Below are 72,089 nucleotides of genomic sequence, written 5' to 3' on the forward strand. Positions count from 1 at the left end.
GATACTGGAAATTGGCAGATGAACCGATGCATGTCGGCTGGAAATGAACGAGAGAAAGACAAGCGTGAGGTAAATTGTCAGGAGAGAAGGGAGAGAGAGAGAGGGAGGCAAGAGAGGGAGAGAGAGGGGGAAGAGAAAGGGAAGAGAGAAGAGGGAGAGGGAGGGGAAGAGAAAGGGAGAGAGAGAGTAAGAGGGGAGAGGAAGAGAGGGAGGGAACAGGGAGGAGGAAGGGGAGAGAGAGAGGGAGGGGGAAAGAGGGAGGGGGAGGGAGAGAGGGAGGGGGTGTCGAGGGAGGGGGAGGGAGAGAGGGAGGGGAGAGAGGGAGAGGAGAGAGAGAGAGAGATAGAGAGAGAGAGTGGGGGCGGGGGGGAGAAGCCGATTGGCAAACTGATGGATTAATTTTGAATTAGCAGTTGGCATCCTACTCACCTCTACCCTTAATGATTCTGAACACTTCCATCATATCTCCTCTGATTATCTGTCAACTTAGGCCAAATTGATTTAATTCTTTCAATCTTTCTGCATAGCTCACACCCTGCAGTCCTGCAATGAGGGTAGTCACCCTTCTCTGATCTCTTTCCAGTGCCTTCACATCCCTTACTAAATATAGAGATCAGAATTGTACACAGTTCTCAAGTCGTGGCCTCACAAATGCATGAAACAGCTTAAGGAGACGTTCCTAGCTCTGAGCTCCTCTGAGCGCATTATATAGCCCGACATTATATCAGCCTTCCGAATTGCTTCAGTGCATTGCCTAGATGTTGGTAGTGATGTCTTCCAGAAGACTCAAATCCATCTCATACAATGCACTCTCTTACTCAAGACTCTTATTGTATACTTATATCTAATACTTCTACTTCCTATATGTAACATTTTACATTTTCTTACATTAAATTCAACCTGTCATTTATCTGCCCACATCAGGACTTTGTTTAGGATTTTTGTTTTGTTTTCTACCTGTACTGATTCTGCTGCATGAATATTATTAGCCCATTTCTTGTAAAGTTACATGGACGGAATAGGTGTATCTGGATATGACTGCCAAGCGGGCATGATATTAGCGTAGCTAGGGGTTTTGACTATAAAGACCAGTCGTGCGGATGTACTTATTTCAATCTCTCTAATCCCATGATTCCAAGATTCAATGAATAAATGGCAGATCTACCGAACGTACTCATGTTTCGCAAAATGATGAAATCGTGGAGAAGACTCGATGGGCCAAATGACATAATTCTGCTCCTATATCTTGTGGCCTGATTGAATTGAAACTGGAGAAAGGACACCAGAGGCAACGCTACTGTTGATACTGCAGGGACATTTGGACCGATATAAGACACGAGTTAGTTCCCATTTGCTGAAAGGAGGTTGAAAGAGCCGTTTGTCCAAAATCAACTGGAAAGTTCACCGAAAGAACTGCCGGTTTGTTTATGTCATAGAGACTCATTTTTTCCAAAAGATACAAGTTGAAACATAGACACTATAAACAGTAATCCTTCTTTCATTGGACAACGTGACTGGTCGTACGGTGTTTCATGTAGATATAATCAAGTCGTGGAAGTACCCAAACAAAATATATGTCAGAAACAGATTCTATAATAAAATAACCTGGGACTGGAGACAACAAAAACTGTTCCGAAATGATTTATCAGAGGTGTAATGAAGGCATGGGACTTCCCAAACACAGGGACAGCGCGAGTATAAGTTATTGTTATTTTACGTGGCGGATATAAATTCATTCGTCATTAATGCAATCTGTCTTTTATCCAGTAAGGAAATTTGTCTTCCCATATTGGACACTCTGAGTCTTTTAAAATTTGCAAAATAATAACGGAAAAAATGTGCTGAACAATATATGAAAATAACACACCTGCAAGAAATGGCAACAAAATGTCAATGGAGAGAGGGGAAATGGATCAGTATGTTAGTGGGAGAAATACAAGTACTTTGTGTTAAACACTGCAGTTCCATGGGAAAAATGGTATTGAATCTATTTATTTTTGCAGATAGTTTTATGAAACCGATTTCTTACATTAATCACAGATGACACCTCTACCCCCATATCAGTTTAGAGCTGCAGGTGACCTTCGAGATACATAACTAATCTAATCAATATCGAAGTTGCTTCTCATCCAGATTGACCACTATTGAGGCTCCAAACCAATCTGAAAGCAGAAAAGAGGTGTGAACATTCTCCTGCCGTGAAAAGAAAATATTGTATTGAAAAATAAAACTGAACGCCCTTCCTTAACCTCAGAATCTTAAGGAGCTTCGGCTATTGCTACTATTGATAATTATTCGAGAGTGATAGTCCACGTTGTGAAAGTACTGAGACTCAGGATTATTTTACGTGAAACGCACCAATGATGTGTTATCGAGAAAAAAAAAGTACAACGTTCTCGTTTGAAGATCTGAATAAACAAAATTAAATATAATTGTTATTCTTTGATTATTCCGCCGGTAAGATTTTAATTTCACGATGACACAATGTATATAAATAGTTTACCTGAAGTGTTTGTTCAGTGGACTGTCATTGATGTGACTAACCACGTGGTATGATTAATTGTCAGAATCCACTTTCTTCTCCTGTATAAGAGCTTGCAAATCAATCAACAGTTGATACCGGCAGTTGGACTATTTTCAACTGATAATCAACTCACGCAGAAAATGGGATATCCAGCAATTTACTACATCGCGAGTATTTACTATCCTGTACTAGCAGCGATTGGTATCCCTGGTAAGTAACTGAAATTGGCTACTATTGTATGTGTGTGTTTTGTTCTTGAAACATTTGTTACAGATGCTGCCTCATCTGATGAGTGTTTGAAGCCTGGTCAGGTTTAAGCATATATTTCATTTTCTTATTTCGTTTCTCTCTGAAATTGTTACTCACTTATGATGTCCAATCGACTGAGACTTAATATTTATACTTTTCTTGCATTTGCTTCACTCGACCTTCCAGCTTTACCAGCACGTATTGTTCTAAATTTGATTCTACATCAATACAGAAACTCAGACGTTCACCAAAAATGAAAGCAAAGTCTTTAGCGTCGCTGCAGCTCTCCCTGCGAGCTCCGCCGTTCGCCGGCAACATACATGATACCCGTCTCCGTCTTAATGCAACTATTTATTTATCAGTATGTGTTTGAAATTGCCACAACAACGTGCAAAACTCTTTCATTTCACTGTGTCGTCCTCTTTTGTCGGTTGTAATTAAGATACGATTAGATGAGATTTATTTTACTTCTTACATCTATCTCACAACATGGGGGTGTAAACATCTGTATGTTGCATCTCCGTTGCTAGAAACAAGATTCAAGTTTATTTGCTACCTGTAAATCGAAGCATAGGTTTAGCTCTGCCGTCTCGCCACTTTAAAACATTATCTGCTAAGAAACAGTCTCCCTCATCCATTTTATTCCCGCAATATATAAAACCTTCAGCATCCTCAGCTCTCTACATGACTGGCTCGATAAGCCGCCCACTGGAAAATCTAATGTCAACTGGAACGCTGTTGATCACCTGTTACTGGGGCCCGTCGTTATCATCCAATCGAAGGACAGTGACGGAGCCCGTACGCAGGACAGTGACGCAGCCCGTACGCAGGACAGTGACGGAGCCCGTACACAGGACAGTGACACAGCCCGTACGCAGGACAGTGACGGAGCCCGTACGCAGGACAGTGACGCAGCCCGTACGCAGGACAGTGACGGAGCCCGTAAAAGGACAGTGACGCAGCCCGTACGCAGGACAGTGACGGAGCCCGTACGCAGGACAGTGACGCAGCCCGTACGCAGGACAGTGACGCAGCCCGTACGCAGGACAGTGACGCAGCCTGTACGCAGGACAGTGACGAAGAGGCCGTACGCAGGACAGTGATTTCCACTCTCCACATCGAAGCCTGCCTGATCCGGCATAGGATCAGATGTCTGAGGTTCACTCAGTCCAATTCAACATGTTTATATGAACATACCAAGTAAAAATGGTCGGGGCTTATGCGCATGAAGCTAATTCTTCTTTGCTTCCTTGCAGTTAATCTAGTGGCGATTGTGATCTTGTCTCTGGGAAACTGCGGACTCTCTAAATGCATCTCCCGTTACCTGGTGGGAATGGCAGCAGCTGATTTAATGGGTGTTATTATTGCTGTTGTACTCTCTGAGATCAATAATATTTATAATTATGCGTTTCCATTGCTCATTACCCCGATTTGCGCCGTGACGCTTGTCCTGAGGGTCACAGCCATGGACTGTTCTGTTTGGCTCACGGTGGCTTTCACGTTCGATCGCTGTATTGCAATCTGCAGTCAAAAGCTGCGGGAGCGATACTGCACCGAGAGGACAGCGACTATTGCGATAGTAATTGTGTGTTTATGGAGTTGTGCGAAGGATGTCCCATTATACTTTGCGGTAGAACCTATCATTATCATTGACAACATTCCCTGGCGCTGCATTTTGACAATGGATTTCCTTACGTTACCAGCGTGGAAAGCGCACCAGTTATTCAACACTATCACGACACCTTTATTGCCGATCTGTTTGATTCTGCTTTTTAATGCTTTAACAGTCAGCCATATCATCGCGGCAAACAGAGTTCGCCGGGGGCTCAGGAACAGCAGAGAGAAAAGGAATGATCCAGAGGTGGAGAACCGGAGAAAATCAATAATTTTGTTGTTCGCTCTATCAGCCAATTTCATATTGTTGTGGATCCCCTTTATTGTGTATACTATGAACTGGCAAGTTCAGAATTACTCTTACAAAGATAAATATTTGAATACCCCGTCGTACATCCTACAACAGTTTGGGTTCATGTTGCAGTTTCTGAGTACCTGCACCAACACGTGTATCTACACTCTGTCACAGAGGAAATTCAGGGAGGAGGTAAAGGGTGGATTGAAACGTCTGGTTACGTTAAACGGTCGCTTCTGCAGGTAAAACGTAAATCAAATTGTAAGCGTTGACGGAAGTTGAAATAGACTTCAATTTTTTTTTACGTTTGGTAAATATGCCTATATTTCTGCAGCCAGGTGAACGAATGTTAGTAGTTTTACCGTTTCAGTAAAATCAGCAAAATAAATGTAATTATGTGATGCAAGAAACAACAAAAAGGCGCTGATGTGATGGCTGCATTGGCAGAAATTGTATTCCAAATTTTGGATTAATACCGTAATCTGGGTCAACGAACTAAATGAAGCCAACATGGTTTTTATCGTAGGTGGGTCGAATTCTCTGCTACTTCACTTGACCATTCCAGGGATTTATTTGATAAATGGAGAAATGTGCCCGAAGAATGGAAAACTTGCGTCATTTAAAGTGACACACACAAAATGCTGGTGAACGCAGCAGGCCAGGCAGCATCTATAGGAAGAAGTACAGTCGACGTTTCGGGTCGAGACCCTTCGTCTGCACTGCCTGTAGATCCTGCCTGGCCAGCTGCTTTTCACCAGCATATTGTGTGTGTGTTGCTTGAATTTCCAGCATCTGCAGTCCAGTTCCCAGTCTGTCGCTCAGCTCCAGCCTCCGAGTTATCAGCCTGTGTCCAGTTCTGGTCACCTCACTATAGGAAAGATGTGGAAGCATTGGAAAGGGTACAGAGGAGATTTACCAGGATGCTGCCTGGTTTAGAGAGTATGCATTATGATCAGAGATTAAGGGAGCTCGGGCTTTACTCTTTGGAGAGAAGGAGGACGAGAGGAGACATCATAGTGGTATAAAGATAATAAGAGGAATAGGTAGAGTGGATAGCCAGCGCCGCTTCCCCAGGGCACCACTGCTCAACACAAGGGGATATGGCTTTAAGGTAAGGGGTGGGAAGTTCAAGGGGGATATGAGAGGAAGGTTTGTGACTCAGAGAGTGGTTGATGCGTGGTATACATTGCCTGAGTCAGTGGTGGAGGCAGATAAACTAGTGAAATTTAAGAGACTACTAGACAGGTAGATGGAGAAATTTAAGGTGGGGGTGTTATAAGGGAGGCAGGGTTTGAGGGTCGGCACAACAATGTGGGCCGTAGGGCCTGTACTGTGCTGTACTGTTCTGTGCTCTATGTATCCGCTTCGACCACCATCGCTGGCAGTGCATTCCACGCACCCACTACTCTCTGTGTCAAAATCTTACCTGTGATATCCCCTTGTACCTACTTCCAAGAACCTTAAAACTATAACGCTCGTGTTAGCTATTTCAGCCCTGGGGGTAAAAGCCGCTGGCCATCCTTTGTCCTATCCGATCCACGATCAATGCCTTTCATTATCTTGTACACCTCTATCAGGTCAGCTCTCAATCTCTGACGCTCCAAGGAGAAAAGGCCAAGTTCACCCAACCTAGTCTCAGAAGGCACACTCTCCAATCCAGGCACCATCCTTGTAAATTTTCCTTGAATACTCTCTATAGTATCCACGTCCTTCCTGTGGTGAGGTGACCAGAACTGTACACAGCCTCCAAGTTGGTCTACCTAAGGTCTTATATAGCTGTAACATTAGCTCACTGCTCTTGAACTCAAACCCACAGCTGAAGAAGGTCATCACACCATACGCCTTCTTAACAACAGTGTCAACTTGCACAGCAGCTCCAAGAGTCCTATGGACAGGAACCCCAAGATCTCCCTGATCATCCACACTGCCAAGAGTCTTACCATTAATATTATATTCTTCACGATTGACTACCGAAAGGAACCACTTCACAGTTATATGGACTGAAATCCATCTGCTATTTCTCAGCCCAGTTCTGCATCCTATCTATTTCTCTCTGTAATGTCTGACAGCCCACCAGACCGTCCACAATACCCTCAACTACTGTGTTATCAGAACACTTACTAAACCACCCTTCTACTTCCCATCCGGCTCATTTAGAACTATCGCAAAAGGGAGGGGCCCAGTACAGATCACTGCGGAACACTACTGGTCATCATCCTCCGTGCAGAATACGAACTATCTACAGACACCCTTTACCTTGTGGGCAAGGCAATTGTGGTGTCAGAAAGCAAGTTCTTCTTGGTTCCATGCCTCCTTAACTTCTGAATGATTCTTCCTCGGGGATACCTTTCAAATACTGAAATCAATATACATTGAAATCAATTCCAATGCTCTACCTTCGTCAATGTGTTTTGATACACCCTCAAAGAATTCAATCGGGATCGTGAGGCATAACCTACCCTCGAGAAAGCCGATCTGACTAATTAGATTATTTCTTGCAAATGCTTATGAATCCCGCATCTCAGGAGCTTTTCAAACAACTTGACCGCCACTGAATTAGGATTCACTGGTCTATAATTTCCCGGGTCATCTCTACTCCCTTTCCTGAAAAAGGGAACAGCACTTAGAACATTAGAAGATTAGAAACAGGATCAGGCCCATCAAGCCATTCAGTAAGATCACGGCTGATCTGACCATGGACTCATCTCAACCTACCTGCCTTTCCCCCATAACTTTAATTCCCCAACTATGCAAAACTCTATCCAGCCTTGTCTTAAATATATTCGGTGTTTTCGTCTCCACTGCTCCATCGGACAGAGGATTCCAGAGATTTACCACACTTCGGGGTAAAGCAGTTTATCCTCAGCTCCGTCCTAAGTTTACTCCTCCGAATCTTAAGGCTATGTCCTCGAGTTCTAGAACCACCTACCAGTGGAAACAACTTCCCTACCTCTATCTTATCTATCCCTTTCATAATTGTGTACGTTTCTCTAAGATCTCCTATCAATCTTCTGAATTCCAGCAAGTACCGCCGCAGGTAACTCAATCTCACCTCATAGTCTAACCCCCTCATCTCTGGAGTCAACTTCATGAACCTCCTGTGCTTCGCCTCCAACATTGCAACCTCCTTTGCAAACTTTCCATCCTCTGGTACTATTCCCGTCCCTATTTATGATGTAAAGATCTTTGCCAGAGACTCAGGAATCTCCTGCTTTGCTTCCCACATTAACATGGGCTATGCTCTATCCGATCCCGGCGACTTATCTAACTTTGTACCTTTCAAAGTTAGCACATCCTCTTACTTAAGTTCTATATGCTGAAGTGTTTCAGCTCGCTGCACCCGGCAACTGCCAAGATCCTTTTCCTTGGTGAATACTGAAGCAAAGTATTCATTAAGTACCTCCGCTACCGGCTCTGGACTCCAGGCACATGTTTCCACAATCGCTCCCGATTGGTCAAGTTCACAGACGGCTCGTCCTCTTGCTCTTCACATACTTGTCGAATGCCTTGGAGCTTTCCTTAATCCTGCTCGCCAATGCCTACTCATGGCCACTTCTAGCCCTCCCAATTTCATTCTTCATCTCCTTCCTGCCATCCCTGTAATTTTCTAGAATTCTAACAGTACCAAATTTCTCGAAACGTTGGTAAACTTTTTTCTTCTACTTGCCACATTTCTGCCTAGCATTTCCCGAAATAAATCTGCTCCAAATTTATCCTCCCAAGTTCCTGCCTAATAGTATACAAATGACACGAATTGTTCAAACAGAAACTATTGAACTTAATTCACAAACACCCGCTTTTGATTTGAACTACAACTCCGGTCGGGCCCCGCGCTCAATCAGCTGCAACTGTCGAACAGGGCAGTCCGCAGGGCCTTCTGGGAGCTGTAGTTATGATTTTCTTGTTCGGTTCTTGCAAAATCACTTTTCCTCAGCCACCGCAAACATCTGGGAACGGACTGACCGAGGCGTCGAAAGGGAACCACGCCTGTCCTTGTGGACGCCGAGACCAGCGACCACCCACAGAAGTAATTCGCTGGACTCCACCATGGCAATGGAGCAGAATAGAGGGGCCGGAACATGGCGCAGATTTCCACCCGGCCTATTGTATCTCAGACCCATCTCTGTCCGCTGTTATCACTAGCTGAGTTGCTGTTCAGTGAAATGAAAATGTAGAGATGAGGTTCTCTGTGAATGCCCTGACGCATTGTGTCATGGTTCCGTTTGGCTGTTCCCCTTTAACAATCCTCTCTCCCTGATTATGCCCTAATTTCGGTCATTAGATTTCCAATTGCTGCTAGTTTACTTAATTACAGTACCTCTGGTTTGCATCAGAGACTGTGAAATGAGTACGATGGAGTCGCAATCACAGGTCGCCAGTTTGTTCGTCTATCCTTGTATGATACTTCGTTCTCTCGTTCGCTCAGAACCGTTAGTTCTAAATTTAGTTTCGAGTTCAGATTTAGTTTCAAGACAGTCCCTGTAGATCCCGTTACCTTGTCAAGATTCCTCCGGTTTGCTGTTCTACGTTCACGTCTACGCCAGCATCCCCAACTCAGTCGACGTGCCGGTGTCCTGCACTTGAGTTCTCCTCAGTCGCCCCGTGCAACATATTGAAAGTCAGTCGTAGTAGTGATAGTATCACTGATGTAGAATTCTCTTTCTGTGAACTTAAGAAGGCGATTATCAATTCGGGAAACACACAGACAATGCTGGAGGAACTCAGCAAGGCAGGGAGTAGCTTTGGAAAAGAGTACAGTCGAAGTTTGGGCAGAGGCACATCTGCAGGACGGTAGGTATAAAAAAAAGAAAAAAAAACTTACCTGGTGAGTTCCTCCAACATTTTGTGTATTTTGCTTGAATTTCCAGCATCTGCAGATTTTCTCCTGTTCGTGTTTGGTTATTATTAATGCAGGTCAAATGTCTCCAGGAAACGATAATGTGTTAATTTATGATTAGCCATCTGACTGACAAGTCTGTTGAGATAATAAGATTTTAAAATCGCATTTATAGATGAGGCTATCTTCTTTAGTCATGAAAAAAGGCATTCTAGAGGCTCTACGCCTGATACTTCCAGTTGCAGGCCTTATCGTTAACCTCTCAGTTTTATAAATCGAGCGTTTGAAATATATTTTGGATAAAAAAAGTGATATATAGCTTTATCAATGTGGATTTCAGAAGGCTAATATGACATTAGATTCAGTTTTTGGTTTAGAAGATAACATTAAGAAAGTACAATTAAATAATGTAATAGCATTTTCTGACATTGAAAAGGCATACGATATTTATGGAAGGATGAATTTTGATTAAATTATGAAAAAGATTGAGGGAAAGATTGCATATTTTTTGAGTTTTATATTTGGACAGTCTGTGCTGGCACGGGTGGGCCAGTTGCATTCGGGTTTCTATGAGATAGAGACTGAGAAGCCATAAGGCAGCATTTGTAACCTTTACAAACAGCAGGAATTCTGCAGATGCTGTAAATTCAAGCAACACACATCAAAGTTGCTGGTGAACGCAGAAGGCCAGGCAGCATCTCTCGGAAGAGGTGCAGTCGACGTTTCAGGCCGAGACCCTTCGTCAGGACTAACCTTTTATTGTTTAATATTATGATTAATGATATTTTCTGTGAGATAGCCACTGGGGTGGGTTAATCACTATATTCAGATGGTGCAGCTTTATGGATTAGAGGTAGGAATTTCAATGATACTGTATATTGGATGCAATTGGCAATTAACAAATTTGAAGCACAGGCAAACAGATGAGGATTTAAGCTTTCAGTAGCTAATGCACAAGTTATTTGTTTTACAAATGGTATAAATAGACCTGCAGTGGATTTGAAATGATATGGTCAAACTCTTGAAGTTATATCAGTGGTAAGATTTCCAGGCAAGTGGGTCGATAACAAGCTGACACAGAAGCGCCATATCAGTAAAACAACAATATAAAGGAGTATTAAATATTCTCAGGTGTCTGTGGGTGTTCTGGCGTGCTACATGGTTATCACTCTTGACCATTTTCATCTGTTTAATTGGATCTGTTCTTGATTATGGTTGTGTGGCTTATGGATTAGATTAATATTCAACTATACGGGTGTGATACAACCACAGGCTTTAAGATTGTGTTGTGATGCAGTAAGGTCGTCCCTTGTTTTGTCTTTACTGGTTGAAATGGGACAATTACAATTACATTTATGGAGATGGCAGTCGATGTTAACATACTGGATAAATTTGAGCGGCAAAGAAATGATCATTAAAGGGGTTGGAAGACTATTGGAAACACCACAGGAAGAGTGTTTTTACTTTTAGGTGCTGGGATCTTATCACGCTGGGAAGGCGGGATTGCTGGATTACGCAAGGTTGCCCACGGTCACATTCTCTGAAACCCCACCTTGTTCTCCCTCTGACTATTCAATATTTGGTCACACCGTTCAATAAAGTCCAAGGATTCTGTTATGCCCGGGAGTCTGTTGATTCAACAGAGTATGAAGGAAATTATTACGATATGTCAACCATTAATGCAGACTAATCAAAAATAATTTAAGTGGGAATGTTGGTGTGGCTGTTTTTGTGCCTGAGTAACAGGTGACGATAAAGAAAGGACTCGCCAACCATTTACAGTATATACAGCAGAACGTATTGCCATCTTTTCAGGCTTAAAGTAGGTGGAGGAATTTTGTCCATGTAAAATTGTAATTTGTTCAGACGCTTTTTCGGTATTGATGATCTTCTTAAGACACGTTCTAGGAGTTGGTCAGATTTACTATTGGGAACTCATGAAACATTATTTCATATTCAAAGTATTGTTCTTTATGTCCCCTTCTTGTGGGTCTCTGCACACAGAACTGCTCAGAGGAATGGGCGGGTTGACTGTTTAGTTACAAGTGTTGTTAAAAAATCAACAATGGATGAAGACCTCCCAATGAACAAATCAGAAGCTGAGGTTTGTAGGGTTGGTTCTTCTGGCAAGACTGACGGGTTAATGGGCACAAGGGGAGACACATTTACATAAATCTGTTAAGTTTGTGGGTGAAAGGAGTAAGAAAAAGGACGGAAATAATTATATCGATACGGCTCCGAATTGGCTATACTGTGCTCAATTGTACATTATGTTGTGCTGCAAAATATCGTTCTGGGTCGTGTAGGTTTTGTCATTATGAAACAGTTGAACACCTACTACTTCAGGGTGAAGCATATCATGTAGAAATAACTCAAATGCAGGCTTCATTACGATCTTTGGGGGGCTGATATCTATAATTTTAAAACATTCTTAACTTGCGGAGGGACGAACGTAACTCAGGGTATTGCATTTCATAACTTACAATATGTAGGGTTTGTTGGAGTAATTTAGCTTTCATTAGAAAAAAAAAAGAGTGAGGGTCTTATTCCCAATTCTGCGCACCACACTCCAGTCAAGTTAGTAGCGGGAATGCGCCTTTAAGTTGGAGAGACAACCGCCGTTTATCCAAAGCCCGCCCTATTTTTCAAATCGGCCAATCATTCAGTGGGGGGAGGAGGAGGAGACTGGTGTGATTGATGCTGGATTAGTTCATCAGCATCAGAGGAGACCCCATGTCGTCTTCTGGGAACGTCAGACTGTGAAATTGGTGGGCTGGAATGGGAATAGATGGACATATCAGCAGACCAGTGACTGGGTGGCATTCTGGAGTACATCTTGGACTGATATCTGGCTGGGCCAATCAGGTACTGAGGCTCCTGGGTGGTGCTTTATCCCTCCCAAGCACACACTGTCCTGATGTGGCGGAGCTGTCGGTCAATGGGATAATCCGCTCGTGAACAACACCTGGGAGATCAGGCGGTAAATGTGAGGAGCTGGAGCCCGTATTGGAGACACAGCGGCCGCCTCTGGCTTGTGCTCAGGACGCGGCTTTATTCATGAACTGAAGCACCGACGTGACCGGATATTTCACCGCGCTGATCAACTGCTCCCTGAATTTCGACTGAGTCACCACGTAGATAAATGTGTTCGTGCAGCAGCTGAAATTCCTCAGCAAAAACCCCACGTAGTGAAAGATCCATTCGGAATCATTGAAATCAAATCCCTTTCCTGAGACCTGATAATATATGATATTTACAACCGGTGTCATCCACAGGAGGATGAAGCTGCCGGAGAGGGTGAAGAGTAAAACCACAGACCTCCTCCTGCTCTCCATCTCCGGGTCACTGCGGTTCTCCCCCTTGCTCTGACCCTTCAGCCCCTTACGGACCCGACTGGCCACTAAAATGTGTCTGGCTGTCAGAGCGTTGAGCAGCAGGATCCCAGCGAAAGGGAGGAGCGGAGTTAAAACCGTATCGAGCCAGTCATATACTACCCACCCGGGGTCAGTGAAATAATTGTCTATGAGATTACAGAACCACGGTACATTGTCGATGATCACCAAGGGTTCCCGTGTGAAGTATCGGGGTATGTTTTTCAGACAGAACAGCACGCCGGTTGTTGTCAGAACCACAGCCGCAGTTTTCCCGGTGCAATATTTTGTTTTCAGCTTCTGGCAGCAAATGACGACAAACCGATCAAAGGTGAAAGTGACGGTGAACCAGACAGAACAGTCTGCGGCTGTGAACGTCAGTACATCGATAACACTGCACACAGGGGTGATGTCCAGTACATTCCACGTGAAGTAATACAAATTGATTTGAAACAAGACCTCTATGACAATAGTCAGTAGATCGGCTGCTGCCATGGCCACCAGGTAGCGAGTGGTGCAGGTAGAGAGGCCGCACTTTCCCCGGGACAGGATCACAATCGCCACTAAATTCACTGGAGAGGGGGAGGGGGAAAGAGGGAGAGAGAGGGAGACTGGGCATCACTGAACACATTCTTCGGGAATTAACAAAGGTTTATTCAGCTGAAGATCAGGAGTGCTGGAGTCTGTGAACGGCTGCTAACCTAACAGCAGACACGGGTCACCCTGTCTCTGACCTGCCATCTCCAGTGTGGAAAGAAGACGATGCGAGGGCAATCGTCGGCGATAAAAACGAGTTGTTTGAGCAACAATCGGTGCTGATCCCGATTCCAGTCGCCGATGGGGCCGGTTTCACTGATTTAACCGTGAATGACCAAGCCTCTGGAAACTCAGCATCTGATGGGGCCGAGAAGGGAGGCAGAGGGGAGCAAGACGCCCAAAATATTGGATGAGCTCAGCAAGTCAGACAGAACTAATGGAATTGCACAATCTCTCCTATCGGGCCGAGACCCTTCTTCACGACGAAGCGTTGCCCCGATTTACGATGGGTCACAGGGAGCAAACAGGAACAACTTAGTAACCTGAGGCTGGATGGCTGCGTTAATGGATTAATTCTACAGCGCAGTTCAATTCGATAAAACACGTCTGCAGATTGGTGGATTCTGGTTCAGGGGATCAGACGCAATTATCAACCAACAGGCAGTGGGATCCGACCGTGACAGACTTTACAGGGAGACGTGAACTATAGGACTATAGTGTAGCTCTGACTAATAGCTCAGAAGCAGCGAACTTCACAATGTGAACTACTCCCAGTCACACCCGCCCGGCGAGCTGCCTGTCCCCAGCACTAGGACTTCTCCGGACAGGTGTCATTAAACTGACCCGGTATTACCTTGCCGAAGAACCTCGCTCCCCAGCACTGGCACAACTCCAGATAATGTCCCATTAAAACTCGCCTATTCACCCCTTCACACAGAATTGCCTGTCCCCTGCACTGCGACAACCCTGGACAAGGTCCCGCTAAAACACTACCACCCATCCCTTCTCGGAGAGCTGCCTGTCTGTCCCCAGTACTACTACAACTCTGGACAATGTTCCATTAAAACCTCCCTCATCACACATTCCCGGAGAGCTGCCTGCCCACTGCACTGGGACAAGGTCCCGCTAAAACCCTACCACCCATCCCTTCCCAGAGAGCTGCCTGTCTGTCCCCAGCACTATTACAACTCTGGACAATGTCCCACTAAAACCTTCCCCATCGCACCTTCCCGGAGAGCTGCCTGTCCCCAGCACTGGCACAACTCTGGACAATGACCCATTGACACCTTCCCCATCACACATTCCCGGAGAGCTGCCTGCTCACTGCACTGGGACAAGGTCCCGCTAAAACCCCGCCACTCATCCCTTCCCGGAGAGCTGCCTGTCCCCAGCACTGGCACAACTCTGAACAATGACCCATTGACATCTTCCCCATCACACATTCCCGGAGAGCTGCCTGCCCACTGCACTGGGACAAGGTCCCGCTAAAACCCTACCACCCATCCCTTCCCAGAGAGCTGCCTGTCTGTCCCCAGCACTATTACAACTCTGGACAATGTCCCACTAAAACCTTCCCCATCGCACCTTCCCGGAGAGCTGCCTGTCCCCAGCACTGGCACAACTCTGGACAATGACCCATTGACACCTTCCCCATCACACATTCCCGGAGAGCTGCCTGCCCACTGCACTGGGACAAGGTCCCGCTAAAACCCTGCCACCCATCCCTTCCCGGAGAGCTGCCTGTCCCCAGCACTGGCACAACTCTGGACAATGACCCATTGACATCTTCCCCATCACACATTCCCGGAGAGCTGCCTGCCCACTGCACTGGGACAAGGTCCCGCTAAAACCCTACCACCCATCCCTTCCCGGATAGCTGCCTGTCCCCAGCACTGGCACAACTCTGGACAATGTTCCATTAAAACCTCCCTCATCACACATTCCCGGAGAGCTGCCTGCCCACTGCACTGGGACAAGGTCCCGCTGAAACCCTGCCACCCATCCCTTCCCGGAGAGCTGCCTGTCCCCAGCACTGGGATAAATCTGGAGAAGGTGTCATTAAAGGCACAGCAACGTTGGAGTCAATCCCGTTAGTTAGAGGAGAGTCGGAGGCTTTGCTCCTCGTGTCATTAAATATGAAAAATCAGACTGTTGCATTAACAGGATCGATATCTCTGACCGATATTTGTGCAACGTTCATCAGGTTGGATGATCGTCAAATTAACACAACCAGATTCACAGCGGTTAACAGAAACACCAAACATGAATTACTCTGCTCACTCACCAGGAGCTCCAATGACGGCAATCAACATGTACAATATTTTCTCCACACTCTGGTACCGATCCAACATTGCAGACATTTTCTCTGTCCAGTGATTTGTCCCCCTGTGCTACAGGCGATCTCTCCGAATGAAATGTTAAGGCAGCACATACCTGGGGTTTTTAATACCATTTAGCAACTCCACAGGGACAGATTTCAAGAGATTTAACAATAAAGGTTTTTAAATGATTTATAAACACATTACATCAGACAGGTTCAATTCCCGGGATGACACATTGAGATTAATTTAGTGAATTAATTGTGTGAGTTTTTATTTCTTCTAACAAAGATACCTGAACCTTCCGAGCTGCCTTATGAAATAAAAAAAAGCAAGATAAAATCTGCAGATATTGGAAATCCAAGTAACACACACCAAATGCTGGAGGAACTCAGCAGGTCACCATCTAACTCCGACTGATCTCTTCTTCCAGTGCAGCCGAAGGTTCTCGGCCCGGAACGGCGACTGTACTCGTTTTCATTCATACAGCCTGGCCTGCTGAGTTCTGACAGCTTTTTGCGTCTGTCGCTGCCATCAACTAAATGTTCTCCAATGTGAATGTGTACTTCAACAGAATCATTTGCTGAATATTGAAGTATAGTCTGTCATTGTAGCTTGTGAAATTGCATTGAATTACTACTGTTACCATTCTCCTCAAGTGTTTAAACTCTTGATAAAGTTTCTGTCTGGGGGACTCTACCGAGAGAGTCCCTAAGAAAATGTCTGTTTGTGGTGATGAATAAATACTTTCAGATTCACGAAACTCTCCGACTTCTGCAGTAACTTAGTCACAGTCAGAACCTTTGAGGGCTCCTTCAGGATTCACCCGAAACCTCATGCACGGCCATCAAACTCAGGGACTGTTTGTCTGGTGTTTGAACTCATAATCCCTACCGAAGGCCTTGGATTCTGGGCTGCTGAATTGCGGGTCTTTGTGTGACACAAGTGTCTCTGGCATTCCATGGTGAGTGAATACAGCTTTCAGCTGCTGAAAAAACTGCTGAGGACAGCTTGGACACCTCAGCTTTCCAGGACTGATCAAGAGTGAGAAGATATTTGTCTCTTTTCAGCTCGAAGATATCTGTGCCCGCAATTTTTCATCGACAGTGTTGGAATTTTGCGCGACGGAAAGGGTTCCGCATGATTTTTGTACAGGTTTCCGCATGCTTCACATGTCTTTACGTAATCTCCTAGCTGTGTGCTCAGACCGGGCCACCACACGGATTGCCTTGCTCTACGGCGACGTTTCTCGATGTCTTGATATCCTTGACTTTTGAGAAGCAGGAATGACGAGTATGGAGCCTTTTTACAGCAAACAATCAAGCATGTGAGTATGTTTACTTGACGCCAGTAAGGTCTGCGTTCCTGAGCTTCTTTTGGAACAGATGGCCAGCGATGCTCACAGTATTGCCTGACCTTGCTGCAGATTTGGAGCAATACACACAGTGTTCTGGAGGAGCTCAGCAGGTCAGGCAGCATCTCTGGATGGGAATAAATAGTCGATGTATCGACCCGAGACTCTTCATCAGGTCCCTCCATCAGCAGATTTCATCCTTTTACATCATCGCGAATTTCGTTCAGTTCACTCTGTGATGCCGGATTGATTTCACTTACCTGAGCGAAATAGATGTTGGCATCTTCCATGAGGGCAGTCAGCTTCAGTGTACTCACTGTTTGCATGGCATCCTCGACAGAGTGTCTAGTGTTTGAAAAGTTTGTCCCAGACATCTTCACTTTCCTAACAGAATGGAATAAACTTCATTCTGAATATTTGCAGATGTGGAGGTAAGTCAATCTGAAGCAGGGACTCAGCCCGAAAAATCGACTGTTTACTCTTTACCTTTGAAGCCTCCTGGCCTGCTGAGTTCTTCCAGCATTCCGTGAGTGTTGATTTGGATTTCCAGCATCTGCAGATTTTCTAGTGTTTCGAGCTGAGGTAGTTGGCAAGTAGCCTGTCGTCCGTTTCAAGTGGGAATTATGACAAGAGAACAAGGCGAGGATGGTAAGGACCCAAGAGCTGGAGAATCCGAGACTAGAATCGAAACACAATATCGGTCTGAAAGGAATAACATGTTCTAAGCTAGACGCTAGACCAGAACCCAAAGTCAAGCTGACGTTTCAACACCGAAGCTCGGTTCAGCTGCTCTTTAAATATTAAAATCCTGGCGCCAAAACATGGACGCCAATTAGCGGAGCAGACATGAATATTTAAAAGGACAGCGACAGTTAGCCATAATTTGGAGAATCGGAGCGGCTGAACCTCGGAAGCTGGCGTGGTAGGCTGCGCATCGTAACAGGGCCCCATCCCCTTTGACCGAATCCTGACGGCCCTGGCCACTGGGAGAGATGATGATATTTGACAAGGACGAGCGCCCGATCCACGTTGTCCCCTCCAGGAACCCAGCGGCGTCACTCGGCTCCGAATCTCAGTCAGTCCACGAGGAACTGTCCAACATGCCGAACAGTTCCTGAGTCCCGAGTTCATTTTACCATGAAGACCTGTTCCCCAGCAACAAACATGGGCGGCAGCGGGACTGATGGCTGTGGGGCTAACGGGTTGGTATTTACAGGATTGAGTTTGGAAATGTGGAAGGTGGGATCGATCCTGGGAGTTACAAGGTGTAAGCGGAAGAGTTTACTTTCATGAGAACCTTGAAACATCCAATGAACTTGGGTGCCTATTACTTAGACTCCACCCAGAGGGGCAAATCCTGAGAAGACGCCGAGACCAGGCTGCGAATCTGGTCCCCGTCTTCTCTTGCGGTCTTCCCTTATTACGGCCTTCCGGGTGGAGACAAAAAAAAATATCTCGCCCGTCCATTTTCCTGACGAGAGCTTCAGCCACAGTAACCCCAACCTTCAAGTAACCCCCACAGTAACCCCTTCAAGGTCGGCGGAGGCGCGGCAGTGAAGGAGAGAGTGCGGGGATTGGCTGAGCAGGAGCGGTTGGTTTAAAAGCCGGTCGTGAGCAGCCAGCAACACAGACCTTCAAGGTCGGCGGAGGCGCGGCAGGTGAAACTAATTACTCAAATTATCAGCTAATATAATCAAGGTTTGCTCCGAGGGAGCGGCCTGTCGAGGGAAGGGCCTTATGAGAGAAGGGTGAGTCTTTGGTTCGAGAGTCTTCGGCGAGGAGGCTGAGGGAGAAGACTACGCCACAGTTGGAGAGAGGGTGAGAAGTGGTGAAGAAATGACCGCTAGGCTGATTCAGTGTGCTGCGTGCATGATGTGGGAGGTCAGAGACACTGATGGTATCTCTGGCTCCTGCACCTGTGGAAAATGTGTCCAGATTCAGCTTCTGAAGGACCGTGTTGCAGCGCTGGAGAGGCAACTGGATGACCTCAGCTTCATCCGGGAAAACGAGAGATTTCTGGACAGGACCTACAGCGAGGTCATTACACAGAGGATAGCGGAAGAGAGAAGAGGAGCGACGATGAGGAAGGAAAGGATGCTTGAAGTACAGGAGACGCCGGGGGATGTACCTCTCGTAAACAGGTTCACCCTCTTGGAAGCTGTCGGGACAGAAGACACTGCCAGCCTGAGAGGCGGTCAGGTCAGCCAGTCAACAATTGGCGCTGAAGCAAAGCCGAGGAGAGACGTCAGGCAGAGTCGTGGTAGTAGGGGACTCCATAGTGATAGGTGGAGAAAGGGGTTTCTGAGGCAACAGGCGAGATTTAAGGATGGTGTGTTGCCTCCCTGGTGCCGGGATCCAGGATGTCATGGACCGATTGCAGGGAATCCTCAAGAGTGAAGGTGAACATCCGGAAGTGGTGGTGCATGTCGGCACAACTGACGTGGGGAAGAAGAGGAAAGACATTCTACAGCGCGACTTCAGAGAACTCGGGAGAAGGCTGAAAAGCAGGACTTCCAGGGTGGTTATCTCCGGTTTGCTTCCAGTTCCTCGTGCTGGAGAGGGCAGGAACAGGGAGATAATCGATCTGAATGTGTGGCTGAGGAACTGGTGCAGGAAGCAAGGATTTACATTCTTGGACCATTGGGGTGTGTTTCGGGGTAAGGGTGAATTGTACAAAAGGGACGGGTTGCACCTTAATAAGCGGGGCACCAGCATTCTGGCAGGCAGGTTTGCCTCTGAAACACGGGTGTGTTTAAACTAAGTTGTGGGGCGGGGGGCGGGGCGGGAGGGGACGAACTGGATATATAAGGATGGAGATAAAGGGAAAGTCAGAATAAGAAAAGTTAAGAAAGATAGCAGAATCAACAGAGCAGAAAGCTCAAGAAAGGATCGTACAGTATGGCCAAGTGAAACAGGAATTGATATGGGAGGTGAGGGGAGTAATGAATTAAAAGTATTATATATGAATGCACGGAGTATAAGAAATAAAGTGGATGAGCTTGAGGCACAGTTGGAAATTGGTAAGTATGATGTTGTGGGAATAACAGAGACATGGCTTCAAGTGGACAGGGCTGGGAAATGAATATTCAAGGGTATACGTCCTATCAAAAGGACAGACTGATGGGCAGAGGGGGTTGGGTAGCTCTGTTGGTGAGGAATGATATTCAGTCCCTTGCGAGGGGGGACATAGAATCAGGAGACGTAGAGTCAGTATGGATAGAACTGAGAAATTCTAAGGGTAGAAAGACCCTAATGGGAGTTATCTACAGGCCCCCAAACAGTAGTCTGGATGTAGCGTGTAAGTTGAATCAAGAGTTAGAACTGGCATGTCGCAAAGGTAATGCTACAGGTGTTATGGGGGACTTCAACATGCAGGTAGACTGGAGGAATCAGGTTGGTACTGGAACCCAAGAAAGGGAGTTTGTGGAGTTCCTCCGAGATGGATTCTTAGATCAGCTTGTACTGGAGCCTACCAGAGAGAACGCAATTCTACATTTAGTGTTGTGCAATGAACCGGATTTGATCAGGGACCTCGAGGTAAAGGAGCCATTAGGAGGTAGTGACCATAATATGATGTTTTAATCTAGAAATTGAGAGGGACAAGGGAAAATCGGAAGTTTTCAGAATTACAGTTGAACAAAGGGAACTATGGAGCTATGAGGGAGGAGCTGGCCAAAGTTCAATGGAACAATACCCGAGCAGGGATGACAGAGGAACAACAATGGCGGGTATTTCTGGGAATAATGCAGAAAGTGCAGGATCAGTTCATTCCAAAGAGGAAGAAAGATCCCGAGGGGAGTAAGGAGAGGCCGTGGCTGACAAGGGAAGTAAAGGACAGTATAAAGATAAAAGAGAAGTATAACATAGTAAAGATGCGCGGGAAGCCAGAGGACTGGGAAAATTTAAAGAGCAACAGAAGATAGCTAAAAAGGTAATATGCAAAGAAAAAAATGAGTTACGAAGGTAAAGTAGCCAAGAATATAAAGGAGGATAGTAAAAGCTTCTTTCAGTATGTGAAAGGAAAAAAAAAGTTAAGACCAAAATTGGGCCCTTGAAGACAGGAACGGGTGAATTTATGATGGGGAACAAAGAAATGGCAGACGAGTTGAACAGGTACTTTGGATCTGTCTTCACAAGGGAAGGCACAAGCAATCTCCCAGATATAATAGTGGCCAAAGGACCTAGGGTAATGGATGAACTGAAGGAAATTTTTATTAGATAGGAAATGGTGTTGGATAGTCTGTTGGGTCTGAAGGCTGATAAGTCCCCGGGACCTGATGGTCTGCATCCCAGGGTACTTAAGGAGGTGGCTTTAGAAATCGTGGACGCATTGGTAATCATTTTCCAATGTCCTTTAGATTCAGGATCAGTTCCTGTGGATTGAAGGGTGGCTAATGTTGTCCCTCTCTTCAAGAAGGGATGAAGAAAGAAAACAGGGAATTATAGACCGGTTAGCCTGACGTCGGTGGTGGGAAAGATCCCGCGGCTTTACTAATGAACTGAAACACTGAGGTGACCGGATATTTCACCGCGCTGATCACCTGATAACGTCTGACAGGCGCAATGCCCACGGTGACAGATTGTGAGTACATTAATGAATTAATATTTAGACCATATGTGGAAGTTAGTTTGTCCTGACAAATTGTATACAGTATGCTGCCACTGTAAATTGCCTTGAGGTTCGTCACAGCTCCAAATCAGCACACAGCCCCACATGCACGTTAGGTTATCCCAGAGCAAGAATCATTTCACGGAATAACTGTCTCCGTATTTTTGTAAAAAGAAAGCAAAAACAGAGATTAATGTTCATATTGCATGTATTATGGAAGTCTGTATAAAGGGAAAAACCTTGAGATTTGATACACCGCCAAACCCACCGGCTTTCCCAAGTAAGTGTTCACCCCCGAGTCCGTCAACACACCCACTCTGCACATATCTACAAATTTGTGTGCACCCACAAATCCGTGCTCACCGACAAACCCACATTCAACCTTCAAGTCAGTGTGCACCCCAAAGCAACCGATGCCCCTGTTACGAGCTCTCGTTTCATTAACTCCGAGCGTCACTTTAAGAGGCGGGACAGACTGACGTCATGAAAGGCGGGGCTGATTTCTGAGTGACAGCCAAAGAGAGAGAGAGAATATTTATGAACCGTGTTTGTGCTCGAAAAGCCGGTGAATCAGCGAGTGAGTCTGTGACTCGGTGACTTTCCGGGGAAAGCAGACATGGGTCTCCCCCATGGACTACTATCATCGGAAAGCATCGGGCCACGAGCTTGGGCAGGCACGTTGCAAAGTACGGACAACTTTGATAGTTCTCCCTGCCCGGAGAATTATTGAAAGATCGACACAGTGCCTGTGGCTAAAGTAACTGTCACTTTAATTGATCCTTTCGTGGATTTTGGAAGAATTAGTGGCATCACATTTTTTTCGTCTTCCCTTGTACAGTAGTCAATGGGTGTTGTGACGACCACTCGAGTCAAAGGATACATCTGTGTGGATTCGTGGGATTTTGACTTCGGACGGCGGTGCTGTCACTCAGTTTACTCAGTCTCACAATCCTCTCGTAACTACGTCTCAATATTATTAACACTGGATTCTTAGGACTGATTTTTGGGGAAAAAACTTTCCAGACATATTCCTAAGCTTAACTGTTGGGAGCTACATACACATTTATACACACTTTTTTCCCCCTTTTTTGACTAATGTTTTGTATATTAAGTAGTTACGAATAAAAATAGTCGTTTTACTAATGAAACCTGCTTCCGGTCGGGATCTATTATTGCGGGTCCTTTGTTAGATCGGAACAAACGTGCGGTGTTCTGTTTTGATCGTAACACCCCAAGATCCCAGTGCACTCACACATTCGCTGGCATACCCCCAAATCCGAACACATCCGTAAAGCCGCGTGCACCCCAAATCTGTAACCACCCCCAGATTCACCGACAAATCGGGAAACATGCGCACACCCCCAAATCGGTGCGTACTCAAAATCCGTGCTTACACCTACACATGAGACTATCGCAGAGCAGGAATCATTTCAGACACTTCACAAAACTGCTGCCTCCTCTTGAAAAGTGGCAAGAACAAAGTTTAAGTTCGAAACACATATTAACATGCATATTCTCCCATTCTAGTTGACATCTCCTTGAGTCTTCGCACCTCCCCAAACTGATCCTCACTCCCGTGTCAGTTGGTGCCTCCAAATCCATCGACACCTCCATATTCGCTGACAAACCCCTAAGTCTGCACAAATCCCTGTGTACCCCACATTCGCTGACAAATCGCTATGTCTGCACAAATCCCTGTGTACCCCATATTCGCCAAAACATTTCTAAATCAGCACAATCCTCAAATCTGTGTGCACCCCCAAATCTGTGCTCACACCGAACCTGCCAACAGGCATAAATATACCAACATACCCCGATCTGTGCGCACACCAAACCCGTTGACTCCTTCACACGCAGATTAGATTATCTCAGAGCAAGAATCATTTCAACCAGTTCTCAAATTATCTGCCTCCAACTTAAAAAATAGCAAGAACAGAGGTCGAAGTTCAGGTTGTATTTATTATTAAACTATGCATCAAGGCGAGATTCAAAACGCCTTAAAATCCACCGGGATTCCCATATCTGCAAATCTGTGTGCACTCCCCAATCTGTGCACATCCGCAAACCCTAACTCAGTGTTCACCCCCAAATCAGTGTGCATCGCCAAATCCATGCGCACCCCAAACCTGCCGACACCCCGAAATCCACCGAAATCCCGCTAACATCTCCACATGCACATTAGATTATCACAGAGCAAGAATCATTTCAAACACTCCACCTCAAATCAAATAGCAGGAACAAAGTTCACATTTTGAAGTGCATTTGTTCGTAAAGTGTCTATAAATGAAACAGCCTTGAGATTCATTACAGCCCGAACTCCACGGACTCCCCAAATCCGCCGAGATACCCAAATCTCTGCGCAGACCTAAATACGCCCAAATCTCTGTGCACCCTCAAACGCCCAAAGCAGTGTGCACCCCCAAATTCACCGACACTCCAAAATCCATATTCACCAACATACCCTGAAACCTTCGCACATCCGCAAATCAATGTGCAGCTCCATTTCCACGTGCACCCCCAAACCCGCTGACATCCCCACAAGCACATTCGATTATCCCAGAGCAAGAGTCATTTCAAACTGTTCACAAAATAGGTGCCTCCATCTTAAAACGTTCAAAATGCAAACTGTAGTCATGTTTAAAGTATTTGTGTATGTCTGCATCTCTGTGTGTTTATATGCGTCCTCGTATGTGTCTGTTCATCCTTTTGTGTGTCTGTGTGTTTGTGTCAGAGACCAGCTCGTAGACGGCGCTTGGTCTTTGTCGTGACGGCGTAGCTACTGAGAACACACGGCTATCCTGTCTACTCCACACTCCCCACCCCCGCCCGTTCTGTAGCACACAGAAAGGGAACATACTGGCCTCTCCCGGAAACCACAAGCCGTTATTTTCTGAGAACATCGGATCTTTCCAAACAATGAAGAATTACACAACATCTATAATTCACTGTGCGTGTCAACCCGTCATCACAGTGCGGGGTGAGGTGGGGGGTGTGTGCGGACGGGTGGGTGCCGGGGAAAGCGCGATACAGAAAAAGGGGAATTGGAAAGAAGGCGAGAGGTAGACGGGAAGCGTTCGGCAGAACGAGAGAAAGAGAAAATAAGGGAGTGAGGAAGGGCACTGAGTGAGTAGGGTCGGGAGGAAAGTGTGGAGGAAAGAGTGGTGAAAATACCGATAAAGAGAGGAGGACAGAGAGAAGAGATTGAGGCTATATATATATTCTCTCTCCCTCTCTCACTCTCCCTCTCTCTCTGTCTCTCTCCCTCTCTCTCTCTCTCTCACTCTCCCTCTCTCTCTGTCTCTCTCTCTCTCTCTCTCTCTCTCTCGTTCTCTCCTCTCTCCTCCACACTCCCCTCCCTCGCCTATTCTGTAGCACATAAAAAGGGAACAAACTGGCCTCTCCCGGAAACCACAAGCCTTCATCTTCCGAAAGAACTTTGTCGCTGTGAAAACAACGAAGAATTATACAACATCAGACAATTCACTGTGCGTGTCAACTGTTATCACAGTGCGGGGTGGGGTTCGGGGCGCGAGGGTGGCGACCTAAACATCATCAAAAATCTGTGGATAAACCTCAAAAGAGCAGCGCATTTAAGACGGCCGAAGAATCTCACAGAACTAGAAGCCGTTTGCAATGAAAGAATGGGCGAAATTCCCTCAAACAAGAATTGAAAGACTCTTAGCTGGCTACAGAAAGCGTTTACAAGCTGTGATACTTGCCAAAGGGAATGTTACTAAGTACTGACCATACAGGGTGCCCAAACTTTTGCTTCGGGCTCTTTCTCTATTTTGTTATTTTGAAACTGTAAAAGATGGAAATAGAAAAGTGATCTTGCTTATAATACTGCAGAAATGTGTCATCTTTAACTTTATGACTTTTGAAATCAGGTAATCTTTTACTCGCTTAGGTATTAACAGTCACAGAAATTTTGACTAGGGATGCCCAGACATTCGTATGCCTCTGTACCCCTGACACCCGCTCCGTACCTATATCCAAGCACCTTAAAACTCTTACAAGAGGAATTCTGCAGATGCTGGAAATTCAAGCAACACACATCAAAGTTGCTGGTGAACGCAGCAGGCCAGGCAGCATCTCTAGGAAGAAGTGCAGTCGACGTTTCAGGCCGAGACCCTTCGTCAGGACTCGCGTTGTTCTACGTTCTACCTTGGTTTGAGGGAGGAGAAGACGGCGGCGCTACGCAGCGCGCGTGGCCGTTCCGAATGATACCGTACGTGCTAACTAGGGGGCCGTGCACAATCCTGATTTGATGGAGACAGCCATGAGAAGCACGGAGGAACATCTGGAGAAACTTCTGAAATGCCCGCGATCGAGAATCTCCGGAGGGGAAGGCCCCAAATCCTCGGCTTTGCCTATTGCCTGTTGACGGGGCCGGGGTCGAATCGCTTGGGCAGAGATGGTGCTCAGTGCTCGGTGTCGGAGGGCTGGTCGGAGGCTCGGAGTTCTCGGACGGACTCGGAGTCGGACTCTGGTCGGATGCTTCCGGTATGCTGCATCGGCAAGTTGGCGGCGCTGGAGGTTTACCGTCTGCGTGAGATGATGGGACTTTGGAGAGACTTTGAGACTTTTTACCGTGCCCATGGTCTGTTCTTATCAAATTACGGTATTGCTTTGCACTGTTGTAACTATGCGTTATAATTATGTGTTTTTTGTCAGCTTTTCAGTCGGTTTGTCACGTGTTTCTGTGATATCACTCTAGAGGAACATTGTATCATTTCTTAATGCATGCATTACTAAATGACAATAAAAGAGTACTGCGTGTCCTCATAATCTAAAATCTGAAAAAAATGGCAGCAGTAGTGCCTATTCTAAATCCTCTCAGATCCCTGTCTGATCCTTCTAGTTATGGGCTTATATCATTAATGTCTCATTTATGTAAACTGATGGAATGTATAGTAATCGAGCGCTTCAGTTATATTTTGGAAAGAACAGTGATATAGCGTCGTATTAGAGTGGATTTTGGAAGGGTGGAATGACATTAGATTTAGTTTTAGGTTTGGAAGATGATATTAGGAAAGCACAGTTAAATAAAGATGTAATAGCAGTATTTTTTGATACTGAAAAGGGAAATAATATGTTATGGAAGAAAGGACTTTTGATTGAATTTTGGAAATTAAGAGTGAGGGGATATTGCTTAATTTATCTGTTTTTTTTATTTGGACGGTCTGTGCAAGTACGGGAGGGCACGTTATATTTGTGTTTCCATGAGATGGAGAATGGGACTCCACAAGGCGGTATTTGTACCCCTTCATTATTTAATATTATGATTAATGTTATTTTCTCTGAGATGGGAACTCTGGTGGGTAAATCACTATATGCAGATGATGTAGCTTCAGAGATTAGAGGTAGTGTATCAATTTTACTCTAAGTAAGAAACAATTTACAATGAATACAGTCGAACAGTGGGCAAATATTTGAGGCTTTGAGCTTTTCGTCGCTCAGAGCACGTTGTGTGGTTTACAGACAGGATTAATCGACCTGCACTCGATTTAAAATAATATAATAAAACCCTTGAGGATCTGTCAGTTTTTATGATTTTCTTATTTGGACGGTCTGTGCAGGTACAGGTGGGCATGATATATTTGTTTTTCCATGAGGTAGAGAATGGGACCTTTCAGGGCAGTATTTGTAGCCCTTCGTTATTTCATATTATGATAAATGATATTTTCTCTGAGATAGGTACTGTGAAGGGTAAATCACGACATGCAGATGATGGAGCTTTATGGATTAGAGTATTTCAATTTTACTATAAATAGAATGTAATTTATAGTTGACGGCTGAAGCAGTATGCAAATATTTGCTGATTTGAGTTTCTGTCACTGAAACACGTTGTGTGTTTTACAAACAGAATTAATAGACTTGTACTTGATCTCAAGTGACGCCCGTGTCAGTGGTGAGATTTCCAGGCATGTGGATGGAAGCACCATATCACTAAAATAATTGAGAAATATAAGGGAACATTGAATGTCCTCAAACAACCATGTGGGTGTTCTTGGGGTGCAACACGAAAATCTTTGTTGACCATTTATATTTGTTTAATTCAATCTGTTCTTGATTATGGCTGAAGTTGATCATCCTCATCTTCAACTTTAGAATGCTTAGGTGTGATACCAGCACAGGCTTTAAGATTGTGTTGTAGTGCAGTAAGGTCGTCTCCTGTTTCGGCTTTACTGGTTGAAATGGGACAATTGTCCTCACAATGACAGAGGGTTAAGTTGCTGTTAACATACTGGGTTAAATTGAGGGGGTAAAGAAATGATCATCCTGTTAAAGGTGTTCTGGAGGACTGATAGGAACATCACAAGAACAATACGTTCAGTTTTGGGTGGTTGGGTTCTTATCAAGCTGGGAATATGGGTGTATTGGATGATACAATATTTCCCACTGTAGCTTTCTCTATAGCACCACCTTGATTTTTTTTCCAATGACTGTAGTTAATTTTAGGTTATACAACTGGATTCTGTGTTGCCTGAGTATCTGCTCGTTCATCAGTACAGTAATGAAAGTTATTATCACATGGTAACTATTTTTAAAGTTGGATCAAAATATAATTTAACTGGGATTGTTGGTGTGACTGTTTTGTGCCTGAATTGCAGGTAATGTTAAAGAAATGACTTACCAGCCATTCATCTGTATTTGAAGCAGAATTCTTTGTCATCATTTTAGGGTTACAGTGGGTGTAGGAAATTGGTCCTTGCAAACTTGTAATTTGTTCAGAATCCTTTTCAGTTTTGATGAGTTTTAAAACAGATCATTCTAGCAGAAGGTCAGATTGACTGTTGGAAACTCGTCAAACAGTATTCCATGTACAAAGTTTGGTTTGTACGTCTGCACCTTATGGGCCCTGCACACAGCACTATCCAGCGAAGTGATGAGGTTGACTGTTTAGCAACAAAAGCTGCTAAAATTTCAACTGTGGATATAGACCTTACACTTAGCAAATCAGAAATTAAGGGGTTGGTAGGGTTAAGAATTAGGAGCTTTTGGCAGGACTTGTAGGATAATGGAGATAAGGACAGACACCTTTACAGAGTTCATAAATCAGTTGGTTTATAGAAGAAGGGCTTAAAACAAGATGGGAAGAAACTATATTGACACGACTTAGAATTTCCCACAGCATGCTTAATTATACCTTGTATCTAATTGGAAAACTACATTCTGTGTCGTGTACATTTTGTCGTTATGAAACTGTTAAACACATACTATTTCAGTGTGAAGCATATAAGTTTGAAAAAAATGCAGGCTTCGTTACATTCCTTGGGGTTGATAGTTTTCATATAAAACTTTATTAAGTTCTGGAGTGACCTTAAGTTAATTCAGAGTATTAAGCAGGAAAAGGCATGTAATAATAGTAATGTCACAATTATATCGGGGGACGTCAATACGCAAGGGAATTGGGAAAATCAGGTTGGTGTCGGATCGCAAGGGAGGGAATTTGTTGAATGCCTATGAGACGGCTTTAGAGAGCAGCTTGTGTTGGGGCCTACTCGGGGAAAGGGTAATTACCCTGATCTTATTCGGGAGCTTAAAGAAAAAGAACCCTGAGAAGGCAGTGATCATAATATAATTGAATTCATACTGCAATTTGAGAGGGAGAAGCCTAAGTCACATGTGTCAGTCTCGCAATGGAACAAAGGGAATTACAGAGGCATGAGAGGGGAACTTGTCCGGGTGAATTGGAGGAGGCTACTGCAGGGATGACGGCTGATCAGAGGTGGCTGAAGTATCTGGGAATCGTTTACAAGGCGCAGGATAGACAAGTCCCACAGAAGAATTTCTCAAATAGCAGGGGAAGGCAAACGTGGCTGACAGGGGAAATTAAAGAGAGAACATAGAAGCGTACAGCACAGCACAGTACAGGCCCTTCGGCCCACAATATTGTGCCGACCCTCAAACATTCCCTCCCATATAACCCCCAAGTCAAATTTCTCCATATACCAGCCTAACAGTCTGGAAATTTTACTAGCGTATCTGCCTTCAGCACTGACTCAGGCAGGGCATTCCACGTACCAACCACTCTCTGATTAAAAAAACCTTCCTCTAAAGTCCCCCTTGAACTTCCCACCCCTTATCTTAAAGCCATGTCCTCTTGTATTGAGCAGTGGTGCCCTGGGGAAGAGGCGCTGGCTATCCACTCTATCTATTCCTCTTATTATCTTGTACACCTCTATCATGTCTCCTCTCATCCTCCTTCTCTCCAAAGAGTAAAGCCCTAGCTCCCTTACTCTCCAATCATACTCGATACTCTCTAAACCAGGCAGCATGCTAGTAAATCTCCTCTGTACCCTTTCCAATGCTTCCACATCCTTCCTATAGTGAGGCGACCAGAACAGGGCACAGTACTCCAAGTGTAGGCTAACCAGAGTTTTATAGAGCTGCATCATTACCTCGCGGCTCTTAAACTCTATCCCTCGACTTATGAAAGCTAACACTCAGAAGGTTTCTTAACTACCCTATCTATCTGTGAGGCAACTTTCAGGGGTCTGTGGACATGTACCCCCAGATCGCTCTGCTCCTACACACTACCAAGTATCCTGCCATTTACTTTGTACTCTGCCTTGGAGTTTGTCCTTGCAAAGTGTACCACCTAACACTTCTCTGGGTTGAACTCTATCTGCCACTTCTCAGCCCACTTCTGCATCCTATCAATGTCTCCCTGCAATCTTCGACAATCCCCTACACTATCTACAACACCACCAACCTTTGTGTAGTCTGCAAACTTGCCAACCCACCCTCCTACTCCTACACCCAGGTCGTTAATAAAAATCACGAAAAGTAGAGGTCCCAGAACCGATTCTTGTGGGACACGACTAGTCACAATCCTCCAATCTCAATGTACTCCCTCCACCACGACCCTCTGCTTTCTGCAGGGAAGCCAATTCTGAATCTACCTGGCCAAACTTCCCTGGATTCCATGCCTTCTGACTTTCTGAATAAATCTACCGTCTGGAACCGTGTTAAATGCCTTACTAAAATCTATGTAGATCACATCCACTGCAGTACCCTCATCTATATGCCTGGTCACCTCCTCAAAGAACTCTATCAGGCGTGTTCGACACGATCTGCCCTTTACAAAGCCAAGCTGACTGTCCCTGATCAGACCATGTTTCTCTAAATGCCCACAGATCCCATTTCTAAGATTTTTTTCCAACAGCTTTCCCACCACAGACGTAAGGCTCACTGGTCTATAATTACCCGGACTATCCCAACTACCTTTTTTGAACGAGAGGACAACATTCACTTCCCTCCAATCTTCCGGTACCATTCCCGCAGACAACGGGAACATTAAGGTCCTAGCCAGAGGCTCAGCAATCTCTTGCCTCGTCTCGTGGGGCAGCCTGGGAAATATTCCGTCAGGCCCCGGGGACTTATCCGTCCTAATGTATTTTAACAACTCCAACACCTCCTCTCCCTTAATATCAACATGCTCCAGAACATCAACCTCACTGATATTGTCCTCACCGTCATCGTTCCCTCTCATTCGTGAATACCGAATAGAAGTATTCATTGAGGACCTCGCTCACCTCCACAGCCTCCAGGCATATCTTCCCACCTTTATCTCTAATCGGTCCTGCCTTCACTCCTGTCATCCTTTTGTTCTTCACATAACTGAAGAATGCTTTGGGGTTTTCCTTTACTCTTCTCGCCAAGGCCTTCTCATGCCCCCTTCTTGCTCTCCTCAGCCCCTTCTTAAGCTCCTTTCTTGCTACCCTATATTCATCAATAGACCCATCTGATCCTTGCTTCCTGAACCTCATGTATGCTGCCTTCTTCCTCCTGACTAGATTTTCACCTCACTTGTCACCCATGGTTCCGTCACCCTACCATTCTTTATCTTCAGCACCGGAACAAATTTATCCCTAAACATCGACCACATGTCCATAGTACATTTCCCTGGAAAAACATCATCCCAATTCACACCCGCAAGTTCTAGCCTTATAGCCTCATAATTTGCCCTTCCCCAATTCAAAATATTCCTTTCCTCTCTGATTCTATCCTTTTTCATGATAACGCTAAAGGCCAGGGAGCGGTGGTCACTGTCCCCCAGATGCTCACCCACTGAGAGATCTGTGACCTGACCCGGTCCGTTACCTAATATGAGATCTGGTATGGGATTCACCCTAGTCGGCCTGGTAACATACTGTGAACAGTAACTGCTCCTTTCCCAAAAGAGGATTCTGCTACATTACCCACCCTTTCTGTAGCTGTAATAGTATCCCTGACTAGCATTGCCACCCCTCCTCCCCTGACCCCCCATCCGTTTTAAAGCACTGAAATCCAGGAATATTGAGAATCCATTCCTGCCCTGGTGCCAGCCAAGCCTCTTAAGGACTGTGTAAAACCTAAGGAAATGGCATATAAGTTAGTAAAAACGTGTGGGAGATTGGATGATTGGGATGCTTTTAAAATCCAACAAAAGTGTACTAAAAGACAATAAGAATGATAAAGATGAATTATGAGGACAAACTAGCTATTAATATAAAACGGGATGCCAAAAGTTTTTTTTTTCGTCAGTTACATAAAGAGTGAAATGGAGACGAGAGTTGATATTGGACCACTGGAAATTGACGCTGGTGAGGTAGTGATGGGGGACACAGAAATGACAGATGAACTGAATGAATACTTGGTATTAGTCTTCACTGTGGAAGACGCTCGCAGAGCACGAGAGGTCCATGAGTGTCAGGGGGAGGAGTGAGTGACAAAGGAAAAGTGCCAGGCAAACTCAAATGTCTTCAGGTGGATCAGTCACATGGGCCAGATGGACTACATTGCAGAGTCCAGAGGGAGGTTGCTGAATGGATGATGGATGCATTGGTGACGATCTTTCAAGAATGACTTGATTCCGGCATGGTCTTGGAGAACTGGAAAATTGAAAATTGAAATATTTAAAAAATGGAGGAAGGCAGAAAATGGAGAAAGGAAATTATAGGCCAGTTAGCCTGATCTTAGTGGTTGGGAAAGTGTAGTCTGTTTTCGAGAAGATTTTCCAAGGTATTTGGAGTCGAATGATAAAATAAGTCAATGTCAGCATGGTTTCTGTAAATGACAACCGTGCCTAACAAATCTTTAGAGGTCTTTGAGGAAGTGAAAAGGAGGGTGGGTGGATAAATGAGAGGCAGTGGATATCACTTACTTGGGTTTTCAGAAGGCCTTTGATAAGGTACCACAGATGAGGCTGCCGAACAAGTTAAAATCTTATGGCGTTGCAGGACAGATACTGGAATGGATACAGAAATGGCTGACAGGTAAGAGACAGCGAGCAGAGATAAAGGGGGCCTTTTCAGGTTGGCTGCCAGTGACGAGTGGTGTTCCCCAGAGTCAGTATCTGGACTGCTACTTTTCATATTGTTTGTCAACGATTAAGATAATGAAATTGATGACTTTGGGGCAAAGTCTGCAGATGATATGAAGGTAGGTGGAGGGGTGGCAAGTGTTGAGGAAGCAATGCGATTGCAGCTGGACAGACAAATTGGAAGAACAGTAAAAAAAAAAGTGGCAGATTGAATACAGTATTGGGAAATGTATGATAATGAATTTTGGTCAAAGGAATAATAGTGTGGACTATTATTTTAATGGGGAGATAAATCAAACATCAGAGATGCAGGGGACTTAGGAATCTTCGTGTAAGAGTCCAAGAAGGTTATTTCGCAGCTTGAGCCTGTGGTAAAGAAGGAAAATGCAATGTTGGCTTTACTTTGAAGGGGAATAGAATATTAAACAAAGGAGATAATGCTGAGCCTTTAAAACACACAAGTCAGGCCGTACTTGGAGTTTTGTCAATGTTTTGGGTCCCATGTCTCAGAACGGAGAAGGGATCTCATTGAAACCTAACATGTGTTGAAACGACTAGACAGGGTGGATGTGGAGAGGTTGTTTCACGTGGTGGTGATATCCAGACTAGAGGGCACAGCATCAAGATTGAGGGGAGATCTTTTTGAACAGAGGTAAGGAGGAATGTTTTTATCCAGAGAGTAGTGACCCTGTGGAATACTTTTCCACAGAATGCGGTGGAAACTGTCTGTGGGTATACTTAAGGCGGAAGTTGATCATTTTCTGATCGTTCAGACCATCAGAGGATAATGCGAGAAGGCAGGCGTATGGGGTTTAGTGGGATCCGGGATCAGCCATGATGGAAACTCCTCCCGTGTTTATTTCACTCTCCGCACATTTATATTTACAGGGACTTTACTCCTGACGCCGGTCCCAGGACCCGACCCGTTTACAGACCCGGAGTGGAACCAGAGCAGATTCTCAGCCACTGACTTCCATCCCAAGGCCAGAAGAAAGGATAAAGTTTCTCCGTGAACTTATTCCCAGTGAAGGTGTGGAGATGGGACTTGGTCTCCGCGTTGTAAAATGAAACTGCCCCGGACTCGTAACTGAGATAAACTCCCACCCTCCCGGGGATGGGACCGGCAGGGAGACGGGACTCGGGGGAGGTGAGAACATCGAACACGTCATAATCCCGATGTAACACATCATCTACCTGCCTGATGATCCAGAATCCGGTCTCCGGACTCAAACTGACCCCTGCCTTCCTGTCCACAGACTCTGCGGCGACTCCTAGACCCCAAACCCTATTCCCCGCCACCTCCACCTCCCAGTAATGTCTCCCCGATGTGAATCCCTCCGATCCCAGCACACGAGCCCGATTTGTGAATCTCTTCCCGGTGTCAGGGAGATCCCTCCAGTTCCCGGTCCGTCTCACACTCTTCCGATCCTCAGACACCTCGAGCTCCGGATGCGCCGTTTCCACATCCACGGTGACAGAGACTGGGGAGAGAAACAGAGAATTAGAGAGTCCCTGGGGATCGGGAGGGACGGGGAGGGAGACTCAGGCAGCGCGGCCCCCATACCGGAATATAGGCCGCTGGGTCTCAGGCACAGTCAGGTGGCTGACAAGAATCTTTCCCGGGGTTTTACCCAGTCACAGCGGATGGAGAACCAGTATCTCCCTGAGGTTTAGCTTCCGGTCCGGACAGCGGAGTTTTCCCGATGAATAGACACAGAATGCTGGAGGGTCTCTGCGGATCAGGCAGCATGTGTGGAGAGAGATGAACAGTCTACGTTTCAAGAATAGAAACAAATAGGAGAGATAGCCAGCAGAAACGGGCGTGGGGTGGGGGTGAATTCAGATGGTAAGGGGTGAGTGAATGGATTTGAACAAGATGTCACAGAGGCTCTTCGGCCCAACTTGTTCATTCCAATCAATTTGTTTTAATGAGCTAGTCCATTATTCCTTTCCACCTTTCTTATCCACATACCTGCCAAGATGCATTTTAAAACATTGTCACTGTACCCAGCTCTACAGTTAATCAAGGGCCCATTGTAAACGTGGGTAGCCCTCTTCGCTGTCCACTATGCAATGATTTTAGTGTCACCCAGAAACCTACTAACTATATTCCCTACATTCTCATCGAAATCATTAATATGAATGACAAACAACGCCGGCCCCAGCACAGGCCCCCAGTCCTCTGTGTTTAAGAGACACTTGGACAGACACTTCAATAGGCAAGGCACAGAGGGAGGCGGACCTACTGCCGGCCAATGGGATGAATGCAGATAGAAGTATAGAACTCTAGAACACTACAGCACAGAAAACAGACCATTCGGCCCTTCTAGTCAGTGCCGAAACGTTATTCCGTAAGTCCCATTGACCTGCACCCAATCCATAACCGTCCTGACCTCTCCCATCCATGTATCTATCCAATTTATTCTTAAAGCTTAAGAGTGAGCCCTCATTTACCACATTAGATGGCAGCTCGTTCCACACTCCCACTTCTCTCTAAGTGAAGAAGTTTTCCCCTAAACCTTTCCCCTTTCACCCTAAAGCCATGTCCTCTCGTATTTATCTCTCCTAATCTAAGTGGAAAGAGACTACTCGGATTTACTCTGTCTGTATAATATTGTAAACCTCTATCAAATCCGCCCCCACCCCATTCTTCTACGCTCCAAGGAATAAAGTCCTAATCTGTTCAATCTGTCCCAGTAACTCAACTCCTGAAGACCCGACAACATCCTAGTAAATCTTCTCTGCACTCTTTCAGTCTTGCTGATATCCTTCCTATAGTTAGGTGACCAGAACTGCACACAATGCTCCAAACTGTGTTTTAAAAAAAGATGGTAAATAGGTCAGCACAGAGGTGGTGGGTCAAAGGGCACATTTCTATGCTGTACAGCCATAGCTCTGTGAACTGTTGACTGAGACCATACCCACCCCCATCGGTGCAGAGAATTCCAAACAGACAGTGACAACTGACCTTTGACTCCTCAGACAGAGGAAACATCCTCCCTGCATCCTGCCTGTTGAACCCTGAAATAACTTTGTGTTTCCCTAAGATCTCCACTCATTCTTCGAAACAGGGAACAGAGAAAAAAGAACAGTACTGCACAGGAACAGGCCCTTCATTCAATTTTAGTTCATTTGTGAGTGTGAAGTGTAAAATGGAGGAGTGTGGAGGTTAGAGATAGTAAAGGAGGTGAAAATGGCAACCAGTAGGGGTGAGATGAATGCCAGTTTGAAGCAGAGGCAAGTGGGGGAGGGATGGAGAGCCTGCAAGTGAACTGTGTGTGTAGACGTAACGAGAAGGTGGAGGGGACAAAGCTGGGAGATGTAAACTCGTCTACATCTTTATTCTTTCTACCAAAATGCATGCACGACTTCCCTACTCAGTAATCTTTTCATCACTTCTTCGCCCATTTTCCTGATCTGTCTCTGTCCTTCGCCAGATTCCAAGCTTCAGCAGCTCTACTTGCCCTTCAGCTGTCTTCATCTCATCTGCAAGCTTGGTCACAAAGGCAGGAATTCTGTCGTCCAAATCATTCGTTGTCTATCTTGCCTTTGTGAAACTTGAAGAATTCCAGCAGATCTGTCAACCAAGATTGCTCCTTCAGGGAAGGCATGCTGTCTTGGGCCTATTTTATCATGTCCCTCTGTGTATCCAAAAGTTCGTCCTTAATACTGGACTGCAACATCTTCCCAAGCACACCACATCCATGCCAACCATTTCACTGAAGAAAGACCAATTCATGTGTAATTTCCTTTCCTCAGAGTGAAGTGACCTTTGCAATATCCAGTGGCCTTGAATGATTCTGAATCTCGTGATTCTTGAAAGATCATTAATGACGCATCCACATTCACTTCAGCTACCTTTATCCGAACACTGGGATGTAGTCCATGTGGTGCAGGTGATTTATCTACCTCAGACCTTTCACCTTCCCACACACTCTCTCCTCAGTAATAGCAAAAACGTATGTCCCCTGACACTCTCAGCTTTCTGACGAGCAGCGGATATCTTCCCCAGTGAGGTTTGACACAGAACAGTACGCAATTCCCACTACCATGTCTTTGGCATGTTCCATAGGTCCAATATCCACACTTACCTCTCTCTCACTTGGGAAATATTTGAAATAAAAACTTTCTGTATCTACTTGTGTATTATTGGCATGTTTTCCCTCGTATCTCATTTTTTCTCGCCTTATTATTTTAGTTACAATCTGTTGGTGATTGAAGCCTTCTTGATATCCTGCTAATCTCTGTTAAAATGTATGCCCTGTCTTTTACTTTTATGCTGTATCTGACTTCCCTTGTCAACCGCAGTTACCCTATCCTCCCAGTATAATACATCTTCATATTCGGGACATATCTATCCTGTGTCTTCCGAATTGCCCCCAGAAACCTCAGCTTTTGCTATTCATGTTCCCTTTCCAATCTACTCTGGTCAACTCCTCCGTCATGTCTCTGTCATTCCCTTTACATCACCCTAATACTGATACATCCAACTTTACTTCTCCATCTCAAACTGTGGGGTGGGTTCTATCATTTTCAGTTTACAGCTTCCTCAGGGTTATTTTACCTAGAGCTCCCTAATCCTGTCTGGTTTGTTACACAAATCCCAGTCGAGAATTGCTTCTCTCCCAATAGACTCAACCAGAAACTATATTAAAAAGTCATCTCTTAGGCACTTTACAAATTTCCTCTCTGGAATGCAACACCAACTTGATTTTCCTAATCTACCTGCATTTTGAAATCCCCCATCCCTATTATCACCTTACCCTTTATACATGCCTTTTCTATCTCCTGATGTAATTTGTACCCCATACCCTGGCTACTATTGGGAAGTCTGTATACAACTCTCACCAAGGTCTTTTACCCTTGCAGTTTCTTAATTCTACCCACAAAGATTCTACACCTTCCAATTTTGTGTCACCTCACTAAAGATTTGATTTCAGTTCTTTTTTTTTTCAACAGACCCTCCCCAGCCTCTCTGCCTACCTGCCTGTCCTTTGAACACAAGGTGTATCCTTGGATGTTGAGCTTCAAGCCACGATCGTCTTTCCACCACAACTCAATGATGCCAACAACGTTATACCTGCCAATCTCTACCTGTGCTACAACATCATCTACCTTAATCAGTATACTGGAGCAATCAAATATAACACCTTCAGTCCTGTATTCATCAGCCTATGCGACACTGTCCACAGGAACTTAAGCAAGGTCTTTGATGTTGATTATAGACGACACTGGGGATATTCTCTGAAATTCTGGCACCCCGACTATTGGAAGGATGACATTTCACAGGACAGAAGGCCTCAGAAGGAAGTTACCAGGACTGGGGACTGTGGGTTAACAGGAGAGAGTGGATAAGCGGGGTCTATTTCTCTGGAGTGCAGGGTGTTGAGGGATGACCCGTTATTGAACTGTATAAAATCATAAGAGACTTAGATAAGGCAAGAGTATTTTTTTTCCTGAACTTGGGAGTACAGAATCAAAGGGTAAGAGGGGATCTGTGGAGTAACTTTCTCTCAGAGAGGGAGGTGGGCAGATGGAATTTGATATCAGCAGAAACATAGAAACATAGAAACATAGAAAATAGGTGCGGGAGTAGGCCATTCGGCCCTTCGAACCTGCACCGCCATTTATTATGATCATGGCTGATCATCCAACTCAGAACCCCGCCCCAGCCTTCCCTCCATACCCCCTGATCCCCGTAGCCACAAGGGCCATATCTAACTCCCTCTTAAATACAGCCAATGAACTGGCCTCAACTGTTTCCTGTGGCAGAGTATTCCACAGATTCACCACTCTCTGTGTGAAGAAGTTTTTCCTAATCTCGGTCCTAAAAGGCATCCCCTTTATCCTCAAACTGTGAACCCTTGTTCTGGACTTCCCCAACATTGGGAACAATCTTCCTGCATCTAGCCTGTCCAATCCCTTTAGGATTTTATACGTTTCAATCAGAGACCCCCTCAATCTTCTAACTTCCAATGAGTACAAGCCCAGTTCATCCAATCTTTCTTCATATGAAAGTCCTGCCATCCCAGGAATCAATCTGGTGAACCTTCTTTGCACTCCCTCTATGCCAAGGATGTCTTTCTTCAGATTAGGGGACCAAAACTGCACACAATACTCAAGGTGTGGTCCCACCAAGACCTTGTACAACTGCAGTAGTACCTCCCTGCTCCTGTACTCGAATCCTCTCGCCATAAATGCCAGCATACCATTCACCTTTTTCACCGCCTGCTGTACCTGCATGCCCACTTTCAATGACTGGTGTATAATGACATCCAGGTCTCGTTGCACCTCCCCTTTTCCTAATCGGCCACCATTCAGATAATAATCTGTTTTCCTATTTTTGCCACCAAAGTGGATAACTTCACATTTATCCACATTAAATTGCATCTGCCATGAATTTTCCCACTCACCCAACGTATCCAAGTCACTCTGCATCCTCTTAGCATCCTCCTCACAGCTAACACTGCCACCCAGCTTCGTGTCATCCGCAAACTTGGAGATGCTGCATTTCATTCCCTCATCCAAGTCATTAATATATATTGTAAACAACTGGGGTCCCAGCACTGAGCCTTGCGGTACCCCACTAGTCACTACCTGCCATTCTGAAAAGGGCCCGTTTATTCCCACTTTTTGCTTCCTGTCTGCTAACCAACTCTCCATCCACATCAATACCTTACCCCCAATACCGTGTGCTTTAAGTTTGCACACTAGTCTCCTGTGTGGGACCTTGTCAAAAGCCTTCTGAAAATCCAAATATACCACATCCACTGGTTCTCCTCTATCCACTATACTAGTTACATCCTCAAAAAATTCTATGAGATTCGTCAGACATGATTTTCCTTTCACAAATCCATGCTGACTTTGTCCGATGATTTCACCGCTTTCCAAATGTGCTGTTATCACATCTTTGATAACTGACTCCAGCAGTTTCCCCACCACCGACGTTAGGCTAACCGGTCTATAATTCTCCGGCTTCTCTCTCCCTCCTTTTTTTAAAAAGTGGGGTTACATTAGCCACCCTCCAATCCTCAGGAACTAGTCCAGAATCTAACGAGTTTTGTAAAATTATCACTAATGCATCCACTATTTCTTGGGCTACTTCCTTAAGCACCCTAGGATGCAGACCATCTGGCCCTGGGGATTTATCTGCCTTTAATCCCTTCAATTTACCTAACACCACTTCCCTACTAACATGTATTTCGCTCAGTTCCTCCATCTCACTGGACCCTCTGTCCCCTACTATTTCTGGAAGATTATTTATGTCCTCCTTAGTGAAGATAGAACCAAAATAATTATTCAATTGGTCTGCCATGTCCTTGCTCCCCATAATTAATTCACCTGTTTCTGTCTGTAGGGGACCTACATTTGTCTTTACCAGTCTTTTCCTTTTTACATATCTATAAAAGCTTTTACAATCAGTTTTTATGTTCCCTGCCAGTTTTCTCTCATAATCTTTTTTCCCCTTCCTAATTAAGCCCTTGTCCTCCTCTGCTGAACTCTGAACTTCTCCCAGTCTTCAGGTGAGCCACTTTCTCTGGCTAATTTGTATGCTTCTTCTTTGGAATTGATACTATCCCTAATTTCTCTTGTCAGCCACGGGTGCGCTACCTTCCTTGATTTATTTTTTTGCCAAACTGGGATGAACAATTGTTGTAGTTCATCCATGCAATCTTTAAATGCTTGCCATTGCATATCCACCGTCAATCCTTTAAGTGTCATTTGCCAGTCTATCTTAGCTAATTCACGTCTCATACCTTCAAAGTTAACCCTCTTTAAGTTCAGAACCTTTGTTTCTGTATTAACTATGTAACTCTCCATCTTAATGAAGAATTCCACCATATTATGGTCACTCTTACCCAAGGGGCCTCTCACGACAAGATTGCTAATTAACCCTTCCTCATTGCTCAAAACCCAATCCAGAATAGCCTGCTCTCTAGTCGGTTCCTCGACATGTTGGTTCAAAAAACCATCCCGCATACATTCCAAGAAATCCTCTTCCTCAGCACCTTTACCAATTTGTTTCACCCAATCTACATGTAGATTGAAGTCACCCATTATAACTGCTGTTCCTTTATTGCACACATTTCTAATTTCCTGTTTAATACCATCTCCGACCTCACTACTACTGTGAGGTGGCCTGTACACAACTCCCACCAGCGTCTTCTGCCCCTTGGTGTTACGCAGCTCTACCCATGTCGATTCCACATCTTCCCGGCTTATGTCCTTCCTTTCTATTGCGTTAATCTCTTCTTTAACCAGCAACGCCACCCCACCTCCCCTTCCTTCATATCTATCCCTCCTGAATATTAAATATCCCTGCACGTTGAGCTCCCATCCTTGGTCACCCTGGAGCCATGTTTCTGTGATCCCAACTATATCATAATCATTAATAACAATCTGCACTTTCAATTCATCCACCTTAATACGAATGCTCCTTGCATTGACACACAAAGCCTTCAGGCGCTCTTTTACAACTCTCTTAGCGCTAATACAATTATGTTGAAAAGTGGCCCTTTTTAATGCTTGCCCTGGAATTGTCGGCCTGCCACTTTTACTTTTCTCCTTAGTACTTTTTGCTTCTACCCTCACTTTACACCCCTCTGTCTCTCTGCACCGGTTCCCATCCCCCTGTTGTGAACTAACCTCCTCACACCTAGCCTCTTTAATTTGATTCCCACCCCCCAACCATTCTAGTTTAAAGTCACCTCAGTAGTCCTCGCTAATCTCCCTGCCAGGATATTGGTCCCCCTAGGATTCAAGTGTAACCCGTCCTTTTTGTACAGGTCACGCCTGCGCCAAAAGAGGTCCCAATGATCCAAAAACTTGAATCCCTGCCCCCTGCTCCAATCCCTCAGCCACGCATTTACCCTCCACCTCATCGCAATAGCAGCCTCAAAAAATTCTATGAGATTCGTCAGACATGATTTTCCTTTCACAAATCCACGTTGACTTTAGGCTAACCGGTCTATAATTCCCCGGTTTCTCTCTCCCTCCTTTTTTAAAAAGTGGGGTTACATTATCCACCCTCCTGTAGCAATAAGTTCAGACAGATACACAAATAAGGAATGATACCAGGGATATGGTACAAACACATGCAAATGGGATCTTAGTTTTGCAGATAGATGAAGGGGACCGTGGGTTCAACATCTGCCATTGCTCTTACAAGATCATCCTCCTGAGCAATCTCACCCTGGAGCCTGTCTGCGAACTGTTGATGTGACGTCACGTCAGAGGGCAGCTCAGTGCCCAGAGCAGACAGACTGGGTAAGGACGGCAGATTTCATTCCCAAATGGGAAGTTGTGCCTGTCTCTTTGGCCATGAGTCACACTCTCATAGTGTGTATGTGTTGATTGTGGTAAATAACAGTGTGTTTGTGTGTACACATTGAAGGAGAGTGTGCACATTGAAGTATTTGCATATCACAGTGTGTCATCACATGTCTGGTGTGTGCTGACAATGTATGACATGTGAGTGAGTTGTTTAAATAAATAACTCACTGTGTCTGAAGATATTGGTCTCCAGGTTACTGAGGGAAGTAACAACGTACGTTGCTGAGGCTCTGACTAAGACCTGCCAAGCCTCCTTGTGTATGTGTGTGAGGAGGTTTGCAGGCCGATTATGCTGTGTGTGCTTCTCCCGAGGTGTAATAGTGACCGATATCAATGCTGGTTGGAGTGTCCGGGCTCAGTCTCACAATGATTCAATGGGGTGGTTTGATGACAACAGTGAGGATCGCGACTCCAGCAGGGGGCAGACCTGAGTCAATGAAAGTCTGCAGTCACAGAGAGGTCAGTCTGCAGGTCGGGCAGCTTCCGTGGATATGATCAGTCAACGTTTCGGGCCGGAGCCCTTCGTCAGGACCGAAACGTTGACTGATTATTTCCACGCATGATGCCCGACCTGCTGAGTTCCTCCAGCATGTTGTGAGTGTTGCTTTGACCCCAGCATCTGCAGAGTATTTTGTGTTTACAGAGAGGTCAGACTGGGCAAGCAGGCTCAATCTCCCAATGCTTCAACGTGGTGGTTTGATAACCATGACCGTAAGACATGGGAGCAGAATTAGGCCATTTGGCCCACCGAGTCTGCTCTGCCTTTCAATCGTGACTGACTGTTTTTCTTCCCTCCTCAGCCCCACACCCCGGCATTCTCCACGTAACGTTTGATGCTGTTCAATCTCGAACCAACGTTCCCTCTAATTTTTAGTAGTCAGTGTGCACGAAAATCTTATGTTGTGCAAATTATTTTCCTGTGACAAAAGTATGTGCGCACTGAATGCACAGATGGCATGTAGATTTACAAAATATTTGACATAAAACTGCACAGAGTAACAGGAAAATTACATACATATTTAAGTCACTCAGTTATTTTTTTTCTCTCTCCTGTCTTTGGCATTTACCCATTCTTTGTAAACTCTATCTAGACTAATAGAACTTCAATCCAATTGGTAGCTTTCGATTCTTATTAACATATCCACATGACATTCACCTAAACGGTTTCGCAGCTTGTTTTTGAGTTGATTCGTTAGGCTAAAACCTCGCTCACAGTCCGCACTAGACACAAGAAAGGTTCCCCCAATGTCCATCAACTGTGCGAGGTCACAAAACTGTTCATTTTGAAGTACAAATGTCACCATTTTAGCAAAGTTTGAAATCAGTTTGGATTTAATTTTTTCTTGCACGGAAAATTTGAAATCATTAAACTGTCTAACTATTACAGTATTTTCAGCTAAAAAATCATGATATTTTAGACATAAGGCATTAACTTTTTCATCGCCAAATATGAAGTCATAACCTGTAATTGTGGAGAAATCAAAAGCTGACCATTCTTGTACCTCATCTTCAGGAAACCTTTCTTCTAAATGCACACAAAGACTATGTATAAAAGTCAACAGCGAACTTGTATTTACTGTGATATTTTCTTCACGTTGTTGGCTTAGCAAAACTTTAACTTTGTTACTACATGAAATACTGTCTCCCAGATCCCAGAACAGGAAAGGTGAGGTGACGTAAATTAGTGACGTACATTGTGGTATTTGAAAAAAATGACTAACTAGTTTACAGAAACATTTAGCTAAAAGATTATTTTCAATAAGTATAATTATTAATTACTACATTACTTCAGGTAACTAAACTTTTGTGCACACATTAATTTCCTTTGTGTGCTGGTTGAAAAATGTGTGTACGTGCGCACACACGCACAGCTTAGAGGGAACATAGTCCAGAACCTATCACGTTCTACCTTAAATTCCTCCAAGGACCTGGCCACAGCTGCCTGTGGTAACAAATTCCACAAATTCACCACCTTCTGGCTAAAGAGCTTTCTCTGCATCTCTGTTTTAAATGGACGCCCCACTATACTGAGGCTGTGTCCCCTTGTCCTACACTCCCCCACCACGGGAAATATCCTTTCCACATCTACTCCTGGCCTTTCAACATTCAGAAGTTTTCCAGTGAGATCCCCCCTCATCTTTGTAAATTACACTGAGTACAGGAACAGAGTTATCAAACATTCCTTGTATGATATCCCTTTCATTCCTGGATTCATCCTTGTGAACCTCCTGTGAACACTCACAAATACCTGCACATCTTTTCTTAGATGAGGAGCCCAAAACTGTTCGCAATACTCAGGGTGAGGCTTCACCAGTGCCTTATAAAGCCTCAGCATCACATCCCTGCTCTTATATAATCAACCTGTTGAATTGAATGCTAACATTGCATTTATCTTCCTCAACATCGACTCTACCTGCAAGTGAACCTTTAGGTTTTCTGCAGAAGGACTCCCAGATCGCAGATTTCTGTTTTTTCCTCCCCATTTAAAAAAAATATTTCTAATATCAAAGTGCATGACCATGCATTTTCCAACATTGTATTTAATTTGACACTTTCTTGCCCATTCTCCTCATCCACGTATTTGTGCAGCCTGTCTGTTTGCTCAACACTACCTGTCCCTATACCAATGTTTGTATCATCTGCAAACTTGACAACAAAGCCATCCTTTCAATCATTGATATACAGCATAAAAAGAATTGGTACCAACACTGACCATGGTGCAACACTGCTAGTCACTGGCAGCCAAACAGGAAAGGTTTGTTTTTCTCTCATTTACTGCCTCCTACCCTGCCAACTTTTCTGTAATACCGTGGGCTCTTAACTTGGTAAGCAGCTTGTCAAAGGCCTTCTGAGAGTCCAAATACACAACATCCCTGCATTCCCGTTATCACTCCTACTTGTAATCTCCTCATAGAATTCCAACAGCTTCATCAGGCAGGATTTTCCCTGAAGGAAACCGTGTTGACTTTGTACAATCTTGTCCTGTCACATTAAGTACTCCATCATCTCATCCTTAACAATTGGCTCTATCATCTTCCCAAACACAGAGGTGATGCTAAATGGTCCACAATTTCTTTTCTGCTGCCTTCCTCTTTACTTAAAGAGTAGAGTGACATTTGCAGTTTTCCAGTCCTCTGACGATATGACAGAGTCCAATGATTTCTGAAAGATGGTTTCTAATGCCTCCGCAATGTCTACCAGTGATCTTTCACAACACTGGGGTGCAGTTCGTCTGGTCCGGGTGGCCTATGTACCATTAGGTCTTTCAGCTTTTTGAGCACCTTCCCCCCTGTAACAGTAACTGCACTCACTTCTCTTACCTCGCACCCTTCAACATCTGGTACAGTGCTAGTGTTTTCCACAATGAAGCAAAATACTCATTTAGTTTATCTTCCATCTCTTTCTCCCCCGTTATTATATATCTGGACTCATTTTCTAGTCGTCCTAACTCCACTCTGATCTCTATTTTTTTTACATACTTGAAAAAACATTTTTACTATCCACTTTGATGTTGTTTGCTCGCTTGCTTTACAAAGACAGGTGTGTGAAAGTGGCCCATATGATTGTGGCAGACCTGCATCACCCCACCACAAACTGTACCAGTTGCTACCAACCGGGAAACGGTACCGCAGCATAACTCAGGACCACCAGGCTATAGGACTGCTTAACTCATCTGACATAATTGTATTTCGATGTCACATTGATTATCCTGTTGTACATACTATTTATTATAAATTACCGTAAATTGCACATTGCACATTTACACAGAGATGCAACGTAAAGATTTTTACTCCTCATGTATAGGAAGGATGACAAAATATTCAATTCAATTCAATTTCATATTTCATTGTTCCCCTCCCAATCACTCTTGTACTTGCTCTCTGCAGGTATTTAAAAGCTTCACAATCCTCTGTCTTCCTACTAATTTTTGATTTGTTGTATGCCCTCTCTGCTTTTACATTGTCTTCCCTTGTACTATTTTGCTATTTGAGTATTTATTTATTTTTGGAATACACCTACCCTGCACCTTCCTCATTTCCCATAAATTCACACCATTTCTGCTCTGCTGTCATCCCTTCCAGAATCTCCTTCCGGTTTGCTTTGGACAACTCCTCTCTCAGACCACTGTCATATCTTCTACCCCTCTGAAATACTACAACGTCAGACTTTACTTTCTGCTTATCAAATTTCAACTTGAACTCAGTCATGTTGTGAGCACTGCCTCCTAAGGGTTCCTTTACCTAATCACCTCTGGTTCAATACATAACACCCAATCCAGTAGAGCTGTTCCCCCAGTAGGCTCAACGACAAACTGCTCAAAAAAGCCACCACATGGCATTCAACAAATTCACTCTCTTGAGATCTATTACCAACCGGATTTTCCCAATTGACCTGCATGTTGAAATCTCCCATGACTATCAAGTCCTTTTGATTGGCCTTTTCCACTTCCAGTTGTAATCTGTGATCCACATCCCATCTACTGTTGGGAGGCCTGTATATAACTGCCATCAGGGTCCTTTTACCTTTGCAGTTTCTTAACTCAACCCACAAGGATTAAATATCTTCCTATCCTATGTCACAACTTTCTACTGATTCACCAGCAGAGCCACGCCACCCTCTCTGCCTACCTTCCTCCACCACCGATACATTGTGTAACCTTGGACATCCCAACTACAACCATCCTTCAGCCACGATTCCGTCATAGCCATAACATGGTATCCGACAATCTGTAATCGAGCAACAAAATCATCCACCTTATTTCTTATACTCCGTGCATTGAGATATAACACTTTGAGTACTGTATTTGCTACCTTTTTTGATTCTGCATCCCTTCTGCACTGATACTCACCCTGCTGGCTGCAATTTTGTCCTCGCATCTGTCAGCCCCATCTGACAGTCTACACGCTGTCTCTGCTTTTTTCACCATCAGTCCTAATCAGAGTCCCTTCACTCTGGTTTGCTCGCCCCTGCCAAATGTGTTTAGACCCTCCCTTTCAGGTGTATCGAACCTCCCTGTGAGAGTATTGTTCCCTCTCGGGTTCAGGTGCAATCTATCACTTATGAACAGGTCATACCTCCCCGAGACGAGATTCCCATGATCCAGGAACCTGAAGCCCTGCCTCATGCAGCAGCTTCTCAGCAACACATTAACCTGTCAAATCCTCCTGTTTCTACCCTCAGCAGCACCTGGCACAGGCAGCAACCCAGAAATTACAATCCTGGAGGTACTGCTTCTCGGCTTTCTACCAAGCTCTCCAAATTCTATTTTCAGGACTTATTTGGTGTTACTTCCTATGTCATTGGTATCAATGTGTACCAAGATATCTGGCTGTGTTCCCTCCCTCTCTAAAATGCTGCGAACACAATCAGAGATGTCCCTGACCCTGGCACCTAGGAGGCACATACCATTCGGGTGTCCCATTCATGTCCACAGAATCTCTTGTCTGTTCCCCTGACGACTGAGTCCCATATCACTAGAGTTCCCTCTTCTCCCTCTAACAACAGTGACAGTTGCCCGTTCAGCAGGCGGGGGCAAAGACCTGCGTCAGTCAGAATCTGTACTCCCAGCGCACGAAGGACTTGTGTGTTTTTCTGACTATCCCGGTCACCACACTGATACCCGCTTTTGTTCACTACGATATCATGAAATCAGTATTAGTTTCCCAGCTCCTGTGGTGGGGTTCAAACTCATGTCTTGGCGTGTTAGTGCAGTGGCCTGGGATCGGGACACAGTGGTTCATCTGCCAGTCCTGTGTATTGGTTGTATTCTGGCCCTGTGCATGTGTGTTCAGGGGTCTGATATCTCCAACTGACCATGTGACAGTCATGCCTCCCAGTCGGTGGGGCTGATGTGGAATAAACTTCAGTTCCCCTTCAGCCATTATTATAGACAATCTTCACTTCAAGTTATAACTTAATTGTGTCTCAGAAACAAGAAGAAAAAAAAAATCTTTGCAAGTTTTACCTCGATTAATGACATCAAGTGTTTCTCTCAGCACTTTGTTCAAAAAATAGGGGTGATAGAAATTTTCAACTGGTAGGGCCTCATCAGTCACTGACAATTCCTGGATATCATCATTAATCCTGTAAGTATTAAACTGCTGGTTATAAACTGGAAATCTAAACTATTTTACAAATCCATACAGGGTTTCAGTAAAGAGCATGTCCTACCTTAGGTTCCGATGACTTCCCTCCTGAAATAAATAAAAACACAAATCTGATTAGACTTGGACTTACTGTCCGCATCCTGAATTTCATCCAAACCATTACAAGGTGTTAAAAATTTCCACTCCCACAGTCACTCACATACACAGACAATACAGAACCATGGGGTAACTTACCAAGAACATTTCTGAAAGTTAGTCTGAGAGAATACAACTTACAGGAAAGACAGGGCAGGTTGTGCATTTTCATTTGGATATGACGTCAGGGTGATAAGATGGAGGAATATAAGATCAGTGATGGATTTCATTGCGTTCAGGTGGAGAAAGTACCTCTATTTACAGGGAGACTTTTGGGAAGATGAAATTGCAGATGGATTTTAATGAATCCCAGAAGAAATTTATTGAAGGGAACGTGGAACTCGCTGCCACAGGAGTGGTTGAAGCAGAACAGCGGAGATTGAATGTAATGGGGAAACTGGATAAACATGGAGTTCGGGCACTGTTGCTGGGTGTGGTGAGCAGGTGGGAGGTGGATTGTGAAGCACTGAGACTGATAGGAGAAAATGGACCAAAAGGACTGCTTATGATGGAGAATGGGACACAATCCCATGTAAAATTAAACCGAAGGTGTAAAGTGAAAAGTGAAAGTTTCCTTAACCTGATGGATCCTGGATATAGAGGATAATTCTGATGTGTGGGTCACATTCTTCGTTCTCAGTGATTGACAGATAGATCCTCGCACCCATTGCACCAGACAAACTCACAGACTGTGACTGGAACTGGGTCTTTATGGGAGTTTGAGAGGATATTTACTGTGGTAATTAAGGACACAATCAGCAGATCTGTGTTATGATCAGAGTGAATCATTTCAGAGAAGATTGCATTCTGTCCTGGGATGTACAGAAGTTGTGTAAGGTCATTTCTGGGACAACAACAACCGTGAATAGTTTCATCAATTGTCTGGTGAGAAACAGTTTACTGCCATTTGTAAATGCTGTGTGTAGGAGCAATGTCTGTTTTCTGTCTGCAGTGTATTCTGTGTTACGTGTTTATGAAGGTAACACGTCATGTGAGTGGGGTGTGGTAATAACGCAGGGAGTAAGTTACATATTTGTGCTTTGTTCTGGGCAGTTTTCAGCTGAGGATAGACGGATGTCATATCTTTTGTTGACCGCTTCACTGCAGCTTAATTTACAATTAATTACGCTGACGTTTCATCGCTTCAAGATTGTACGGTGCTAATGAAGGGTATCACACTTCGACATTTTGGAACGTCTTTATTGTCGTGATTGGAGGGCGCTTCATATAAGCATAACAATCTGTGCAATATTGCCAGCAGTGACAATTGATTTTTTTTCGAATTGGCCACTGTGCTGTGTTTATTTCAAATATACCAGTGTTCATTTAGTGCCCTTTGACAGAAACAAATTGAAATATAACCTCTCACCTTGAGAAATATCATACTGTCTTTTTGATCCATCTGTTCCTTTAACTTTGAGACTTCCTCCTGAATAATCCTGATATTCTCTTGAATCTCTCGAAGATTTTTCTTCATTGTACTCAGAATCCTCGCCTCTTCTTCCCCGAGATCCCTGAGTAAGCTCTGCTCTTTCTCAGTGACAATCTGGCGCAGTTCAGCAAACTGGGATGTGATGTGGGACTGAACGCTGTGTGACTGATGCTGTTGAATGAAGGGCAAAGATTAATTTACTGTATTGCTGTGTTGCATTTCCTTATGATATTAAGGTGACTAGTCGGTCCATTAATGTCCATGCTAGTTCTGAGAGCATTCCCGGCAACCCCATTCCCTCACATTTTCCTGAAATCTATTCTCCCTCATTGACCCATTAACTACCACCTGATTCACATACAGCATCCCCACCATCACAGGGTTAATTGTAATTAACCATTCATGCAGCATATCCGCGGGATGTGTCTGAACATGCAAACTCCACACAGACAGCACCAGAGTTCAGGATCGCTGGAGCTGCGATACTCTGCTATTCTGCATTAGAGGGAGCAAAACTATACAGTAATATCAGAAATTCCGCTCAGGAAGACTCACCAGAACTCCAGAAATCTTCTCTTTCTGTTGCTGCTCCTTTTCCTGGAAGTCTGATTCCATTTTTGTGAGAGAGTCTAAGGAAGAATTTAGCTGATCCTGGAAGTCAGAGAGCGAAGGAAATAGAAACGAAGATGTATCAAAAGAAACAGGTGTTCAAACCCGATTATCGCTCACAAAATGCTGGAGGAACTGAACGACTCAGGCAGCATCTATGCTGGGGGAAAAATAGTCGCCGTTTGGGGATGGCACCCTTCGCTTGGACTGGAAATCAATGGGGCAGAAGCCAGAATAAAAAGGGTAAGATTCAGTCGGCAAATGACGGGTGAGACAACGTGAGGGGGACGTGGTGTAAGGTGATGAAGTTAAGAAGATGAGAGGGGTCAGGTGGGGAGGCAAAGAGCTAAAGAAAATGGGATCTATACGAAAGGATAATCGACCATAGAAGAAACGGGAGGAATTGGGACTGTATGGGATTCCGAATGGTGGCCAGTGAGGCGGTGTGGGAGTCAGGCGTAGCACTAGGCCCGCTTGGAGGTAACAGTGCCAGGAGGGAGATCGGTGCAGAGGAGCAAGTGGACAAGGGAGTTACAGTACGGACAGCGATCGCCACACAGCCTGGAGAGTTGTGGGGAAAGGGTGGGTCTGGGCTGTTGGAGGGAAAGATGTGTTTGGTGGTTGAATCCGGTTGGAGATGGCGAAAGTCGCGGGGAATGATGTGAAGGCTCCCGTGGTTCCAGGCAGAAGAACGGAGGAGAGAGTGAGGATCAAATTCAGGTTAGTTTTACCTTGTAGATTTTAACAGCTTCTTTAATCGGCATGAAGCGGTGCTCTCGGTGTTCCTGCGCAACTGCACAGATCAGACAGATCAGTGTCTTGTCCGTGTTGCAAAACAGCTTCAGTTCTTCCTCATGTTCCTCGCAGTGAAATTTACTTTCCTTCCCTTTCGGATTCAGGTTTAGATTTCGAGCTTTTTCAGCCAAATTTACTAAGGCCCGATTTACCCTGAGGGTGCCGTCAGCAAACACCTCTCTACATTCGGGGCAGGAGTTTCTCTCCTCCCTTTCCCAACACCGTGTGATACAAGAGCGACAGAAGTTGTGCCCACACTCCAGTGACACCGGATCGGTGAAAACATCGAGGCAGATGGAACAAATTGCCTCCTCGGTCCAACTCTCGGCCTGTCCTTTCGAAGCCATGTGAACTCCCGGCACTTCCTGATTCAGAATGATTTCACTTTCGGGGCGGGGCTGATCCCCTGCAGTACCGCGATTGTCCACTACATGTCGCTGCAGACTCGGGAAATGAACATTCTGCTGTTGGAGGTGTTCACTTCGAAGTAATAGTGGTAATTTCCATATCAGGGTGAGATCAGCAACACACTAAACAGGTCTGAACATAAATAAAAACTCGGCCATGGACTGCCTAAACCCGGCTGCGAAAGGAGGGGCGTTGGGCATGGGGCTTGCCACCTTATCTCGTAAAATGGCAGTGCACAGAAATGCCAAACGAACCTCCAAAGGCCTCATCCCTGGGACCGGTAGGACCTTCCCCGGAAGATCATTGAAGTCGTGTGGTGAAAGAAGAAGCCTCAGGGCCGATCAACCTTCGCCCTGGACAGGGGACTCTGGCGAGATGCTGGTGGGGGCCTGTGCCCCGGTAGGCGTGATGGGCTAAAGAAGAAGCAGAACAGAAATGCAGCCGGAGTGAAGAGCCTGGTTCAGTCTGAGGCAGGACTGAAAGGGACAAGTTCTGAAAAGAGAGGCACAAGAGACTGCAGATGCTGGAATCTCCGGTAAGAAATGTGATGCTGGAGTGACTGAGCGTGGCCGGCAGCATCTTGGGAGAGAAATGTATAATCGACTTTCCGGGACGAGATCCTTCATCTGGACTGTCTCAACCCGAAATTTCGATTGTCCGTTTCCCTCCACAGATGCTGACTGACTTGCTGAGTTCCTCCAGCAGCTCGCTTTTTTTTTCCAAGTGTAAAGAGAGTCAGACTGGGGTGTAAAACCGGGGTTAAGTAACTATTGAAAACAACTATTAAATTAGTTCATGCCATGAAAGTGGGGATGTGGAGAGAATATTGTGCTGTGACAAGACAGATGCTGTGGCTGCAGCGAAAAGTACAGGACTGGACATTCCACATCACAGGGTGGAAAACATTTTAGTCGGTGAAGTCCCGAAGAAACTTTCTGACTTTACCCATGTCTGTCCCAGCTTCAGTGAAAGGCCAGTTTCCACAATTCTGGACAGAGCCCAGACGTTGATGTTTTTTTAATTTTAAATCAAAATAAGCATTACACACCATAAATATTCACAAAGATAAACCGTGCAATGCCTTTACCCGAAGATCAGTGACCCTTCTGTCACGCAGCTGCTGTGGCACAGGCCCTTCCATCTTTCTCCACATATCTTCACCAGCCCACAGTCCGCAAAGAGGTGAGTGACCGTCCCGTCTCCACTGCAGTAATCTCGGGGCAGCTATTAGATTCATCCGAGCACATCCTGGTTGGAGTCCAACCAACCATTGAGCACGTCTACATGAAACGCCGTCGTAGCAAAGCAGCATCCATCATCAGAGATGCTCACCACCCAGACCAGGCTCTTTTCTCGCTGCTGCAATCCGGTACAAGATGCAAGAGCTCAGGTCTCGCAGCACCGGGTCCAGGAACAGTTACTACACCTCAACCATCAGGCTCTGCAACAACAGAGGATAACTACACCCACTTACCGTCCATTGAGATGCTCCCACAACCAATCGTCGTACTGGGCCTGTATCAAAATTGGTGAAATTGGTGAAATCAGAGGTGGTTTGACTCAGACCGATCGCGTTGATCATGTCTCAGAATTAGAGAAGTAAAAGAGACAGGCACAATCTCACAGGGTATTGACAGTGTTGGGGCAGGAATGATGTTTCCCCTGGCTGGGCTCTGGAACCATGGTCCACAGACTTAAATCACAGTTCACCTCAGCAGGACTGAGATGCGGAGAAATTTCCTCCCCAGTGCAGCGAATCTTTGGAATTTTCTCCACGAGGTTTCTAAATTGAATAGACATATTTTGGGCCTCAGCGCTGATGGGGACATTGAAGTGGTGTTGAGGTCAAAGGTCAGACATGGAGACGCTTCAGATGAGGTTCACAAGGATGATTCCAGGAATGAAAGGGTTATTATACGAGGAACGATCGATGGCTCTGGGTCTGTACTCGGTTGAATTCAAAAGGGTGAGGGGAATCTGATTGAAACCTTTTTGAATACTGAAATGTAGACAGAGTAGATGTAGAAAGGATGTTTCCCATGGAGTGAGAGTCTCGGACAAAAAGGCACAGGCTCTGCATCGGGAAGCGCCCTTTCAAACCTGAGATGCTGAGAAATGTCTTTTCACAAAGCATGGTGAATTTGTGGAATTTGTAGCCACATGCAGCTGTGGAGGCGAGGTCGTTGGGTGTCATTAAGGTGGAGATTGCTAGGTTCTTGATTGGACATGACATCAAAGGATACGGGCAAAAGGCCGGGTACTGGGGTTGAGGAGGAGAGAGGGAAAAGGATCAACCATGAGTGAACGGCGGAGCAGACTCGATGTGCCAGACGGCTTAAATCGGCTCCTAGGACTTATGGTCTTATGCTCTTATGTTCTGTAGATTTTCTCAGTGTCCGCAGCAAAATGCTTGTCGGGGTTGTCTGTACTCTGATAATAAAATGTACTTTGAAGTTTGAGTTTCGGGGAAATTCCTTTGATTCTGAGAACAAACTGTGATTGGCGGCAGCAGCCCGTCCTCAGACACACTCACAGCCAATCAGCGGCACAGCTGGGAGAGTCTTGCTTCCATTGGTTGAGGGGTGTCAGTGGGCGGGACGCTGAACTTCCGCAGCGGTGCGGGGTTTGGAACCGAGAGCGAGTGGACCCGGGGAGAGGCCGGAGATTGGGAGCTGCACGTCGGGTAACGGCTGCAACACCGGCCGGGTGAATCATCCGATGGCAGAGCTGAAGAGACTGGCGGAGATTCCGTGAGATGTTTCAGCTGCACGGAGGATGCCCGGTCTTTCCCCGCCGTGGATCGGGGCCTGTTGTCTGGAGTTCTACCCCGGACCGGTCTGCTGCTGCTGGGCGACGGGAGCTGGCCCGCAGCGGCTGCTGATGGATCTCTGGAGCTCTCACCACTCCCCTGTGCAACCGGACAGGCTAAGGCCAAGGTAAGAACAAGGCGCAAAGGTCAGTTTGTGCTTTAGAAAATAAGAAACAGGAGCCGGGTTAAAAATTGACAGCAGTAAAAATACCCGAAATGCCATTTTTAAACCGATTTTTTTTTCATTTTTCTTCATTTTGGGTCACTTTAGGAAAAGCCATCAAAAAGCCACAGTGTTCCATGTACGCTGGGTGATAGTCCTTCAAATAGTTCACCCCGGTCTTTTTGGGCACCGGTATGATTGCCGCCATTTTGTATGTGTATGTGTGTGTTTGTGTGTCCAAATGTTTGAAACAGTGAAACAGAGAATCCGAGGCTTCCCAGTTCGATCCAGCAATGTTCCCAGTAACTGTGGTCACAGAGATGGGACGGCCATTCAGATCAGAACAAAATAATTCACCCAGCAGTTGGTGAACCTTCAGAACTCACAACCCACTCTTGTGTTTGAGAGAGACATTCACAAATTTAAATGTGCGATTTAAAGTTTACAAAGTAAATTTATTATCAAAACTTTAAACATGTCATCATGCACAATCCTAGATTCATTTTTTGGGGGCAAATTCAGCAAATCCAAGAGCCATTATAGAATCACTGACAGACCAAACCCAACAGGACAGACAAAAACCTAAGTGCAAAAGACAATAAACTGCAAATATAAAGGAAAAATAATAATAAATAAATGAGAAATAAAGATCAAGAACATGGGATAAAGAGTCCTTGAAAGTGAGTCCAGAGGTTGTGGGAACAGTTCAGTTATGGGGTTACTGAATTTCAGTGAAGTTATGCTCTCTGGATCAAGAGCCTAATGGTTCAGGGGTAGTAACTGTTTCTGACCTGGTGGTGTGGGCCTGAGGATCCTGCACCCTCTTCTTGATGGCAGCAGTGAGAAGGGAGCATGTCCTTGGTGTCTGTGGGGGTGTGGGTGTCCTTCATAGAAACATAGAAAATAGGCGCAGGTGTAGGCCATTCGACCCTTTGAGCCTGCACCGCCATTCAGTATGATCATGGCTGATCATCCAACTCAGAACCCTGTACCAGCCTTCCCTCCATACCCCCTGATCCCTTCAGCCACACGGGCCATATCTAACTACCTCTTAAATATAGCCAATGAACTGGCCTCAACTGTTTCCTGTGGCAGAGAATTCCACAGATTCACCACTCGCTATGTGAAGAAGTTTTTCCTAATCTCGGTCCTAAAAGGCTTCCCCTTTATCCTCAAACTGTGACACCTCATTCTGGACTTCCCCAACATCGGGAACAATCTTCCTGCATCTAGTCTGTCCAATCCCTTTAGGATTTTATACGTTTCAATAAGATCCCCCCTCAATCTTCTACATTCCAATGAGTATGAGCCTAGTCGATCCAGTCTTTCATCATATGGAAGTCCTGCCATCCCAGGAATGAATCTGGTGAACCTTCTTTGTACTCCCTCTATGGCAAGGATGTCTTTCCTCAGATTAGGGGATCAAAACTGCACACAATACTCCAGGTGTGATCTCACCAAGGCCTTGTACAACTGTAGTAGTACCTCCCTGCTCCTGTACTTGAATCCTCTCGCTATAAATGCCAGCATACCATTGGCCTTTTTCACTGCCTGCTGTACCTGCATGTCCACTTTCAATGACTGGTGTACAATGACACCCAGGTCTCGTTGCACCTCACCTTTGCCTAATCGGCCACGATTCAGGTAGTAATCTGTTTCCTGTTTTTGCCATTGAAGTGGATAACCTCACATTTATGCACATTAATTTGCATCTGCCATGAATTTGCCCACTCACCCAACCTATCCGAGTCACCCTGCATACTCTTAGCATCCTCCTCACAGCTAACACTGCCGCCCAGCTTCGTGTAATCCGCAAACTTGGAGATGCTGCATTTCATTCCCTCATCCAAGTCATTAATACATATTGTAAACAACTGGGGTCCCAGCACTGAGCCTTGCAGTACCCCACTAGTCACTGCCTGCCATTCTGAAAAGGTCCCGTTTATTCCCACTCTTTGCTTCCTGTCTGCTAACCAATTCTCGATCCGCATCAATACCTTACCCCCCAGTACCGTGTGCTTTAAGTTTGCACACTAATCTCCTGTGTGGGACCTTGTCAAAAGCCTTTTGAAAATCCAAATATACCACATCCACTTGTTCTCCCCTATCCACTCTAATAGTTACATCCTCAAAAAATTCTATGAGATTCGTCAGACATGATTTTCCTTTCACAAATCCATGCTGACTTTGTCCGATGATTTCACCGCTTTCCAAATGTGCTGTTATCACATCCTTGATAAATGACTCTAGCATTTTCCCCACCACCAATGTTAGGCTAACTGGTCTATAATTCCCCGGTTTCTCTCTCCCTCCTTTTTTAAAAAGTGGGGTTACATTAGCCACCCTCCAATCCTGAGGAACCAGTCCAGAATCAAAAGAATTTTGAAAAATTATCACTAATGCATCCACTATTTCTTGGGCTACTTCCTTAAGCATTCTGGGATGCAGACCATCTGGCCCTGGAGTTTTATCTGCCTTTAATTCCTTCAATTTACCTAACACCACTTCCCTACTAACATGTATTTCCCTCAGTTCCTCCATCTCACTGGACCCTCTGTCCCCTACTATTTCTGGAAGATTATTTATGTCCTCCTTAGTGAAGACATTCAATTAGTTATTCAATTGGTCTGCCATGTCCTTGTTCCCCATAATCAATTCACCTGTTTCTGTCTGTAAGGGACCTACATTTGTCTTAACCAATCTTTTTTTTTCACATATCTATGAAAGCTTTTACAGTCAGTTTTTATGTTCTCTGCCAGTTTTCTCTCATAATCTCTTTTCCCTTTTCTAATTAAGCCCTTTGTCCACCTGTGCTGGACTCTGAATTTCTCCCATTCCTCAGGTGAGCCACTTTTTCTGGCTAATTTGTACATTTTTTTCTTTGGAATTGATACTATCCCTAATTTCCCTTGTCAGCCACGGGTGCACTACCTTCCTTGATTTATTCTTTTGCCAAACTGGGATGAACAATTGTTGTAGTTCATCCATGCAACCTTTAAATGCTTGCCATTGCATATCCACCGTCAATCCTTTAAGTGTCATTTGCCAGACTGTCTTAGCTAATTCACGTCTCATACCTTCAAACTTACCCTTCTTTAAGTTCAGAACCTTTGTTTCTGAATTAACTATGTCACTCTCCATCTTAATGAAAAATTCCACCATATGGTCACTCCTACCCAAGGGGCGTCTCATGACAAGATTGCTAATTAACCCTTCCTCATTGCTCAATGCCCAGTCTAGAGTGGCCTGATTTGTAGTTGGTTTCTCGACATGTTGGTTCAAAAAACCATCCCGCATACATTCCAAGAAATCCTCTTCCTCAGCACCTTTGCCAGTTTGATTCACCCAATCTATATGTAGATTGAAGTCACCCATTATAACTGCTGTTCCTTTATTGCACACATTTCTAATTTCCTGTTTAATGCCATCCCCAACATCACTACTACTGTTAGGTGGCCTGTACACAACTCCAACCAGCGTTTTCTGCCCCTTAGTGTTATGCAGCTCTACCCATATTGATTCCACATCCTCTTGGCTAATGTCTTTCCTTTCTATTGCGTTAACCTCCTCTCTAACCAGCAATGCTACCCCACCTCCTTTTCCTACATGTCTATCTGTCCTGAATATTGAATATCCCTGAATGTTGAGTTCCCACCCTTGGTCACCCTGGAGCCATGTCTCTGTGATCCCAGCTATATCATATTCAATAATAACAATCTGCACTTTTAATTCATCCACCTTGTTACGAATGCTCCTTGCATAGACACACAAAGCCTTCAGGGTTGCTTTTACAACACTCTTGGCCCTTATACAATTATGTTGAAAAGTGGCCCTTTTTCATGCTTGCCCTGGATTTGTCGGCCTGCCACTTTTACTTTTCACCTTACTACTTTTTGCTTCTACCCTCATCTTACACCCCTCTGGCTCTCTGCACTTGTTCCCGTCCTCCTGTTGTGAACTAACCTCCTCTCTCCTAGTCTCTTTAATTTGATTCCCACCCCCCAACCATTCTAGTTTAAAGTCACCTCAGTAGCCCTTGCAAATCTCCCCGCCAGGATATTGGTCCCCCTAGGATTCAAGTGTAACCCGTCCTTTTTGAACAGGTCACACCTGCGCCAAAAGAGGTCCCAGTGATCGAAAAACTTGAATCCCTGCCCCCTGCTCCAATCCCTCAGCCACGCATTTATCCTCCACCTCATCGCATTCCTACTCTCACTGTCGCGTGGCACAGGCAGTAATCCCGAGATTACTACCTTTGCGGTCCTTTTTCTCAACTCCCTTCCTAGCTCCCTATATTCTCCTTTCAGGACCTCATCCCTTTTCCTACCTATGTCATTGGTACCTATATGTACCACGACCTCTAGCTCCTCACCCTCCCAGTTCAGCATATCTTGGACACGATCAGAAATCTCCCGGACCCTGGCACCAGGGAGGCAAGCTACCATCCGGGTCTCTGGACTGCGTCCACGGAATCGCCTATCTGACCCCCTTACTATCGAGTCCCCTATCACAACTGCCCTCCTCTTCCTTGCCCTACCCTTCTGAGCTACAGGGCCGGACTCTGTGCCGGAGGCACGGCCACTGTCGCTTCCCCCAGGTAAGCTGTCCCCCCCCAACAGTACTCAAACAGGAGTACCTATTGTCAAGGGGCACAGCCACTGGGTACTCTCTATTACCTGACTCTTCCCCTTCCCCCTCCTAACCGTGACCCACTGGTCTGCCTCCCATGGCCCTGGTGTGACCACCTGCCTGTAACTCCTCTCTATCAACTCCTCACTCTCCCTGACCAGACGAAGGTCATCGAGCTGCAGCTCCAGTTCCCTGATGCGGTCCCTTAGGAGCTGCATCTCGGCACACCTGGCGCAGATGTGGACGTCCAGGAGGCTGGGAGACTCCGGGACCTCCCACATCCAGCACCGAGAACAACAAACTGCCCTCACACTCATACTGCCCCTCTCCTCAAATAACAACAAAAAATGAATGCCAAACCCTCTTCGCCTTGCCCGTTTCCGCCTAAGCCCGTTGAGCCGAAGCCCTTAAGGCTTCCTCTTATGAGAATAGGTTAGGTGAACTCTGCCTTTTCTCCTTGGAGCGACGGCAGTTTCTAAGATGATGACAGGCATTGATCGTGTGGATAGTCAGAGGCTTTTTCTCAGGACTGAAATGGCTAACACGACAGGGCACTCTTTTAAGGTGCTTGGAGGCAGGTATACAGGATGTGTAAGGGGTAGGTTTTATACGAAGAGAGTGGCCAGTCCGTGGAATGGGCTGACGGCGATAGTGCTGTAGTGGGATACGACAGGGTCTTTTAAGAGAATCCTGGATTGGTACATGGAGCTCAAAAAAACAGAGGTCTATGGGTAACCCCAGGTAATTTCTAAAGTAAGTACATGTTCGGCACAGCATTGTGGGCCGAAAGGCGTGTATTGCGCTGCAGGTTTTCCATGTTTCTCTGTTTCTAACATTCTCTACTGCTATTTGAAAGGCTAACTGACATTCATATTAACTAATTGTCATGTGTGTTCTCCTTTGACCGACAGGCACCACAGCCAGTGACAGTAGGAGACAGAGGTGTGTCTGATCTACGATCGGCCCTGTGGAAATCTGCCCCACTCTCAGCCCCTCCTCTTACGCTGTCAATATTGGACGACAACTTCCAAGATGACCTGGTGGCCCCGCCTGATATGCAGCTGCTGCAGAATGAGCGCGCTGATCGACGGGAGGTGTCGTTCCTATGCAAAGCGGGCATTTGTGAAATGTGCACAACAGTTTCTATTATAAGCAATTCGTGTTATTTTCACCGTTTACATTACACTACAAATGCAACGTGATAGTGGGGTCTGTGGTGGTGGAGGAGAAATCAGTGTTCCATCACCCTCTGCTTTGGGATCAGTGCACAGTCACTATCCAGTCTCCTTTTGATTTGAGTTCTCCAGTCCCGGCTGCAAGAGTCGTGAATCCTTATTGTGCCTTTCCAGGTTAAACAAGTCCTCACTGAGGCCACCGACTGGAGATGCACACAGTACTCCAGCCGTGGTCTCACCAACATGGAACAGAGCAGCAGGGGAACAGGCCCTTCTGCTCTCTGTGCTGTTCTGAACCAACTAAACTGGTCTTTCCACGCCTTATTAAACCATTCCCTTCTGCAAACACATCGACATTGCTGCATTCCCCACACATTAATGTGGTATCCAATTCCCCCTTTCTCATTTGCTTCCTTCAGCAACCCTGGCCTTCATTCCAGACATACATCACTATGAGTATGAAAAGAAAGCTTGCAAAGCACATTTCCTCTAAACATTCTGAGTCAAGTTTAACATTACTGTCATGGATAAGTGTTTTTTGTATAGCAGCAGTGTAGGAAAAATACAAATTATATTAAATTACGAAATAAATAAAGAGTACAAATAGGGCTGATGAGCCAGTGCCCCCCCAACTAAAATATATGCCCTCTAGTATTAGACAATTCATCCTCAGGGAAATAAGTACAAGCTGTCCATTCTGCCTGCATCTCCCATATTGCGATAAACTCCCGTCAAGCCTCCCTCGCCCTCTGCAGATCCAGAGAATATATCCCTTAATTGTCCAATCTCTCCCTATCCAGGCTACGCCCTGTTAAGCCTTTTCTACTCAATGTCAAAATCATCCACATCTTTTGCTGGAATAGAATGCAATCGTCCAGATGTAGTTAAATTAGAGGTTTATAAATCTGCAACGTAACTACCTGTCACCGAACTTCCTGCCTCGATTACTAACGGTAACTGGCCCACGCCGCATTTATCAACCCCAACAAGCAGATACTTTAGGAGTGTATTGAACTCAGATCCCAAGATCCCTCTGTAGATCAACATTGACATCTACACAGGCCAAGCTCGCAAGCCACCACAATTCTGGTGAACCTCCTCTGCAGTCTTCCAGCCCAAAACATCCTTTGTACAGAATGCTAACCAGAACTGAATGTGACATTTCAAGAAATTTAGCAGTCAAAAGAATGAAGTCGACCATTCGGACGAGACCCTTGCTCCCTCGGCCCACCCATTCCATGCCGAACGGGTACACACCAAACTCGCCCCATAATCCTGTGTTTGTCGCTTCTCCTCGGGGACAGCAATTAACTTGTTTGCACATTTCAGTTGCGTAGACGCAGCGGCTGAAAGATCCTTTCCCTCTTGTAAGAGTCTAAAACTAAACCTTTCCTATCCTGTATTAACCACAATGTCTTTCAAATTTGTATAAGTACAGGACCACAAAGGTGGTAATGTCTCTTAAAGAACAGAAAGGCGGATAATTTCCCCAAAGCCTGGTGGGATACAGTGGACAGATTAGGAGATTGGGCAAGAAAGTGGCAAGTGAAATGCAATGTTTGAAAATGCATGATCATGCACTTTGGTAGTGGAAATACATGTGCGGACCATTTTCAAAATGGGGAGAAAATCCAAAAATCTGAGATGCAAAGGAACTTGGGGGTACTTGTACAGAATGCCCCAAAGCCTTGCATGTTACGTCTGTGGTGAGGAATGCAAATGCCATGTTATCATTCATTTCAAGAGCTCAATAAAACAACTGCAAGGATGTGATTCTGAGGCCTCACCTTGAGAATTGTGAACACTTTAGGCCCCTCGTCTTGGAAAAAATTGCTCCAGCATTGGAAAGAGTCCAGAGGAGTTTCACAAGGATGAGTCCAGGAGTGATATGGTTATCGTATGAAGAACATTTGATGGCTCTGGGTCATTACTCGCTAGAATTCAGCAGGATGAGGGGGGAACTTTTCAAATGTTGAAAGGCCTAGACAGATAAGATGTGGAAAGTTTGTTTCCCATGGTGGGAGACTCTAGGACAAAAGGGCACAGCCTCAGGATAGAGGGGCATCCATTCAGAACAAAGATATGGATATTTTGTTTAGTCAAAGGGTGATGAAATTGTTGTCAGTTGCAGCTATGGAGGACAGGGCGTTGGGTGTGTTTAAGGCAAAGGTTGATACCTTCGTTATTAGACATGGCATCAATGGTTATGCGGAGAAGGCCGGGAATTGGGGTTGAGGAGGAGAAAAATAAGATTAGCCATGATTTAACAGCGGACCAGACTCAATTGGCTAGAGGGCTTAATTTTGTTCCTGTGCCTTATCGTCTTATGAAAGGGCACAGGCCGCCGTCAGGTAAGTTGTGAAGGTTTTGAGAAAATTTTGCTGGAAGTCATATTGTGATAATATTGGAAGGGATATTAAACTTGCAGATGTTTGAGGAAAGATTAAGGTAATGGGGTGTTCGTAGGGATCCAAATATTCCAGTATTGATTGACGAGTGTAAATTGATTGTACCTGAAAAAAGGAAGGTTTAGTTCCTGGCTGTGTCATTTTCTGCGATTCATAATCAAGATAAATTGAGTGAAGAGATTCAGTAATACCGGGATGAGGTTCTAAGTGAAAACAGCAGGTAAATGGATGATCATTGCAGCTTTCAGTTGCTAAATCACAATGTATGTGTTTTACAAATAGCATTAATAGACCGGCACTGGAATTGAACTCGGTGGCTCAAACTCCTGAAGAAGTGTTGGTGGTAGGATTTCTTGCCACGTGGATGGAAAATAAGCTGCCGTAGAAGCAGTGTATCACTAATATTATCGATAAATGTAAAGGAGCATTAAATATACTTGTGTCTTCGTGGATTTTTCTGGGGTGCTGCATGAAAATATTTATTGACCATTTAGATTTGTGCAATCAAATCTGTTCTTGATAATGGCTGCCTGGTTTATGGATCAGCTTCCTCTTCCATTTTAAAATATCTGGATGTGATAAAGGCACAGACTTTAAACTTGTGTTGTGGTGCAGTGAGATGGCCCGCTGTTTCGGATTGACTGGTTGAAATCGGAAGCACCTTTTCAATTGTGGAGGTTGCAGCTGTCAGATTGAACTTCAGGCGGCGGAGGAATCATCATCCTGATGAAGGTGTGTTGCTGGGCTGTTCGGAACATCACAATAACAGTGTTTTCAATCTTGGGTATCATGCTTGGAATATGGGTTAGTTGGATTATTCAGGCTGCCCCACGGCAGCTTTCTCGGTAAACCCAACTTGTTTATTCCAATGCATTTTCCTGATTTTAGGTTACTGGATTTAATAAAATCTAAGGGTGTTAACTGGGATGCTGATGTGGCTGCTTTTGTGCACGAATTATAGGTGACAATAAGGAAACAACGTACCAAACATTTAGCAGCATTTTCAGCAGAATTAGTTGCTATCATTGTAGGCACACTTGTCCACGTAAGGTTGTAATTTGTTCAGCTTTTTTTTGGTTTTGATGTGCCTTAAAACAAGTCATTCCATCAGTAGGTCAGATTTAATGTCAGAAACTCATCAAACTTTATTTCGCATACGAGGTATTGGTTTCCAGATTGACATTGTCCGGGTCCCTGCACATTGAGTGTTGAGGTGGACGAGCGGTTTGACCGTTCAGCGACAAAAGCTGTTCAATGTTCAGCTGTGGATATCGACCTTTATCGAAGCAAATCAGAAGCTAAGGGTAGCTTATTTGTGTAGATTTGCCTCGATTTTTGGGGCATGTCGGCAAATATGGGCTGTACACTGACCTGGCGTGTACGCAGATTCGTGGGTACATACAGATTTGTGGTGTGCCGACAGATATGGCGGTGCACACAGATTTGGGTGTGCCGCGGATTTAGGGCTGCACATGGATTTTGGAGGTGTCGGTGGATTTCGGGGATTTTTTGACGTATATCAAGGTTGTTTCATTTGTAGATACTTTAATAATAAATACACTTAAAACATTGAACTTTGTTCCTGCTATTTTGTAAGGTGTAGACAGCTATTTTGCGAACTGTTCGAAATGCATCCTACTCTGGAATAATCTGATTGGAATGTAAAAGTTTCCGTGGGCCGGGGAGCGCCCAGCATGGGGGTGCATGAAGACACGGTGAGCAGTAGGGCCCGGAGGAGTCGGTAGAACAGAGGAATCAGGAAACACAGATTCATAATTCACTGAAAGTGGCGTCACCGCTAGAGAGAATCGTACAGAAAGATGTAGGCACATTGGCCTTCATAAATCAAAATATTGAGTACAAGAGATGGGAATATATGTTTAAATTGTATAAAACGTTTATGAGTCCTAATCTGGAGTATTGTGTGCAGCATTTGTCACCTGCATGCAGGAAAAATATCAATAAAACTGAAAGGATGCCGTGAATATTTACAATATGTTTGCCGGGATTTGAGTTCGGAGTTGTAAGGAATAGTTAAATAGGTTTGGACATTAATCCCTGGAACTTAAGCAAATGATTTGAAATTTCATAGAGGTATGCAAATTATGACTGATATAGACAAGGTAAATGCAGGCAAGATTTTTCCGCTGAGGTTGGGTGAGGCTGGGACTAGAGTTCTCTGTTTAAGAGTGAAAGAAGAAAAGTGCCAGCGGAAGTGGATGATGTGGCTATGATTGCATGGAAGAGGGGTTTGGATACCGACACAGATGGGATGGGTGTTGAGGGCCATTTTCGAGGTGAGGTCATGAAACTTGGGAAAATAACAATTTGGTACGGACTAAATAGCGGAACACGGTCAGATTCATTTTTATAGTGCTCTGTCACGCCAGATAATTTGTAGATGAGGAAACTGGTTGGCTCTGTTGTCTGTGAAGGAAGTAGGATGATTTAAAATGTTTTGGTGGGGTATAGAAGTGTATAGGTGCTGGGCATCCTTGATCAAAATAAGGCGATCAGGGCAGGGATTTTAAAGTTGTCCAGCAGTTCGAGAGCGTGTGAAGTTCATGGAGGGAGATGTGAAGGGACTGAACAAAAGGTGATAAAATGAGTTTGAGGTACACGGACACGTCAGATCGGGCAAGAGCAGGCAGAGACAAAAGTAACAAAACCCATTCACACGCACTTACACACATAGGCAGACAAATATATAGAGACAGAGACCAAAATACATACCAGATATAGAGTAACATACACACATAGATTCCCAAATACACACACACACACACACGCGCGCGCGCACACACACACACACACACACACACACACACACACACACACACACACACCTGCAGTATCACATTTGCCTTCCCAGGTCCCCACTTTGCTCTGTGTGCTTTCCATATTCGATAGTTTTGAATATAATGTCTCCCTTATTTTTCTAAACTGAGCAGCACAGGCCCAGAGCCATCAAACTCTCCTCATGGGTTCACTCTTTCATGCGTTCTTCATCCTCCCCAAATGTATTTAGTAGAGACTGTCCGAGCTCTCCGCTCTTCAGAAGTAAGCCTACGATATTGTTGTATTCGTTACAAACAATGCAGTGCTGTATAGTTCCCTGAGCCAGTGTACACACGTCTCTCTGGTGTCCTGAAGGGATTCTTCCACACTAGCCACGTGTTCCCAGTCGTCAAGCCGTCACGACAAAGACCGGGCGCTGTCCTCCAGCTGGTCTCTGACCCAAACACACACAGACACACAACAAGACGGACAGACACATAGGTGAACACATATAAACACACAGAGATGCAAACATTCAGATATACTTTAATAATTAATACATTTTGAACTTTGAACGTTTTAAGATGGGGCAGCTATCTTCTGAACTGTTTGAAATGATTTTTGCTCTGGAATAAACCGATGTGCATGTGGGGATGTCAGCGGGTTTGGAGTGCAAATTGATGTGCGGATGTGCGCAGATTTCAGAGTGTCTCAGTAAATATGGGGGTGCACACTGATTTGAGGATGCATGAACGTTGGGAGGGTGCACAGGGATTTGGGAGTGCACAATGATTTGGGGTTGCACACAAGTTTGGATGTGTCCGCGAGCTTGGGGATGCACACGGATTTGGGGTGTCCGTGGAACTGTGGGTGTGATGAATCTCAAGGTTGTTTCATTCACAGATATTTTAATAACTGATGTATTTTGAACTTTGAACTTGCTATTTGATTTAAGGTGGAAAATCTACTTTGTGAATTGTTTCAGATGATTCTTGTTCTAGGATAATCTAATGTGTATGTGGAGTTGTCAGCAGGTTTGCGGTGCGCAGGGATCTGGGAACGTTGGTGGATTTGGGGGTGTCGGCAGTGTTGGGGGTGTGCATGGATTTCGAGGAGACCACTGAGTTAGGGATTGCAAGCGGGTTTTGGAGTGCCCACAGATCTGCGGATGCTGTGACGAACCCCGTGACGGGAATAAAGAACCAGAAAAGATGGAAAACACTTTGGAGTCTAGGATTGCTATAAACTAATAATATTTATTAATAACTACGCAACACAGTAATATAAATGTGCATAAATCAAACAGGTTAGCAATTATATATATATAAGTACATCAATCAGAAAGTGTGGAAATATATGTATGAAAAACCAAGTTTCTTTATGTCTAGGGGTAAAAAGTTACAGTCTAACGATGATGAGTAAAGTTCAGTTCAGTTCATGGTATTTAGTTCAGTAGCGTGGGGTGGGGGAGGGGAGAGAGAGAGAGAGAGGGAGGGGGGGAGAGTTGAATCTTCAGGTGAGCTGATGCCGTCGATCTTCTCGTCGTCCGCCGAAATCCTTCACAAGTCACCGACTGTGACTGTAACAAAGGGGGGACCGGTTTTCTGTGGTGGAGCTATCACCCCGGCAAGGGTGGACACATAGACAACTCTCCACCAGTCAACCCCTTCTCTTTCACTGGAAGAGCAATTAGGTCGATTCGCCTGATCGATCCTCCAAAACCCACTTTCTCTGCGGGCACAGCAATGCTCATTCAGTGTCCAGATCATGTGTCTGAGATCTATATCATCTGACCTCCTATTTATCTCACCGTGCTGAGCATCACCTGTAATTCAAAGAGTCCCCCCTTCCTTTGTCTGTGAAGAAATGCAAGCAGGCAACAAGTCCTTGAAAGTCACATCAATAATGTGCTGTCGGTCACCATAGCAACTTTCCAGCTGCTCGGTGCTATCTCCAAAGTAGAAATCCAACGTTACCTCCCGTGTCCTAACGTGGCAGTCCAACCGTTAATCTTCTCTCTCTCTCTCTCTTCAAAACAATCATCGGTGATAAATAACTCTCTCTCTCTCTTCAAACAGTTAATAGGGGCACTCCAGGAACCCTACACAGTGCACACACATTTGAGATACGCTCAGATTTGGGAATCCCGGTGGATTTGGAGATGTGCCGAATCTCAACGTTGTTTCATTGATACAGACTTTAATATTAAATGCAACTTGGACCTTGGCCTCGGTTCTTACTATTTTTTGGCGTGGAGGCAGATATTTTGTGAACTGCGCGAAATGATTCTTGCTCTGAGATAATCTAATGTGCATGTGAGTGTGCCGGCAGGTTCGGGGTGCACAAGCATTTTGGGGTGCAGGCAGATTTGAAGAGTGCGCTGATTTAAGGGGGTTTTGGCGAATATGGACGTGCACAGGGAATTGCTGCTGTGTGAAGTAATGGGGATTTGTCAGTGAATATGGAGGTGTCGGTAGATTTGGGGGCACCCATTGAAACGGGGGTGAAGATGGGTTTGGGGAGGTGCACAAGTTTGGGAATGTCAACGGATTTGGGGTTGCACAGACAATTTTGGTAGTTCGTGGATTTGGGGTGTGCACGTATCTCAGGGTTCTCTGGGTGTGGAGGTATGGCGAATCTAAAAGTTCTTTCATTTATAGATGCTTTAGTAATAAATACATCTTAAATTATAAAGGTGGGACTACTTGAAATGATTGCTCCTCTGTGATAGTCTGACGTGCATGTGGGTGGTGGTTAACGTGTGCACGGAATTGGGGTGCACACAGATTTCGCGACGCATACCGATGTGTAGAAGTGCGCTAATTTGAGGGAATATGCGGGTGAATACGCATGTGGACATCTGTTCGGGCATTTAAAGGTGGAAGCCGCTCTTTTGTGAAGTGTTTGAAATGATTCCTGCTCTGGAATAATTTACTGAGTAGGTGTATGCACAGATATGGGTTGTGCACGGACTTGGGAATGTGCGCAGAATTCCGGCTTTGTCGGTGAATTTGGGGATGCATACCGGTTTGGCGGCGCATGCCGATTTGCAGATGAACGCAGATTAACGGGCATGTCAGCAAATGTGTGAGTACCCTGGGATATAGTGTGTCCGTTTCTTGGGGGTGCACACTGATTTGAGGGCTGAATGCGGGCTTGTCGGCGAGCACAGATCTCTGAGTGAACACTGATTTACAGATATGTGCAGAGTTGGATGTGCTTGCAGATTCGGAGGTAAACAGTGACTCGGGGAAGCCGGTGGATTTGTAGGTGTGCCCAATCGCAAGATTGTTCTGTTTATACAGACTTTAATAATTAAAACAATATGATATTTGACCTCGATCCTTGTTTTTTTTTAATATATAGCAATTGCCATTTTATGAACTGTTTGAAATGATATTTCTCTGGGATCATTTAATGTGCATTTGGGAGTCCAGTAGGTTTGGGTTTCTCACGGATATGAGGATGCAGACGGGTTTGAGAATATGCACTGATTTAGGGGTGTTGTAAAGAACATGGGGTGCACAGAGATTTGGTGATGTGCACAGAAGTGGCTGTTAGCCAGCGCATATTGCGGAACAGGCGGATTTGGGGGTGTCAGAAGATGTGGGGCACATTCTGAGTTGGGTGCGCACATGTATTTGCATATGCGTGTGGATCTGGGTGTATGCAGAGCTTTGGCAAAGTCTGCCGATTCGAGGGTGCACACGGATTTTGCAGAATCGGTAGTTTTGGAGCAGGCTGATGAATTTGAGGTGTGCATGTGTTTCAGGGTTCTCAGGGTATGGAGATGTGGCGAATCTCAAGATTGTTCCATTTGTACATACTTTAATAATACATGCAATTTCCATTTTTACCTCTGTTCTTAATTTTCTATGGTTCAGGCAGCCATCTTGTGAACTGTTTGAAATGAGAGTTTCAGAGCATGTGAAGTTTGCGGATAGAGATTGGAAGGGACTGAACCAAGGGGGATAGTCAAAATTCGAGGTATACGGACAAATGTTCAGTCAGGCACGGTCAGGCAGAGACAGTGGGTCTACCCACGAACGGACAGGAAAACACACTGTCACACACGAACACACACAGACAGACAAACCCGCAGACACACGGGCAGAAACAGACAACTATAATTTCTTCACCGTCTGTCTCGCTCTTCTCCGTGTTCTTTGACACATACGGGATGATATGTTAGAACATACTAACCACCCTCACTAGACCACTGAATTTGATGGCCATTCGTTGGAATGAGAAATGGACCTGGACAAGTTCCCAAATATTCTGCCTGTGACTGAGTTACTGAGAGGTCTTTTGGGGTTCTTGGATATGGAAGTGTTTATTTATCATCAGAAACTGACATTTTTTTTGGTCCTTCTCGGTAGAGTCGCAAACACAAACTACATCAAGAGTTTCTACTATTGAGGAGAATGATAACAGTAAGTGATTCAATACAATTTCACAAGTTACAATGACAAAATTTACTTCAATATTCTGTGTCCGACAAATAGTTCCTTTGAAGTACATATTTACAATGGAAGCACATGTATTTGATGAAACAGCTCGGAAGGTTCAGTCAACATTTTTCAGAAAAGCTATCTCCCACAAATGTTCTAAATATTAAATCATTAATTTCATCACAATCTGACACCGCGGGGATTACACCTGTCTGATGTAATCGGATTGTGAATAATTTAAAAACCTTTATTTTTAAATCTGTTGATGTCAGTCCCCGTGGAGCCGCTAAATGGTATTAAAACCCCAGGCAGGTGCTGCCTCAAAATTTCCTTCCGAGAGATCGCCTGGAGCACAGAGGGACAAATCACTGGACAGAGAAATGTCTGCAATGTTGGATAGGTACAAAAGTGTGGAGAAAATATTGTACTTGTTGATTGCCGTCATTGGAGTTCCCGGTGGGTGAGCAGAAGAATTAATATTTTTGCTGTTTCTGTGTGTTAACCGGTGTTAAGCTATTTATGATCATTTGACAAGTTTCTATCTTGATGATCATTAAGAAAAAAATATCCGTCAGAGATATCGATCCAGTCAGTTCAACACTCTGATCTTTTCATATTTAATAACAAGCGGAACTAAACTTCTGTCTCTCCCTTAACTCATGGGATCGACTCTAATGTCGTTATTGCCGTGAATGAGACCTTGTCCTGCGTTGCTCCAGTGCTGTGGACGAGCAGCTCTCCGGGAGGCTGTGACTGGGAGGAATTAAATGGGACTCTCTACAGAGTTGTCCCAATGGTGGGGGCAGGCGGCTCTCCGGGAAGGTGTGATTGGGAGGGTGTTGATGGGAATTTGTCCAGAGTTGTCCCGATGGTGGGGGCAGGTGGCTCTCCGGGAAGGTGTGACTGGGAGGGTGTTGATGGGAATTTGTCCAGAGTTGTCCCAATGGTGGGGGCAGGCGGCTCTCCGGGAAAGTGTGATTGGGAGGGTGTTGATGGGAATTTGTCCAGAGTTGCCCCAGTGGTGGGGGCAGGCGGCTCTCCGGGAAAGTGTGATTGGCAGGTTTTAATGGGAAGTTGTCGTGATTTTTCCCGGCGTTGGGGAGAGGCATCTCTCTGGGAAGGTGTGACTGGGAGGAGTTTACATTGCGAAGTTCACCGTTTCTGAGTTATTGATCAGACAGAACCCAAGGTCCTGTGGTTTTATGTCTTCCTCTGAAGTCTCTCAGTCGGATCCTACTGACTGTTGGTCAATAATCTGGGTCTGATCACCTGCACCAGTGCCCGCGGATCTTTTGCTGTGTATTATCGAATTGAACTGCGCTGTAGATTTAATCTATCAAAGGAACAACTCAGCCTTAGGTTACTAACTTGTTCCTGCTTTCCCTCTGAGACGCGTCGTAAATCGGGGCATCGTTTCGTCCTGACGGAGGGTCTCGGTCCGAAACGACGGCTTGTTGAATGTCATGGATGCAGCTCTCCGCGAAGGTGTGACTGCACGCGTTTTAATTGGACTTTGTCCAGGTCTGTCCCAGTACTGGGGACAGGCAGCTTTCCAGAAAAAGTTGACTGGGTGGGGTTTACATTGTAAAATTCTCTGTTTCTGAGTTAGTGTTCAGAGAGAATCCCTGGTCCTGTGTTTCAGGTCTGCCTGTGGAGACTGTCACAGTCGGATCCCACTGCCTGTTGGTCAAAAATTGGGTCAGATCAGCTGAACCAATCTGCCAACGTGTGTTATTGAACTGATCTGTAGAATTAATCCATTAACGGAGCCACTCAGCCTCAGGTTGCTACGTTGTTCCTGTTTTCCCTCTGAGACCCGTCGTAAGTTGACGAGGGTA

At 45.0% G+C, this 72,089-nt stretch overlaps 4 protein-coding genes across 4 annotated transcripts in view; 2 read left to right on the forward strand and 2 right to left on the reverse strand.

The window, feature by feature from the left end:
• The first annotated feature begins 3,998 nt into the window (after positions 1–3,998).
• LOC140184983 (probable G-protein coupled receptor 139) lies at positions 3,999–5,083 on the forward strand. The gene has a single exon (XM_072238215.1). It carries the CDS (start codon positions 3,999–4,001, stop codon positions 4,926–4,928), a length of 930 nt encoding a protein of 309 aa, XP_072094316.1. The 3' UTR covers positions 4,929–5,083.
• Positions 5,084–12,557: 7,474 nt separating this feature from the next.
• On the reverse strand, positions 12,558–16,437 carry LOC140185196 (probable G-protein coupled receptor 139). The gene is made up of 3 exons (XM_072238596.1): positions 16,386–16,437; positions 15,712–15,860; positions 12,558–13,462 (listed from the first exon to the last, which is right to left on the reverse strand). The coding sequence occupies exons 2-3, from the start codon at positions 15,785–15,787 to the stop codon at positions 12,558–12,560; spliced, it is 981 nt and encodes a 326-aa protein (XP_072094697.1). The 5' UTR covers positions 15,788–15,860; positions 16,386–16,437.
• An 11,775-nt stretch (positions 16,438–28,212) lies between these two features.
• LOC140185179 (zinc-binding protein A33-like) lies at positions 28,213–52,016 on the reverse strand. Its single transcript, XM_072238578.1, has 6 exons — positions 51,367–52,016; positions 50,582–50,677; positions 49,964–50,197; positions 48,524–48,546; positions 48,318–48,436; positions 28,213–34,500 (listed from the first exon to the last, which is right to left on the reverse strand). Exons 1-6 carry the CDS (start codon positions 51,775–51,777, stop codon positions 33,947–33,949), a joined length of 1,437 nt encoding a protein of 478 aa, XP_072094679.1. The 5' UTR covers positions 51,778–52,016; the 3' UTR covers positions 28,213–33,946.
• An 18,615-nt stretch (positions 52,017–70,631) lies between these two features.
• The window catches only part of LOC140184984 (probable G-protein coupled receptor 139), a 4,273-nt gene continuing 2,815 nt past the window's right edge, over positions 70,632–72,089 (forward strand). Inside the window, exon 1 of the mRNA XM_072238216.1 lies at positions 70,632–70,707. Coding sequence (XP_072094317.1) covers positions 70,632–70,707 — 76 coding nt within the window. The remainder of the gene's footprint in view (positions 70,708–72,089) is intronic.

The sequence above is a fragment of the Mobula birostris genome, chromosome 20 (assembly GCF_030028105.1).
Source record: "Mobula birostris isolate sMobBir1 chromosome 20, sMobBir1.hap1, whole genome shotgun sequence".
In the NCBI taxonomy this organism is placed as follows: Eukaryota; Metazoa; Chordata; class Chondrichthyes; order Myliobatiformes; family Myliobatidae; genus Mobula; species Mobula birostris.

Bases quoted from the DNA above. Each gene is read 5' to 3' on its own strand.
- LOC140184983 (XM_072238215.1), top strand. From the start codon at position 3,999: ATGAAGCTAATTCTTCTTTGCTTCCTTGCAGTTAATCTAGTGGCGATT.
- LOC140185179 (XM_072238578.1), bottom strand. From the start codon at position 51,777: ATGGCTTCGAAAGGACAGGCCGAGAGTTGGACCGAGGAGGCAATTTGT. The intron at 50,678-51,366 runs GTAAAACTAACC...TCTGACTTCCAG, and splicing joins AAGCTGTTAAAATCTACAAG to GATCAGCTAAATTCTTCCTT. The intron at 48,547-49,963 runs GTGAGAGGTTAT...TATTTATTTCAG, and splicing joins ACAGTATGATATTTCTCAAG to GAGGGAAGTCATCGGAACCT.
- LOC140185196 (XM_072238596.1), bottom strand. From the start codon at position 15,787: ATGTCTGCAATGTTGGATCGGTACCAGAGTGTGGAGAAAATATTGTAC. The intron at 13,463-15,711 runs GTGAGTGAGCAG...CCCCCTCTCCAG, and splicing joins TGCCGTCATTGGAGCTCCTG to TGAATTTAGTGGCGATTGTG.